Source organism: Quercus lobata, chromosome 1 (genome assembly GCF_001633185.2).
Source record: "Quercus lobata isolate SW786 chromosome 1, ValleyOak3.0 Primary Assembly, whole genome shotgun sequence".
Taxonomy (NCBI): Eukaryota; Viridiplantae; Streptophyta; class Magnoliopsida; order Fagales; family Fagaceae; genus Quercus; species Quercus lobata.
In genome coordinates this window covers 11,533,428-11,605,516 of record NC_044904.1, presented here as the reverse complement: position 1 = coordinate 11,605,516, position 72,089 = coordinate 11,533,428, and the positions used below count along the sequence as shown (strand labels likewise).

Genomic DNA, 72,089 nt, shown 5'->3' with positions numbered 1-72,089 from the left:
AACATCTTTAAGAATCCGGTTCAACATTCTTGAACTAAACACATAGAGATTCGACACCACTTCATTAGGGAGCTTGTCAAAGATGGTATTCTTACTCTTGAGTTTATTCACACTGATGATCAGAAGGCTGATTTGTTTACCAAAACTGTTGATAGTAAACGGTTTGAATTCCTTCACCAAAACATTGGTGTCATCTCCATGGATTGATCTTTTTTTCTCCTCTTTCCCCATACATTTGCATCTAGTTTTATGCATTGCTTTGTTTTGTTTAACATGTTTTTGTTTGGTTATTTTTCAGTTTTGCTTTATTTTGTTTTCATAAAAAAAAAAAAAAATATATATATATATATATATATATACATATATATTGAAAAATTAGAAAAATACAAAAACAATGTGTGTATGTGTACATTGGTACTTCTGTACCTTGGATGGCCATTGAAACAAAATTTTCTAAATTTTGTATCTTTTGTAACTTAGATGAGCATTTTTATGATCAACTAAGCAAGTGAGCTGTGGCTCGTGTTTGTGATTAGTAAGATTAAGTAATCTCTTGTACTTAACACTCGTATCACTCTTTTTGACGGAAATGACTAGAAAATCTTAAGAGAAAGGTATAAATAACCATTTTCTCACTGTTGTCCACCAATCATGAAATGACATTTGTATGTTTCAGCATCACAAAAGTGAAATGTCAAATGCTCAACATAATTAGGTATTTCTTTTCTCTCTTTTATATGCCCATGCATGATTTGCTTAAAAGAAGAAAAATATGCAAAGAAAAATAAAAGCAAAAAGATCAAAATATATGGGAGTTATAGGATGTATCTCAAAGGTGATAGTCTCCATCAAACAATTATGATTGTGTGTGAGTTAAAGTGATTTTCTCATATCTCAAATCGTCATAACATGTAGATGCTTATGCAATCTTGCGATGTTTTTCACACACAACATGCAATATTTTTTGCTACTTTTGATACATGTGCAGGTACAATGTGATTTGGCCATCACAAGGAATATATGTGTTAATGTATGCTCACTAAACTGTCTTGATTTGTTTTTGAAATATAAAATTGGTTAGACTTGTTTAGTATGTGTGTGTGTTTTGGGATCTAAATGCTTATCATTTTTATTGTTGAGAGATGATTTTGAGAGATTAAAATGTTGTTTGGATCTTTGGTTGAGTACCATGTTTGACTGCATTCATATCTATGTTTTTCTCTTCTTTGAAAAACTGTTTTTAAGCAATCTCGACAGCTTCTTGACACCTCTCAACACCTGGCTTATCTATCGAGTTCTTCAGCTTCTTTTAATCGCAATCTTAATAGCTTCTCGATAGCTCCTCGATCCATTGAGCGTTTTTTTGGCTGTGGACACCTCTGGACACCTGCTCAATAGATGCATCTATTGACCCTTGTTAAAGCTTGACACCTTTTGACACCTCTATCTGTTGAGAATTACTAAGCTTCTATATATTCATTCAGTGCGATTTTAGATCTCATTTTCCTCGGTCTCTCTTGACAGCTTCGTGTCTTTTCTCCTCCCAAACCTCTCTCTCTCTCACTCCAAACTTCATCCTTAAGGATTTTCGACCTAGATCAAGTGTTTCTTCACTTGGTAAGTGTCATAATCCTTATTTTTCATGCATTTGACCTAACTTTTTGGGATTTTTTTGAAAATTTTGGGATTTTTCAAAATTAATGAAGTTATTGTGAAATTTTTGGGATGGGTTTTGTATTTTTAATCTTAAAACATCACGCATTGCATCTCATTTGTATTATAACAATGTTTCATGCATTCTTAGATGTGTGTTTACTTTGTTGCAAACATGTGTGCTGGTAGGTTTGGATTGGGCTGAGCCCATGATGTTTAGTATTACATATCACATGCTTATGTGTTTTCATGCATACGTACGTTACATTCTCTATATTCTTATATATTGAACTGTTTTGAGACATTTCGGATTGTCTCTTTCTCCCTCTCTCTCTCTCTCCTTCTTTCGGTTAGTTGCATCATGGCACCTAAACGAAAATCTACTTTGTCCTGGAACCCTCTTTGTTCTGGGGCATCCACCTTTTCTTACCCTACTCCTTCACACATCCGATTTCATGATGAGAAGGCCAAATCAGACTTCTTTGAGAACTTTTCTTGACGAGGCGTTCATTCGAAACGCCAAGTCATTTTGTTGGACTTCTCTGACACTGACCTACCCACTGTCATCTACAGTAGGGGTTGGTAGTCACAGTGTGACGTCCCGGTCACTTTTCCATCCATGTTGATCCAGGATTTCTACTCCAACATGCATGGATTTGATTATTCAATACCTCTTTTTGTTACTCGCATACGAGGTACGCGTATTGTGGTCATACTAGATATTGTATTCGATGTGCTCCGTGACCCGAGGGTAGAGCATCCTGACTACCCCGGTTGTGATTGTCTAAGGACTGTGTCCAAAGACGAGCTCATATCTTCTTTTTGTAAGCATCCCTCTAATTGGGGTGATCGTCAGTTCACCTCTTATACGACCTTTGCTAAAGGCCCTAGGTTTCTTAACATGGCCATGACTTTTGTTTTGCATCCTCTTTCTCACTATTACTCTATTACCGAGCCCCGTGCTCGATTTTTGCTTTCTTTTTTAGAGCATCTTATTATAGATTTTCCCTCTCATTTCATTCTTTCTATCATAGATGTACATAGGCATATGACGACTCGTGATAAGCTCATCTTCCCTTCAGCTATCATGAGGATCTTATGCCATTTTTCTGTTCCTTTTCCCTTATCCAACCACTTCTATGTTATGTGTGCCATTGACACCGCTACCGTTAAATGGAGTGAAGCGCAGCTACTTTCGAGACAGTCAAGATCGGCAGCTCCTCCCATTCCTTTAGCTCCATCCACCTCCGCTCCCTCCTCTTCTGCAGGAGGTGTGACTCTTAATGCGATCATGGCGCAGCTTTAGCATATTGATGCTCGCCTTGATACACTCACTACTAAGATGTATCAAGTGAACACCCGTGTCGGTTGTATTGCCAAACAGCAAGCTCGCCTTGGTGGCTTTATGGAGTCTCCCTCTCCTCCTTCCGATGCATCCGAGGACAATGATGACTCCGACAACGATGATGATGATGCATGATGGAGATGCTAGCTCTTCCAATGCTGACGAGATGTCTACTTGATACTTTTACCCTTTGTCACTCGTGACAAAAAGGAGAAGTAGTTTTGGTTATGAGATTAGTCATACAAATAGAGGGAGGGTTAGTATAAGAGATTTTTGTTAGGGGGAGTGTGTATACTGAGGGATGTAGTGAGGATTTGATGTGTCTTTTTCTTCTCTCTATTTCAGATACATTATATCTTGTATATTGGTCTTGTCATCAATTTGACATACATTGTACTTATATTTGGTTTATATATATTAATGCATGTCTTCTTCACCTATCTCTACATGTGTTGTATCTTTTCTTTCTTTATAAACATGATTCTTATATGTTGTATGCAATCTTTTATTTATGTTTCACACTAAGATGCTGTGATAAGTTTTGTTTAAAGTGTTTCAGAAATATAGGTTGTCAAAGTCTACTTGTTATAAACTCTCTTCTTGCAAAGTTTTTCAAGAGTTTGTGTTAGGATAGATTTTATTGTATTCAATAAGTGAATATAAGTTGAGTGATTTATGACTTCTCTCATATCTTATTTGTTTGTTGTGGTTTTATCACGAATTGCCAAAGGGGAAGATTGTTAAGACATATGTGATTCAATATTTGGAACATATGTCAATATTTTATGTAATTGGCTAATCCTTTAACAAAATGCACTTTACTTGTAATAAGGTAGATCTAGGATGTGTTTAATGCTTCAAGAAACAAGGTTTCAAGTTCAAGTGTTAAAGTCGTGCAAGTCTGTCCAAGAATCAAGTCAGAAAGTGTTGTTCATTAAAGCTTGATAGCTACCATCTATCGAGATTTAAAGAGAGCTGTTTCAGTCCGAAGCTCGACAGCTACTTGACAGATAAGGTATCTGTCGAGATTTATGAAGTTTTGATTTTTAGTTCTGATTTTCATCCAATCAGTGAATGTATTTTTGGGTTTTCTTTTCTCACAACCCTAAACATATATAAGGATTATTTTAAGAACCGTAAAAGGTGACACAAGTTACACAAGAGCACAATTTAATAGTGTGAAGAAGAGTGTGACCGAAAACCTAGTTTGCCCTAGTTCTTGAAGAAACTACTGTGTTTGTACGCCATAGTGTTTTGTGACCAAGAAACTTCATGATCTTCATCGTTTGGATAAACTGAAGAACTTTGCAGCCAACATCTTTCTCTAGTTGGTGATCAAGACTCATACTAGGATCCGCGCAATTGGTTAGTCACATACTGGGAGCTGTGCATTGAAAAAGAGAGGTTATCATTGCAGAACAAGTCCAACTGGGTATTGGGGTAAGGGTTCAACTGTAGGTTGGTAGAAGTTTCTGGGATTCCTTTACTTGTAATCGCTTGTTTTGATAATAGTAGATTCTCGGGAGTGATGACCTTAAAATCACCTAGTGGGGTTTTTGCCGTGTAGGTTTTTCCCATTCGTAAACAAATCACTATGTTAATTTATTTTCCACTACATACATAGTTTAATTGGGGATTTGTTTATGCTACCACGCGCTTGCATGTTAATTAACTTAATTAATTCACTTGACTAAATTAATTGGTTAATTTATCACAAGGGGCCAATAATTTTTTGGCCTATCACTTGTGTTTCGAATAGTCATACCTACAAAATAAATGAAGAAAAAAGAAAAGCCACAGACAAAGGAAAGAAATAAAGGAAAAAGAAAACCAAGTGAGGTGGAAATGGGGTGGGACAAGCCCGAGTAAGGTGTTAACTTTATTACATCAAATCAAACTAGTTGTTATTAAGGATTGATAACATTGTCCCAAGTGTTTATCAATACGATATCACAATAAAATAAAAAGACTTAATATTCATCCATTTAAATACTTAGTGTAATATAAACTAATTCTTTAACACTGATAGAGTGGGGTGGGGTTAAAAATCCTAAACCCACACCCACCTTGCCTCAATGTATATGGGGACAATATCTTGCCCCATCCCTGCCCCACAAAGGTGGAAAACCCACATAGGGCAAAGTAAGGTGGAGCGGGTAAAGTTGTTACAGATTAAGGCGAGGTAGGGAAAAATTGTCATCCCTAAAGCCAAGTCCAATCACCCATAGAAGTGTCAGAGATGCAAATTATGATTAGCCCAAAACCGAAACCATATTTTCTCTTTTCTATTTTATTATTAGTTGTTTTCTATTCTTGCAACTAGGACTTTGAACTTTATAATTATGGTTAATTGATTTTGAGTGAACCTTAATTGAATTGATTAAAATCAGTTGCATGTCAAAGTTTTTTTTATTTTTTTTTAATTTTTTAATTTTAAGGCAAGAATGTAATTAAAAACAATGAATAAATACAAATTTTTTTTTTTTTTTTAAATTTTGATAAGTCATCTTGTAACATAGACAGTTAATTTAAAATCAAAATTTCTAAGTATGCTTTAAAAGTAGTTTAAAATTCGTAATTATGCCAACTAACACTTACTCCTAGAAACTCCTCGAATTTAATTTTGACATTGTTTTTCGGTTCTAACTTCAATTTAAACATCCCGAAAGGGTAACAAGACTTCAAAAACTCCTCGATAGAGGGATGAGAGGGAAATTTAAGATTTTTAATCTATTACCCTCTATAAATTAATAAATAAATAATAATAGAGTGGTATAAGATAAAAAGAAATTAAAAGATTTTTATTTATTTAAGAAAAAAAGAAGTTGTTATGACAACTTTAAATTGTTTAATGAATAAAGTATATTATTTATCTATGGACCGAACTTTCGTGAGATATAATTTTTCTTATTTAAATTTATAAAACCATTGTTTGCTTTGCCTTTATATGTTTTCATGATGGTCATTATCAATTTTTTTATGAAGCTCAGGCTACAATTCTTAAAAATTAAAAAAAAAAAAAAAATGTCTAAAGATCTTTCTGCAAGTTGATTAACATAATTATAGAAAAATTGGGAAAAAAAAATTCTATCTTATGTCAAGTTAAATAATTTTTTTTTTTTAATTAAAAGGTAATATGAAAACTATTGAAAATAACTCTATCTAATTTTTAAGGATGCTACCAAACATAAGAAAATGAAATAAATTTTCAAAAAATACTACTAACTATAGGAAACTAAGATAGTTTTTCAAAAAATAATATTTGGAAATATGACTAATTTGTTTAGAAAACGTTAATGACAAAACAAACAAACAGAGTGTTAGCAAATATATGACCCAAATTTTAGTTTTTGTTTAAATTATATGTTTTTCTCATATTTAATCAAATAGAAAATAAGGAAGAATGAAAGGATTATCAAATAGTCAGTACATGGCAGGATAACTCATGTACCTTAAATTTGGTTGTCTATCATCCATTTGTTTGATTTAATTGGTGTTGGTTTTAAGTTATGTAATTCTGAAATCTTGATACTAGGGTTTGTAGTAAATTTCATTTTTAAATGGAAGTTAACTCTACTCTTGATGTCAAATATGTATTATTGCACGGTCAATTTATATATATATATATATATATATATATATTCCACCTTTTGTTGTGAAATTGTTATTTGACTTTTAAGAAAAAGTTTTTAATTATATGGTTCAAGTTCAAGAATTGTGTGCCACTTCTTATTTCAGAGAGCCTCTATTGAGCAAATTATGAATAATTAAAATTTTATATCGTTTCAAAAAGTGAATGCATTACTGAAATGAATCTTATGTTCTTCTAGCAATCTTAGAGCCTTTTAAGCATGCACAGTCAGATTCTTTTCAAGCATATAGAAAATGATCCTTGGCTATAAAAATGGAAATGAAAATGACAATGGGGTTTAGGTCAAGGTCAAAACCCCAAAGAAGTACTAAGACACGACTTGCAACTTAACTGCTCTATGGGCTTTTCAATGATTTGAAGGCAAATAAGCATTGTAAAAGTAGATCTATTGAATATGAGGGAATGGGGGCTTCGATAGGTAATGGAGAATTTATGCAAACAAGTCGAGGAGCTTGCTCAAACAATTATAGAAGGTTGAGCACCAAGATGGGGGCAATGGGTTATAAGGGGGTTAATAAAGTGATTTTGGGAGAGAAGTGTAAGAATGTGCAATATCATAGCCCACAACTGTCAATAAGTAAATTGCTTATGGATAGCGTGAGATGTGGGTTTTTTTTTTTTTCTTCTTCGCTGAGAAGTGTGAGATGTGGGTTTAAATTAGCAATGCTTATCATTTAATATTTAAATTAAATTTAACATGGTATATACACAAATAAATGTATATATCATTGATTGATTAATGTATTCTATTAAATCATTCCTAGTTTTTCAAGGATTTATGTCATATTTGTATCATATCATATCTAATGTCCCTTGTTGGTATCAATGCTTCCTTGTCATAATGATATCATACTCTTAAAAAAGGAAAAAACCTAGTTAGATTTTGCAAATGTCATAATGGGGTGGAGTGGGTGATGAGTTAAAGTTCCTCCTGACCTAATATGCTGGCCTAAGATTTTGCATCAATTTAATTTGGAGGCTTGGTTATTGGGAATTTGGTGGCAGAGAAAAAATATGGCATCTTACTGGGTGTATGGTTCTATGTGGTCAATGGTCTCTATGGGATACATACCTATCAAGAAAAAAAAGGGTAAGAATGGGTTCGGACTTCAAATTATGGAAAAATATGGAGCGGTATTCGTTTATGGCATGATGTTTGCATGCTTTAAATGATGAGGTTTGGTTTCTACTATTTTTAGTTCTATGTCTTAGTTGGACATACTAAAATGTTAATTTCAGCTGGTGCAAATTATATCAATAATTTATGTTCTTTAATTTTCTCTATGAAGTTATGTATAGTAATGTATTAACTTGTCTTCCATTTTCCTTTTTTTTTTTCAATAGAATTTTATTTATAATTGTAAATTTATATGATCAAGAGCTTTCTATCTTAACTAGTTGGGGCATCTTCAACATCTAGGATTTAAATCAAATTCTACTTTCTCTGACTGTCGAATTATCTATTAAAAAAAAAAAAAACCTGTCAATTTATATGCTTTTTTCATCTCCATGTGACTATATGACCCATTATTAATTAATCACTGTATAGCTTGATTATTGCTTATTTTTTCTTGGCATGAATTTAAATATTTTAGAGCATTATTTCATTTTTTGCTTCTGTAGCTTATGCTTTACTCATATATATGAATATATTGTTTGTCAAATTCCAGCATCTTGAATTTTAGACATCAGACTATCTTTGTTATTTATTGCATATGGAGCTTATGTTTTCATACCTAGTTCAATAAATTACTAAAGTACTCTTACTAGTTACTATGTTGTATGGCAAAAGTGTCATAGGTATAGGTAAGGCAAAAGTGCTTGAAATGGGAATAACATAAGTATGACACCCGAAATAAAGTATATACACTTTCTTGATTTCAACCTTATATATATAAACACAGTTTGAAAAAATTCAGTCTAATTAAAAACTTTTAGAATTAAGAAATTTGTTTCTATCTAATTAAACCCATGCGAAAATGGATAAAGACGGAATCATAGAAACTGGGTTTTGTCTTTTGTGGAACCATTGTGTTAAAAACTCGGTATTTCTTGCACGGAATGAGTTAAAAAAAAAACAAAAAAAACGGGATTAAAAATAAATGGAAATAGGAGAGTAAAAGTAAAAGCAAAAGGAAGGAGAGAGAGAGAGAGAGAGAGAGAGGCTGTGTGTGTGCAAGAAAGCTAGAAATACGAAACCATGTGAGTCACTCTCTTTAATATATATATATATATATATATATATATATATATATAAGCAAAATCCTCATATAGGAGTACATAAGGTCCTGCTAAGTGACGCTCTAATCATGTATTTAGCCTTTCCTTTACCGCTTTTATTACGTTTTTTTTTAATTTTTAATTTTTTTTTTTACTATTACCCAAAAATTCATATTAACTTATTTTACTGTTAGCTCATTAATTTGTCATTAATTGACTAAGCTTATACCATGAATTTCTCTATTTTTCTTTCTTCATGTCTTTTAGCATACCCACCGTTTTAGTATTTTTTTAAAAAAAAGCAAAAAAAAAAAAAAAAAAAAACAATAATTAAGGACTAATAGTAATAACTAATTAGATAAGACCTTGAAGAGAGATAGAGAGACACAAAAATGTTGTGAATTGTTAAATAAAATGCACTGTTTCACTATATATTACCAAAATAAAAGACCTGAGGCTGACAAAACATTTTTTTAAAAAAAAGATAAAGGGGAATCTAAGGGGTCACCATCTCTATTATACAGGTCTCTTACTATCATCAAGATGCCAAAATCCCTATGGGTAATTTTTTTTTTCTTTTTAAATTAGAGGCTTAAATATGATTTAGGTTTGGGTAATTTGGTTAGATAGTTTTTGTTTTGGGTATATGAGTACAAAGAATATTTGGTGTGCAATATAAAATCATATTCTACCATGGATTAATTTTAATTTATCTATAAGATATATGCATATATACTTGCCCATATCTTGTTTTAATGTCACACTATCGATGAGTAAAAAATAGTGAAAGAGTTGAGCATACTTTCATTTCACGGTATGAAATATGTTAACACAACACAAATTAGTTGATCCCATTATTCTTTTGCATTTATCTTTAGTTTCATGATTTAAAAAAAAAAATTAATCTTACCTTGAGAAGACTACAAATATGCAATGAAACTGCTAAACTAATTTTTAATATCTCAAAATGTATGTTTCTTTACTCTAATTTAGTTTACTTTTTCTTATAATATATGTAAAACATTATTCAAAATTGTCTTACATAAAATATCAAAAACCTCATCTTGGAGAGTATGAGATTGTGCCATGTGGCGCATTCCTTGAACTTCTCTTTATTTAGTTTTCTACTTCAACAAAATTTGCATTTATATTAAAGTATTAGTACATTTAATTAGCCAATAGAGTAAATGCATATATTAATTATATATTGTTGTGCATTAATTATTTATATTAAATGAATTTATATGATTATTTTTATAAACTCTATATAGAAAATAATTTTTAGTTTGAATAATAATAATAAATTTAGAATATGACATTCTTACTTATGTTTAGTTGCTTCGACAACAAATGTCACAAAAGTCATAAAAAATTAAATATTTCTGAATTCACTAAAATTAAACTTAATCCTTTAAATTTCCTAACTCCTTTGTTTGTGTGTGTGCGCGCGCATGCGCGTATGTGTGTGTATGTAACTAACACTGTAATATGTATTCTATGTAGTTAGAAAGATTACTAATATAATAAATATGTTTATTTTGTTATATTAATTATTTTAAGCATAATGAAATTTTAATATCATTTTTCTAAGATTTATATGAGAAACAATTGGTTTTTTTATGTGAGAAACAATTGATTTGAAATATGACATTTTTATTCTCAAAAAAACGAAAAAGAAATATGGCATTTTTACTCAAATTTAGTTGTTTTTGCAACAATTAAAATCATGTCCAACAAAAAGAGGGAAAATTTTTTAGTAACACACAATCAAGAATGTAATATATATATATATATATATATATAATATTAAAGGATGTATGCATTTTTTATTAGGCATGAAACATGTCTATCTATATTAGCTACTATATCATGCAATTTTTAATTTGTAAACACACACATATATATATAGTATGATCAAATCACTATATTACTCTTAGTGTATTTCTATTTTGTCTATATATAAATTAACTAAAGATTACAATTTTTTACAATGAAATTTATTGAAATATCTTTTTTATACATTGATAGTTGAGAGTATGAATCTGAATCCTTTCTATTGGAAATTAAGGTGCCAATCAATTAAGTTACATGATTTTTGGTAAAACTTATCAAAATATTGGAGAAAACTAATATTAAGTTGCACCGCATATCGTGCGGGATCTCAAATAGTTTGTGTTAAAATCTCAACCTCTCTCTCTCACACTCACTCGCTATACTCTAGTCTATATTCCTAGTACTGCTACTAGTGACTAGCCCCTACTAACCCAGAGTCCCATTTCTTCACATGCTGCTACTACATCTTCATCAAGAACTTCACACATATATTCATGCATATATATATATAGAACTCTTTCTTTTCACCATCTTCGTCTCTTTTTTTTTTTTTTTTTTTTTTACTTTTTCATTTCTTGAATCCTTTTTCACATTTACGCTTCTTAAGCCCCTCCACTCTCCACCAACTTCCTTTTTAGATTGTAAAATCTCTTCTTTACAATCTTTTCATTCCATTTCTTATTGAGCCATATGTAGATCAGAAGAATAGTACCATCGATCTTACGGTAATGATTTTGAATATTTTCTTTAATGGTTTTTTCCTAATTGAAACATATTTAGTGTTGTTCATTCAGCCATGCATATAAATAAAGTGTTTCTTGTTTGTGTTGTTCATTGTTTTTCATAACTGATATGTATTGCTTGCTAAATATATATGCTTTTTTTTTTATTTTTTATTTTTTATGTATGTATTGCTTACTAAATTTCTCTTGCTCTTACTTTTCTTGCAGGCCATGGATAGGTCTATTGTCCAAATTCACCAAACCAATTTAAGCAGCCTCTACTTAGTGAGATTCGACCGATGTCGCATTTTGACCATGGTCACTCACTCGCCGGCAATGGTGACAGATTGGCTGAGGTTGTTCTACTTCATAATGATTACTACGTGCACTATGGCCGCAACCAGTGTGGAATTGTGAGCTTGCAGGCACGCATGACTGATCATATGGTGCATACTCTACATATATGCATAGGCCCCTCCTGTCTCATATTCCAGATACAAAATGCACCATCAATTCCTTGATCCCTTGTTCATTTTCTAGTTGATTGGCATTTTGCATTTATTGGAGTAAACAACATTTCTGTCATTTGATGGTTGCTATTAATTCAATATGATATGAATATATCGAATAGGGTAGCAATTTTTGAGTTGGTGGGGGAGTATTATCGAGGGTTGTAAGAGTAGATGTATGAAGAATTATATTGGGAGTTGTGCCAAGACATGGTTGATGACTATTTCGAATGGTGGAATCAAGAGATGGTCTATTATGGATGGACACAATTTGCAAGTCTCTTTGGTATTGAAATCCGTGTTCCACTGGTAGTTAGACTCAGTGATTGGAGCACCCTGCATTTACAAAATTATCAGATCCTATATGCAAGTCTTGAGGCATGGTTTTTCTTTGAACTAGCTCGATTTTTATACAACTTTACCAATAGTATCAATTAGGATTTTATGTGCTTCATTGTTTTTCTTTTTTTGTTAGCACTTAGCACCTTTAAGAAGTATACGGTTGGAAGGAAAATCCTCTTGAAATGCACCTAATGAGATAGCATCTAATGTCATTCAAATTTCAATCGTTTTAACATGGTTATCATTTGCTAGGAATATTGTGGAGGATTTATAGCTGTAGATGCTTTGCATCATGATCGTTTACATATTAATGAATGAGTGATTCATTTGTTCTCAAAAAAAAAAAAAAAATGTAACTTCTTATCACTAATAGCATCTAACCCAACTCACGTGGGTCAATTTGGGCATGGTTGTAATTAGACTTAATTTACCAATTTCATTCCAACTAATCCACAAAATACAAAAATAAATCAAACTAACAATTGTTTAAAAAAAAAAAAAAAATTTAAAATAAGTCTCAAAATCCAAAATAAATAAACCTAACAAATTTAGTTTCAATATGATACATAACCTAATATATCAAAGCTGACAATGAGAACAACCACAAGTTCCAATTAATAACCGAATAATACTTACAGCCAAATTACAGAGTGACCTTGATAACAACAAAATTGTAATTAGCGTTGGTTATTGTATGGTGACTACCTCCACCCAGTAGCGTATACAATTGCCATGAGTGGGGCATTTTCAGGTAACCTTATGGAACTAGCTAGGAACACTCCATGGTAATTGGTCAGGCATTGGTGAGAACTAGAATTGGGGTCAATGATGAGAACCATTCTGTAATGACCAAGAGTTATTGTCTGACTATGAAGTACGAGTGCGTTTCAGGACTCGGGTGCGGGTGTGGGTGCGGGACTCAGCAATTTTTGAAAAAGGTGGGTGTAGGTGTGGCGGGACTCAGCGATTAAAAAATTATTTAGAATATTTTTATTTATATTTTTAATATATTGCTAAGTATACTTTTTCACATTATATAAACATATACCAAATTTAAGAGCAATAGTAGATAATAACTAAAACATGATGTTCATAAATTAAATACAATCCACAAGATTGAAAGAGAGCTGAACTTTGGTGTTTGGAGTGACTGAGTGGCTGTTTGGTTGAGTGTCTCACAGCCACAGGGGAGACGAAGAGCAGAGACAGAGGTAGAGAGGTGAGAGCATAGAGAGAGTGAGAGACAAGTGACGGAGTAAGAGAGAGTCAGAGAGCTTGGTGTTTGGATGAAGTGAGCTGAACTGCTGAAGAATGGTATGTTATTAAGCTTAAACGATGCGTTTTGAACATTTTTTTTTTTTGAATTTCAACCTGAATCGGTCGTTTCGGAATCGGCTGGTTTTGCCCAATACGGCCTGAGTCGGCCTAATTCAACGTGAATTAGCCCGAGTCTGAGCCACATCGGCGCGAATCGGCTGAAAAAAAAAAAAAAAAAAAAAAAAAAAAAAACAGGACACGGTTGGACGTGTGGGCAACGGCGTCCCTCACGCGTTGCCGCGTCGGATGCAGGTGCGACTCCTCTGGCGTCACGTCTGTGCTTTCCAGTTGTCTGATGACAAATTGTTACCCTGCCTAATAATAGGAAGCCTAGGGTAATCAAGTTGAGGTAGAAGCCTCCAATGTGGGATCATACCATCTGAAGACAAAATGAAAGTGTTGTTACTTTCCTCCGAATTACCGGGCATGCATAAATCAACCAAGGAAGAGGTCAATGCACTATGGCCTATTGAGAAAGTGCTTTCTTCACTACTCTCTTCCCCAAGTTCTGAGAAAGTGCTGCATTCTTCGCCCTTCTCCTTTTCCAGTCTTGTCTCATATAGCTGGAAAGAGTGTTCAGACCTTGAATGCGTCCTGAGTTCTGAATAGGTCCCGATAAAATCACACACCTCAACAACTCCTTACTTTGGAATTCATGAATTTAATAGCAGGCTCTACTATAAAGTATCCATAAATCTCTCCCCAACAAAGAGGAGAGACTACCTTTGTTTGCAACGAGATTTCACAAGGGTCTAGTGCCCTTGAGGAATGTGGAATAAATGAATTACAAAACTGGCGTGCTAGTAGTTGGTGTTGCAAATGTAAGGCCGGCAGCCCTTCCCATGGGAGGTACACTTGAAGAGAATAGCATTATGAGGGTGCTCCATGCAGATTGGGCATCGAGCTTCTTCACATTCTTTCACATCATTGACTGATCCCAACTTTTCTTCTGGTATACCTTGTTCCATGCTCAGGGCACTAAAATCTGCACACAAGGAAAGCCTTCTTCTATCCCTTGGCATTTTGGAAGTCAAGCTTTTACCTCCAGAGCTAATGCATTACTGCACATCAGAACAGTGAGCATCTTAATATCAAACCAGTAGTCCATCACTACGATTCATCAATTCTTAAATGAGTTAAAATTACACTAGTTTACGCTATTTGCAAGAAATCTCCTTTAAATAAGCAATAACAGTGCATTGCAGAACAATCATCTACAACTAATTATCAACACAACACACAACAAAGCACATACAACCTGAATTTATTTATTTATTTATTTTTTTAAATGACAGGGCAAAGTCCAACAAAGCCACAGGCCATACAAATCAATAAGATAGCAAAAGTAAAGCACTAGCCACAAGACCTTTTCTTTGTAAAAAAACTCTAAATTCTAAACATTATTTGAAGTTTCTTCAGACACTCTAAAATCACAAACAATCACCAACACCGAAAATTCCATAAATTTTTTTTTTTTTTTTTTTTTGGGCGTGGGGGGAATATATATAAACTGAATTACTAAAAGTTATCATATCAACCACATATGATTGTCTCCAAAAATCATAATATGTTATGGGTTGACATGGTATTGCATGGTACAATCCAAAGTTGGCAGCAGTTGATTGAGATTAGAACTGTTACAACATGATCCATTGGGATATTAGTTTACAGGTTTTATTTTAGAATAATACAATCGAGATCCATTGACTAATCTTGCAAAACAAACAATGTAATAAAGATAATTATATCGACATCGGGGAGATTAACAGCAGTTAAAAAAAAAAGGATCTCAAATACACAAAAAATTAAAAGAAAAATACAACAAAATAAAAAGAAAAAACCACTCCATTTTGCTACACATACCTTAAATGTGAACATAAGTGATCCAACCACCTTAAGGTGGTAACTAGCAAGAGAAGGATCCCAAAGTATTCGCATGAGAGAATTGGTCGCAACCTAGAGCCACAGAAATTAATATAACAAGCAAAAATAAACAAAGTCATATGTCAGGTTGATGCACTACCGTGGGTTAATAATCTTCAGGTGTTGCAAGAGATGGCCACAGATCCATAGGCAGATCATCCAAGGACTGAACATGACCTGAATCACTGGTAGCACAGGCTACATCTCCATGCAACCCCAGCAAACTTGGCTGATTTTTTTTATGCACATGAGGATCCAGAGCACCCATAATTCCAAGGATCTAAACAAGAACAACCTTTGTACAAAAAAAATGTTGTACGGGATACAACTCAGAAGTCTAAGTCGTAAGTAGATCCCTTCAGTGCTTCCTGTCTGGTAGACCATGCTAACTCACCATTCAAGTAGCTGCGGATACTCATTTTATGGAATTATAACATACCTGACAAATTTATACGACCAAGTTATCTCAATCAAATATATAGTAGATTACAGTTTGAGCAGAAGAATCACATAGTGATAACATTAATCCAGATTAAATCATTAAAGTTACACAGATCAATTCCAGTTGCAAAAATCCAATAGTGTATGAAATTATGAATTGAAAATTTCTCCAATATTGGAGTAAATTCGAGTTGTAGCAATTGTTAAGCACAGCATGGTATGACTCTTGCACACAATGGCATAAATTTTCTCTGCTATGAACTTTGTTGCATGATCAAGGAAGCAGGTAATGATATAAGGAGAGATGAAATGGGGCGTGAATTCACCAAAGTGTCATCAAGTTCTTGAACTTGATTGTAGTTGTCAGTTTTCATTTTCGAAAGCCCCCTAAAAAGGTAAATATCAAACCCCCCCCAAAACACAAAAAAAAGGGGTCTCCCACCAGGTTATTTTAAAGAGTTTTCAGTCTACTTTTTTCCAAGCAAGTTCAGCCACTATGTAACTTAAAATAGATAGAAGGATAAAGAACAATTAGCCTTGTCCACCATGTAACCTCAGCTTAAGAAAAGGAGGAAGAAAATCTTCTGCTTTTTGGCACCTTTATCTTCTTTTTTCTTTTCCATTTCTTTTTTTTTTATTAAATCTTTTATTAAAAAAATAAGTTAAGAAAGTCTACTAAAGAGCAAAACGAGGAATTTAATTAAGTGCGAAGAATACTTAACAAGTAAACAAAATATTATCAAAAAGGAAGGAGAAAAAACACTGACGCACATATTTCTTAAGTCTTAAACTGTATTAAAAAAAATGTTTCAGAAGTTTTGGTTCAGTAGAAAGGTTTGTTTGGAAAGAAAAAAATTCAGAGACTGAAGGGTCATCCCCTTGTTTCTCCTGTTGAGCATTTGAAGAGAAAGGAATGCAAAAACCTTTGGAAGGATGCGAGCTTTTAGCAGCATAGCTGAAGTTTCTGTTTTTATGGACCTTATATGCGTGGGAATTAGCTATCAAAGTAAATAGGGATGAGAAAGACCAGATTTCAGAAGAATATTGAAATACTACCATTACCTATCAGAAATTATCAAAAAAGTATGAGAAAGACTTGCTTTGAACAGAGTAGTATTTCAATTATGGTAGATCCTAGCAGAGGTCCAACACAACTGATCTTCCTCGTCCCTATTAACTATAATGGAGTAGAGAATACCAAGAAACAAGTGCAAACTCACCACCTCCCAATCATTAACAAGTTCAGTAAACGAAATATCCCAGTTGAAAACTACATCATGCAAAAGCCTCTTTATCTATCTATACAATACATTGGAAAGGCATCCTTCAAGATTGTATCCCCACACCATAAGCCAAGCCAAAACCAAACTTATAGGCCATTAAATAACTAACTAAGCTACAAGCTACGATTACCTCCAAATTAACTTCTATTTAAAGTGAAATTAATTTTAGGAAGATATTCCCCTACATAGTTCATTATGCAAAAAATAATTTTCCTTCCACCTGCAACCTTAAGCACAAAATAGCCAATGAGCACCAACTCAAATAGCATCACCTCCCCTGAAAGTTCAGAATGAAGGGTGAGATAATGAGTACAAAGTGCAGCGCACAAAAAAAAAAAAAAAAAAAGCACTAAATGATTTTACATGGTGTGACCCATTCCCATTACACTTCCAAAGACTTGCCCATGAGAGCCCCTCACTATTTTTTTTTTTATAAGTAATGAAAAAATTTTATTGGATATAAAACAAACCTAGTACACTAGCAGTGTACTAAGAGAGAAGTACAATCAATTCAAAGTACAATGATCAAACAAATGTAAGAGAGAAAAACAAGGTGGAGATAGAAAGCAGCACTCTAATCCAACAAACTATGGAGAAAAAAGGCTAATTTCTAAGATATTCTGTTCACATCCCTTGAAAATTTTGAAATTCCGCTCTTGCTAAAGACACCACATGATGCAATGTGGGACAGCCAGCCAAAAAGAAAATTTTCTATGCTTGCCAAAAGACCCTTGCCAAGCAGCAAACATATCAATGACTTTCATTGGTACAACCCAGTGGAGGACAAATAAACAAAACACCATAGTCCACAACTCCAAAGCTATAGGACAATGAAGGAGCAGGTGATCCACAGTCTCCCCGCATTTTTTGCATATGCAGCACCAATCCAAGATCAACATACCTCTATTCCGGAGATTATCTATAGATAAGATCTTCCCTAGAGCAGAAGTCCAAGAGAAGAAAGCTACCCTAGATGGGACCTTTGAGCGCCACACCATCTTCCATGGGAACAAATTGCTATTAGTTGAGGATAGGGAATAATCAGAACTTGACAATACGAGAGGCCCTCACTATTTGAAATCAGAACCTGACTTATTTCTATATCACAAAGAAATGTCAATATCAATGAAAGCATGTCTTCAACAGATTGCATAGGATTTTGCTTCAAAGACACGTCTTAAACAGTGTCTTGCATAGGATTTCACAGTCAGACATTAATGACACCAAGGCACAAACCTGCACCCAAGTGCCCTCTGTGCTACTTAGAAACATCCGAAGCCCTCATATGCTATTTGCATGAATCTGCAATACGTAGACACACCCAAAGCCCTTGTATGTGATTTGCATAAATATTAACGATTGTAATTGAGCTGATCAATCGAAGAGAGTAACAAAAATGATAAAGAAAAGATGCCCAAATTTAACATGAATAACCAATGAATTGAAATCTAAATATCACTTTGCAATGAATTTCAACAAGATGCTTCTCATGGAACAAATCTTACATCCACAATTTCACACCATCCATATTAAACACTGCCTCACAACTAGATAAAAACTATCTTCAAATAAATTACATATCATAAGGAACCTTAAGAAAAGTGTCACATGCCCAGTGCTCTGCACAACTTGACCAAGAGTAACAACAGCCACTTCACGTTTTGTGATAGCTGCTCCATCCAATAAAGCTTCAACAATTAAAGGCATATGTTCAGGAATGTATTGTCTCGTTAAATAACCACCCTATACAAAAAGAAAAACCAACAATATATAAATTTAATAATAATAATAATGAAAGAGAGAAAAAAAAAATGCCATCAATTATAGTCAATCACATGAGGACTCGTCAACAAACATGATGAACAATAACTATCAGTATACCATAATGAAATTTTGAAAAATTTAAGATCCAGTGAACAAAAAAAATCTCAAAAAAATATAATGAGGTATACAGATGATTAGAATCAAGGCAATTTCCAGTCTGGTTGGCCCTTTAAACTGTTTTGACAGATGAAGATTCAACAAGATTGAACCAGCAATTCTTGGTTGATCTGGTAAAATGGTTACAATTCTATCAAACCAATTTAATTTTTGAAAATATTTATTAAAAAAATCACATTTTTATATTTTATTCCTCAAAAGCTCACATAATCATGTATTTTATGAATTTAAACATAAAACTTACATAGTTGATATATTTAATTTAAGAAATCAACGGCTATTTGAGGGGAAACAGATATCTATTCTGAATCTCAAGTTTCTTTTCTTGAAAACTCTCTTCAATTACTTATCAAAAAAAAGTACAAGAATAATTATCTTCTGTGTCAAGCTTGCAGGGCATGTTTTGTGATGAAACAAAGTGTAGAAAAGATGAGCCAGTAGAAATCAGATAAAATAAGGCATCCAAACTACACACGTAATCAGACAATCTAGGAAGAATAGAACATAGCTCACCACTCTAGTAAGATCCCCAACAGTTACAAGAACTCCGCGTATAATGCAATTATTCACATTGACCTCGGTGCCCTCAGACAATCTTAATATATTTCACCACATATGAACTATATTCCAGATATTTGGCAGTTGCTTCCCAAACCAATTCCTCCATGCATAAAGAGAGAAAACAGTCTTCGGCAAAATCCATTGGAACCCAAACACCTAAAAAACTTCATTCCATAAAGCATGAGAAAACTTACAATGAAGTAAAAGATGGTCTACCAATTCCCCATCACACCAACACAAGCAACACCAGTTAACTAGGGACTCACCTCTCTTAACAAGTTTTATCAGATTTCACAAGCTGCTCTACCAGTGTGTCATCAACTCAATTAATAAGATGATACTTTTGAACAATAGATCACAAACCAAAGCAAAGGTGGTAAAACACCAATGCTGAACACCTGAAGTCCCATTTCTCCTGCAGCTTTTGGATACGCAAAAACTTGCGATAGAAAGCTTCAAAATTTCCAATTTTATCAACCTTTTATGTTTTATCAGAAAAGGAATGGAAACAGTAACTGTCACCAGTAACTTTTTTTTTTTTTTTTTTGGATAGATAAGAAAGAAAATATTATTAAAAAAGGAATAGAAGGAAAGATACATAGAGTTCACAATAGTGAACAAAGAGCAAACAGAAACAAATAGGAACAAACAGTCATTAAACTATTCTAAGAGATAAAAGAAAATCCATAAGAGCAGAACTATCCAAGAAACCCCAACACTGAGACCAATCAAAGAGAGTCCATTGGCACAAATCTAACAACTGAGCTAGAGATTTCTCAATATCCTTAAAAGAATGCCAATTACATTCAGTCCAAATAGTCTACATCAAACAGCCTGGAACCAAATTCCAAATATTGGAATTATGTTTCTTAAACTAATGATACCAACAAAATAATAAGTTTGCAGTTGAATCTGGCATAACCCAATCAATCCTAAACAATTGAAGCATATACATCCACATAGAATGAGCTACTGGACAGAAAATCAGCAGGTGATCCATAGATTCTTCATTAAAAATTGATTCACCAAAGGGCAACCACAAAGCATAAGGTTATCCAAAATTAGAATCTGGCCATGAGTTGCCACCAGTACCTACATTTGCCCTAGAAGCTACAAGTTCCCCCTAATAAGCAATTATTATTACAAAACCCCATGTTATATCAAAGCAAGATCGAAAACTGAAATTTCATCAACCAAAAATAAATATATTAAAATGTGAAATAAACACAGTACTTGATTGAAATCAAAAGCAAGAACAGGCATTCTATACTAAAATCAATTGAAATTGGATTACCCAACGCAACTAACCCTACTCCCAACTAATTGGGACCAGTTAAATCAATCCATTAACACCACTACGCTCTATCTAGGGCCACATCTCTAAACACTAAGCTCAGGACAATATATTCTGTTTGTGGGAATGACTGCTCAAAGAATTCACTCTTTTTCCGATAAGTATGATCACACTCAAACAATCAACGTAAATCTGCCAAATTCCAGCTACAGGCCAAGACACAAGTGAAAGAGACAGCTGTAGGCTCAAGGGTAAGAAATAAGGAGAGCAATGACAAAAGATAGAGAACAGAGTGATAAAGGACAATGGATTTTCAAAGGGGATGTGTGTTTGGGAAACAAAAAAAGGACAAAAAGATATAAACTGAGGCTTCAACACATAGGGTTGTATGGAAATGGAATCAGCACCAAGCAATGGAAAGAAAGATAAAACCCTGGCTTCAACACCTAAGGCTTCCTGGAATCAATACCTATGGTTGCCTAGAGTTAGCACCAAGAATTGGGAAAACGACAGAAACCAAGTAGTCAGAACCAAGCATTGGAAGAAAATTCCAAAAAGACAGTTATTAATACATGGTCAAGCGTCTACAATAGTGAAGTCTAGGGCCTTTAAGAAGGTTCGCAAAATTTCACCAAGCATGGAAAAAAATTAAACAAACAATGAAATTTTATCAGATATGGAAATGTAAATCAAATAGGAATCAAATCCCTCTAATACCACAATAAATCAGGTCCAACAGATTCAATCAGAATCACTTAAGTCCAACAACTGGTATCTGCACCTGAGAGGAAAACCAAATGGAACAGTAGCAAGTTCAGGAGCCGAAAAGTGTTAAAGTTTAGAGTAGAGAGAATGGTGATAGAGTCAGATAATGGTATCAGGTTTTGTATTAAGAATTTATATTGCAACGTGCAAGGAACATACCATTGGATTGAATATCGTGCACTGAAAGTCCATGGTGAATTTAAGTTTGATGAAAGGGTGTGGAGATATCTTTTATTGAAGATGAAAGAGAATGTAGAAGAAGAAGAAGAAGAAGCGAGAGGAGGATATAGAGCCGAAACTGAATCTGTGTTTTTTTATTCCAATTTGAAGAAAGATAAGAGATGAGGGGAGGTTATTGGGTTGTAAATTGACGCAAACATGGAATTGGTGGGAGGTTTAAAATTGTGGGGCTACAGTTTACATATTTATCGCGGTTTGGATTGAACTTATTTTTGTTTAAATTGAAAATTGAAAACTGAAAACATTGTTAAAATAATTTTTAAATGTGTAAATAGTATTGTGAGATCAATTTTTAATATTTTTTAACAAAGTAGTTGTGGGTCTTGCATGAACAGTGCTGCTACTGTTCGTACTATTCATAAACATTGGATTTTGTCTCCAAAAGCAGAAACAAGAGCAGGAAAAAAAAAAAAAAAAATACAAACTTATAAATGCAAACGCCCAATCCAAACCGCACCTTAGTTAAAAATTTTAAGTGAGTAGGATTGAGAAATTTTGGGCATCCAAAGTTGAGAGACCAAACAAGAGGAGCAGCTTAAATAGTAGTATAGATATAGATTATGTAAGTACATTGAAAATAAACAAATAAATTAATTAATGTAATAAAGTCAAAGAATTTTGAATGTCAAAGAATTAGGCTTAAATTTTTATGAGTGTTGCAAGTGTCGCTTTTCAATGCTAAGATGACTTGACTCGCAAAGATTCTGAGGATTATATACTATGAGACTCAATACAATAGCATAAAACCTACAAGCATCATCATTGTTTGGAGGTGAAAGATGGGTGAAGAAAAATTATAACAAGGATAGTGGCACAGTGCATTATTTAAACATAACATCTTCACATCAATAGTCAATTATGAGTTCTTTTACCCCCGCTTTCTCTTAATTCTGTGGTTTAATAATGATGTTTTCCCCCAGCAGATAAACAATTAACATAGTTAGGGCAAGACCAAAGCAATACTAGTTGATTTAGGGTTTGTAAATGAGAACTTGTCTGCAGTGGTCTTAAAACACTCTTTAGTCATACTTTGAATGAGGAAATTTTAGGACCAAAAATAATTTGGATTGCACCAAGTGACAAATTCTAAAAATACCTAGCCAAAAAATATATATTTAAAAAAATCTGCACATACCTACAAATTAAATGATGTGCCATATAATTTAATTAGAGAGGTGGGGGGAGGCAGAGAGTTTAACAAAACACTAAACATAATTTCTTTTTTATCATGTTAAGAAGAATTATAGCTGAAGCCATCATGACTCTTTGGAAACTCACTCCATATCCATGTACCCAACAAGGGAAGTCACCAATTTACCATAATGAAATCTATATAATCTAGGTGGAAACTGTGGACAGTACTTAGGGATGGGACACTCACTATTGATAATCTAGTTAAGAGAGGTCAATCCTTGGTTAATAGGTGTTGTTTATGTTGTTGTGATGAGAAACTATGGATCATCTTCTACTCCATTGTAAGTTTTCTCATGCATTATGGAGGGCAATTCTCAAGGTATTTGGGATCCATTGGGTAATGCTGAAGAGTGTTAGCTCTCTCCCTCTTTGCTTGGAGAAACTGGTTTGGAAAGCTTCTGTCAACCATATGGAATATGGTCCTGACATGTTTAATGTGGCTGGTTTGGATGGAACGTTATACATGCATCTTTGAAGACAATGAGAGACCCTTATATCATTTAAAAGCTCTTCTCTTCAGTACTTTGTTTCAGTAGGCGAATGTTTGGGGTTTTATGAATTATATTTCCATTTCTGAATTCTTACACTCTATTATATTAAGTTTTTGAACTTGCTTTATTTTTTTCTTGATCAAAATGTTCACCGTTGTGAACATGATGCTAAGCATTTTTGAATAAAAGTTTTCTTACCTATCAAAAAAAAGGTGGAAGAAGAAAAAAATACACTTTGTTTGCTAATGGACCTCACAAGATTAATAAAACAACCACTTAGCGACTAGAATATGTATGGTACTCAAAAATTAAACATCCACAATGTATAGGAAAAAATAGTGATAGAGAGATAAAGTACTTGTTCAGGAAGATCTGGTAGAGAATCTACTTCTAAATAAACACTTAGCCTATTAAGTAATTCATCCAAATTATAGGTATGGGAACTCAATGAGATTTATCTCCAAAAGCAAGAAAATAACCTCCTTCAATAAATTTATTTTCCTCTATTATAGACACAGATCATGCTTAAAACTATACAGCTAAATAGACGTAAGCCCTTTGTAATCCTTACAAACTTGACCCATTCTTTATGTTTTTTCTCTCAATTCTTACAATCTAGCATTGGCTACAACAAAGAAAAACCCATTCAAGCAGTCAAAACAAGCTGACTACTATCAAATGTAGAGCAAGCAAGGGATTGCCACAATGTAATTGCATCCCCAACATCTTAATGCATAACTAATGCAAGGACTTACAGGATATTACATACAAAATAATTATATCATTTTAACCACCAAAAATAGTGATAAATTCAAATTCCTTACATACAACTTTACACAAATCACATAAATCCTAACACCATATAACTCCAATAAAGTAAGTTTGATTAGGACTTGATTCTCAAGAAAGAATCAATAGACTATGATCAGAATCAATGCACGAAGTTTATCAGCTATGAAACCTTGAACTTAAATATCATTTAAAATAAATATGAAATTTAAGAAAAAGATAATGTTAGAAATACTGAATGATTGTATATTGTATTTCACCATAAAAGAATGCACATGAGTGCCTTTATATAGGAGGTATATGAGTGCAGTACAAGTAAGAGTGTAGTATAAGAATGTGTACTATACAAGTAATCTAGTTGGGCATAAAGTCCATAACACTATACACATTAACAGCCACCCTCAAACTCAAGGTGGATGTGAGACCAACTTGAGGTTGTCAACCAAAGTACGAAGGCGTCTCTTTGGATGTGACTTGGTGAAGATATCTGCAAGTTGATCTTTAGAGGAGATTAAGATCAGCTTGAGAGCACCATGGATAAGATGATAACGGATAAAATGACAATCGATCTCGATGTGTTTAGTCCGTTCATGGAAGACATCATTGTGAGCAATATGAATGGCACTCTGGTTGTCACAATAAAAAGGAGTAGCAGAGAATGTAGACACACCTAAGTTTTTGAGAAGCCATCATAGCCAAAGGAGCTCAAATGTGGTATCAGCAAGGGCACAATATTCTGCTTCAGTACTAGAGCGGGCCATATGAGTTTGTTTCTTACTTCGCCAAGAAATCAGAGAAGAACCAAGAAGAAAGTAATAACTAGTGGTGGACCTGCGATAGGCTACCAACCAAGCGTCTATAAAGAGAGGGATTAGACAATGGTTTCCCCCTTAAGGGAGTCAGATGTGCATTAAGCTCAATTGGAGTGTCAAAAATCTTGCTATTAGTGAGTCCAGCTCGAGACAAGAGTTCAGAGGCATACTTGGCTTGAGTAATGTAAAGTCTATCTGTAGAATGAGTGGTTTCAAGACCCAAGAGGTAGCTAAGATGTCCAAGATCTTTTATCTCAAACTGCTAACTGAGAAAATCCTTGAGTTCTTGAATGCCACTAAGGTCATCACCAGTTATGATCATATCATCCACATACAGGAGAAGTAAAATAGTGTCTTTGTCAGTGTGACGAAGAAATAAGACAGAATTATAATGACTGGCCATGTAACCCAAGTGAGAGATGGGAGAGCTGAATTTAGCAAACCAAGCTCGTGGAGCTTGTTTAAGGCCATAAAGTGCACGTTAAATGTGACAAACCTTGCTTGATTCAACAGAGAGACCAGAAGGAGGTTGCATATAAACTTCTTCACTTAAGAAATGCATTTTTGACATCCATCTGAAAAAGGTCTCATTTACTGGCAGCAGCAACAGTTAAGAGGGCATGAACAGATGAGATACGAGCAACCGGAGCAAAGTTCTCTTCGTAATCAATCCCATACTCCTGTGTAAAACCTTTTGCAACAAGACAAACTTTGTAGCGCTCAATGGACCCATCAAAGCGAGTCTTAATCTTATAGATCCACTTACAACCAACCACAGATTTTCCAGTAGGGAGAGTCACCAAGTCCTAAGTATGGCTTTTAGATAATGCATCAAGTTCCTTTTTCATTGTAATCTGCCATAAAGGACCAGTGAAAGCCTCACGATAGGTGTGAGGCTCGTGCAGTGTAGCAAGGGCAGTGTAATAATGATAGTCAAGTAATTGTACAGGAATGGATCTTACCCGAGTTGAGTGACGAGGTGGAATGTCTTGTGCATGATGTTCAGGCGGAGCAGGAGCAGGGGACCCAAACTCAAGGTTGGATAGTTCGTCTTCGACCTGTTCATCTTCCACCTGTTCATTAAAGGGTGAACTAGGAAAGGGATCAAGGATATCTAGTGGTTGGACAGAGAAGTCTACAGGAGAATCAAGAGCAACTACAGGAGGATCAGGAGCAGATACAGAAGGAATATGAGCCTCATTTGGAAAAAGATCTAAGACAGAGAAGGAAGATAGGGAGGCACGAAAGTGAGAGAGCTCAACAAAAAAGCGATGTTCCCAAAAGACAATATTGCAGGAGATACAAAGACGATGAGAAACAGGATCATAACACTGATACTCCTTTTGAGTTTCGCCATAGCCAAGAAAACAACAAAGCCTTGACCGAGGATCAAGTTTGTTATGCTCATGTGGCTGAAGAAGAACGAAACAAGCAAAACCAAAGGAGCGAAGGTGGTGATAGTCTGGAGGTAACCCAAAAAGGCGCTCATATGGAGTTTGATTTTGGATGACAGGACTTGGAATGCGATTAATAGCATGAAGAGCAGCTTCGCCCCAAAAAGGATTAGGAACTTTGGCAAAGAGAAGGAAAGCATGAACAGTATCAAGAATATGACGAAGTTTTCGTTCGGTTCTACCATTTTGTTGAAAGGTACCTGGATAAGTTAGTTGATGAACAGTGCTATAGGAATGCAAAACAGTTTGGAAAGCATATTGAGTGTACTCAAGAGCATTATCAGATCGAAAAATTTTGATACGTTTGGAAAATTGAGTTTCAACCATTTTTGCAAAATTAAAATATACTTGCAATAATTCTGAACGATGTTTCATATTAAAAATCCAGCTATAGCAAGAGTAATCATCAACAAAGACAACAAAATATCGAGATCCACCAATACTAAAGACAGAGGAAGGCCCCCAAACATCAGAATGAATAAGGTCAAAGATATCAGTGGATATTGATTCACTAGTATTGAAAGGCAAAACTGGTTGTTTTCCTAACTGACATGAAACACAATCAAAATTTTCTGTAGACACTGAACCTAACAAACCTCTAGAAGCCAATTGTTGTACCCGAGAAGAAGATGCATGACCAAGTCGAGCATGCCAAAGTGCAAGGGAAGGAATAAAAGGAACTGCAGCAGCTGCAGCAAGAGAAACAGGAGCAACAAGTGGAAGACGAAAGTTGTCCACAGGAAACATACGCCCAACTCTAGGATCGGTCCTAAGCTCCTATCCTGTCCTTGGATCCTGCATAATACACTCAGAATAATCAAAGATAATGCGATAACCCAGCTCAGCTAATTGTCTCACAAAAAATAAATTGTAAGAAAGGTCAGGAACATTAAGGACCCTAGGAACCGAGAGGTTGGAGGTCGAAACGGAACCTATATTATGACTAGACATCGTGGAACCATTTGCTGTACGAATATTAGGAGGGTGTGGTGTAGGTTTAAGTTCAGAAAATAAGGATGAGTGAAGTGTCATATGATTGCAACAAGCAAAATACATAAGCTAAAAGGAAGGAGACATAACAGATAAAGTTGAGAGAGAAGAGGAATAAGATGCATTACCAACCATACGAATGACATTAGCGATGATGTTTTTTAGGTCATTTGTGGTCATGGTGAAAGTGCGACCTGAAGACTTAGACTGTGTAGAGACGGGAGCCATTGGTTGGACACTTTCAGTGTTAGCAACAATAGCAGCAGAAATTGAAATAGCTATTTTTTGCGATAATAGCAAGTCTTAATATTGTGGCCAATATGTTTGCTAGATTGTCGACAACGATTATTGCAACAAGAAGAAGACCTGTCCTTATTCTTCATTTAGAAGCAAAATATGCAAAAATGAACTACAAAACTGAAATCTACACAAAAAACTAGGTAAGGAGCACCTAGACTGCAAAAAGTCAACTCTGAGAAAAAAGTAAACGATCAATGGTACAGTTAACTCCAAGTGATGACATCAGCAAGATGACGTAAGCTGATGACGTCAGCTAGGGCTTACGTGGATGCTGAAGTGGTAGTAATGACGTCAGCAGGTGACCCAACAGAGCGTGGAGCGCGTGAGGCACGTGGAGAGTCTGATAAGGCCTATTCTTTTCCGACAATGTAGATCGGAGAAAGAATATTCTGATGATGGCGGTGGTGAGATGATCGGAGCAATACTGAAGGCGCGTGGAAAAATTGCCAAATCTTTGACCGGCGCATGACAGTGCATGTAGGGTCAGATGATGATGATTCCGGCGGAGTTGTGTAGATCGGTTGAAAATCTACACGGTGATATGTCTTATGTCTTAATCGGAGGTCCAATGTGGAAGATTCGATGAAGGCAATGATCTTGGTGGCAGTGTTCAAGTTTCTGGCAGTGAAGATTCAACCTTGGGCACCTCTGACGGCGGTGGAGCAGTTATGAGAGGGCACAGAAAAGCTTTACTGACTAAAGAAGTCGAGGCGGCGGAAAATACCAACAAATACAAAACTGCAAGACACAAGAAAGTTAGAGCAATGGTTCTGATACCATGTTAAAAATATTGAATGATTGTATATTGTATTTCACCGTAAAAGAATACACATGAGTGCCTTTATATAGGAGACATATGAGTGCAGTACAAGTAAGAGTATAGTATAAGAATGTGTGCTATACAAGTAATCTAGTTGGACCTAAAGCCCATAACACTATACACATTAACAGATAACAAATAATATAAAAAGGGAACACAATTATAACGTGCACAACAAGCATAGCAGCATCAAATGAAAAAAATAAAACATCGAAATTAATAAACAGATTTGCATATCCTTCAAGGTTCTAGATTTGTATTTCAGCTACAACAATTTATATCAACAATACCAATAACAGTAAGGACCCGTTTATTATAAGCCCAACCCCCCCCCCCCCCAAAAAAAAAAAAAAAAAAAAAAAAGCTACTAAACAATTAACACCCTCATTCAAATCCAATGTGAGTTCTACTGGAACCACCTTTATAGCCATCTCGCATTGAAGATCCAGCACTAGCTCTCATTGAGCCTCTAGCACCAACTTCCTCGAGAGCTTTCTTACCAGTATTGACCTCTGACGAGAACTGACCAAGTCCAAAATAATCCTCCTCAAACTCAAGTGGCCCATCTCTAGGACCAGTCATCCACAACTATTCTGCGTTTCCATATGTCTCGACATCAACACCTTTGTTTGGCCTACTGTATAGGGTTGAAAGTGTTGGCTGAGCAGTAAATAAGGCCTTGTCATACACATGGTACTGGTCATCAGTTGCGAATCCAGAGTCCATTCCTTTGTCCTGGTTGAACAGTCTTTGGTCACACATAACCTCTCCTCCTCTTCCTGCCCCTCCAACAGAAAAAGCCATGCAAAGAGCAACCTTCTCGCTAATATCACAATATATCTCTATCTCTTGTGATCTTGCTCTTCTTCGTCTTCCCCATCGCAGCATCCTTGTCCTCCAACCTTCTCTCCTTCTCCCTTTCGGCGTCGTTCCTCCATAGACTCCTTAGGCAGATGATCCTCCTTCTCATAGGCGCTTGCATGCTCATAATGAATTCTCATCATATCAGAAGTATCTAAGGCTGCAGCGGCAGAAGTAGTTCTCTCAGAACGTGCCTTTTGAGCAAGTGCCCTGAGCTCGCGTTCTTTCCTTTCCTTCTCCTTCATGAGAATCTCCTTCTGAAGCTTGGATCTGATGGCTACAGCTTCTCGGGCCTTATGCTCTGCAAGATACAGTGCTTCGAAAAGGGTTGCAAAATTATTGTTGATGTGGACATCATGAAGGGCTCTACCATCAGCTGCGAGACGCTTATCAAGAGGAATGGTATAACCTTTAGGGTTAATCCAATTAGAGATGCAAGGTGGAATTTTCCAGTCTTGTTGGTCCTTCACAGTAACAGGGCGAGGAGGAGAATGCATGATTGGCACAGGTGGGGAGGCAGAGGCGGAAGGATTTGGAAGAAGCTTATGCTTGAACTTCGGAGGATCAAGGGGATAGGCAGGCATCTCCAATATGTTGATTATCTTTAGCACCTGTGTTGAACGCAGCAGAAGCAGATTGCTGTGAAGGTTTATACTTTATTAAGGACTGATAACATTATCCCAAGTGTTTATCAATATCACAATAAAATAAAGTCTTAATATTCATACATTTAAATATTCAGTATAATACAAACTAATTCTTAAAAAAAAAAAAAAAAAAAAAAAAAAAAAAAAAAAACTAGTTCTTTAACATTGATAGAGTGGGGCAGGGTTAAATTCCTAAACTCGTCCCCGCCGTGCCCCGATGTATGGGGATAATATCTTGCCCCATCCTCACCCCCACAAAGGTGGAAAATCCACCTGGGGCAAAGCAAGTTGAAGTGAGTTAAGTTGTTGCAGATCAAGGCGGGATAGGGAAAAATTGACATCTCTAAAGCCAAGTCCAATCACCCATAGTAGTGTCAAAGATGCAAATTATGATTAGCCCAAAACTGGAACCACATTTTCTCTTTTTATATTTTATTGTCAGTTGTTTTCTATTCTTGCAACTAGGACTTTGAACTTTATAATTATGGTCAATTGATTTTGAGTGAACCTTAATTGAATTAATTAAAATCAGTTGCATGTCAAAATTTTATTTTATTTTTTTTAATTTTAAGGCAAGAATGTAATTAAAAACAATGGACAAATACTAAAGATAATTATAATCTTTTAATTTTGATAAGTCGTCTTGTAACATAGATAGTTAATTTAAAATCAGAATTTCTAAGTATGCTTTAATTTGAAAGTAGTTTAAAGTTCGTTAGTATGCCAACTAACACTTACTCCTAGAAACTCCTCGAATTTAATTTTGGCATTGTTTTTAGGTTATAACTTCAATTTAAACATCCCGGAGGGTAACAAGACTTCAAAAACTCCTAGATAGAGGGATGAGAGGGAAATTTAAGATTTCTAATCTACTATCCTCTATAAATTAATAAATAAATAATAGAGTGGTATAACATAAAAAGGAATTAAAATATTTTTATTTATTTATTTAAGAAAAAAAAAAGTTGTTAACACAAGATTATTAATGACAACTTTAAATTGTTTAATGAATAAAGTATTTTCTTTATCTATAGAACGAACTTTGGTGAGATATAATTTTTCTTATTTAAATTTATAAAACCGTTGTTTGCTTTGCCTTTATATGTTTCTATGATGGTCTTTATCAAAAATTTTATGAGGTTCGTCTACAATTTAAAAAATATATAGAGAGATGTAGGGGTTGGGATTGAGTGAGAGAAAGTGAGAAATAGAGAGTGAAAGGGGGAGAAAAGCCACTACCATAATTCTCTCTCTCTCTCTCTCTCTCTCTCTCTCTCTCTCTCTCTCTCTATTAAATGTTTATTTTGTAGATAAACCTTTTTGAGGGTTTGTCAAGGTCATATCCAAGTTGAACCCATGGTAAAATCTCAAAATGCTAGAACTTAGACTTATAGGAAATGAATTAGAGAGAAAATTGAACAGTGCATTAATTGAAATTAATTGGTACAAAATAGTAAATCTATAGGCCAAGGGAGTCAATCTCGTACCGGAGGTTGTAACGGTTTGATCAGTAGAACAATATATTTCGGTATTGGTCAATACCGGTGTATTGTTTTGGGTTTAGCATTATATATATATATATATATATATATATATGTATGTATGTATGTATGTATGCATGTATGTGCGCATGTGCGCGCGCGTATTATAATAAATATAAAAGTTTACCATAAGACGTTACCTCAATTTAGAACAAATTATTCATAATTTTAGACTTTAGCATCAATTAAAAGAAAAAAAAATACAATATAAAAAATAAAAAGCTTAATTGTTCATTGCATACTAAGAAAATAAATAATACTAATAAGTTAATACAAATAATTTACCATTTTTCCCTTACAAAAATTCAAAAATTACAAAAAAAAAAAAAAAAAAAAAAAAAAAAAAAAAAAAGAAGGTTTTTTCTTGTACCGGCCGATACGCCCGATACTGGCTAGTAATGCCCAAAATCGGCCGATATGGTCGGTACATGGCCAGTATTTAAACTGGTACAAAACATTGGCATTTCGATACCGGTATATGTACCAGTACGGTACATACTGGCCAATACCGGTACGGTATTGACCACCTTGGTATAAACTCACTCACTCTATCTAATCTCTAATTAATTTGGCAATTTTTCTAATAAAAATTAAAATAATCCTCCTCATCTGCTAATTTGCTAATTGTCTCCACCTTTAATATGAACAAAAGGTTGTTCAAAATCCTTCTCATTTAAAGCTACACTTCCAACAATATCATGCCGGTTGTATTGTTGTTGTATCATTGTATCTCTTCTCAATTGAAGTCAAGGCTTGTAGTTGCCTCCTCTACAATTCCACTTCATCTTCTAAGCCATTTTGAACCCTTCTACCCATTGGTCCATTGGCTACAATATCATCTTCCTCTATTACAAGAATAACTGACTTCTTTCCCCTGCCTTTTCTTCCCCTTTCTATCATCATGGCTTCTTGCTGCTGTAAACTATGTTAATGCAATTGAAGGGTGTGGTTAACAAAAGAAAGGTGTTAAGAATCATAATTAACAATCAAGATTGAATTTTGATGGTTCTTACTAACTGAAGATCTGTAATTGTAACTCTTACTCTCACTCTCACTCTCACTCTCGTAGGAATATATATGGCTACTTACTAACTGACTTCTTCTCTCTACTCTATAGACTATAACTATTACAACTAAGTTCGTTACCGTTGCCTATTGCCTATTAATATTAATATTAATTAATTTTATTTTAAATCATACTAATAAATATATGTGTATAGTATAGTATAATAATATTTTATGTTAATTGATAAACTAATTTTTTTTTTAAAATTTCAGAAGCTAATGTGGCATTTATAAAATGCCAAATAATTTTTAATTTTAAAAAAAAAATTATTTAGAAAACAAAACACTACCGTGTTTCTCTCCCTCATCTCGCTCTCTCTCGAACCCTAAACCATCATCATTTAAACTCTCATGATTGGAGCTAGTTACAGTCGACCAACTCCATCATAAACAACCATCAGACTAAGTTCTGATCTAGGGTGTCCAAGGTTTGGTTTGAGAGATGGAGGGGTTGAGATTGAGTGAGAAAAAAGGGGGAGAAAAGCCACTACCGCAATGGCAATCGAGAGCAGTGATGAGAAGCTTAAAGGGATGGCTATGGAGGATTGACCTATTGGTTTGTAAGAGAGATTGGAGAAGGAAAGAGAGATAAATGAGAGTTTGATCCATAATCTCATCTTTCAATCATAATTTTAAACTATAAAAGTTTGCACTTTAAATATTTGATCGATGATCTAATTATTGATCTTTGATTGTTTTGAAATTTTGCAAACAATGAGGATATACGAAGGTAATGTCTAGAGTTGCCATTAAATGTTTATCTTGTAGACAAACCTTTTTGAGGGTTTGTCAGGGTCAAATCCAAGTTGAACCCATACTAAAATCTCAAAATGCAAGAAGTTAAGATTATATAGATCTTAGATTTACAGGAAATAAATTAAAGAGAAAATTGAACACCTCATTAATTGAAATTAATTGGTACAAAATAGTTTAATTATATATTTAGCATAGACTCACTCACCCTATCTAATCTCTAATTAATTTGCTAATTTTTTCTAATAAAAATAAAAAATAAAAAACCTTAACTACTACAATTAGTGAAACAAAAATAATTCATTGATCATCTCACTAATGAACAAACTCTCTAATTACAATGTATCAACTGAATTAATGAAATCACGTAACTTGCTCATGTTTTAACTAAAATAGGCACACTTGTAATGGTTGAGTAAAAAGTTTTTTTTTTTAGTCTCTTTCAAGTATTATGGGTTCTTTATCATAAAGAAATGAGAGTTCTAAGCTATCAACCATTCTTATGAGACATACTCATATTTATGCTTTATTTGAGGTTTAAAAACCATTTAAGAGGACGAAATAGAAAATCTTTATTTATTTTCTCTCTCTCTCTCTCTCTCTCTCTCTCTCTCTCTCTCTCTCTCTCTCTCTCTCTATATATATATATAGGTGCAATAAATTAAAAGGGAAGGGAATTTGGGCAAGAAATTAAAGGGATGACATAAAAGTAAAAGGGGGAGGGGATTGCTTGACAATAAAATGGATGACATAAAAGTAAAGGTGAAGGGGATTTCTTGAAAATAAAATGGATGACAAAAAAGTAAAGGGGAAGGGGATTGCTTGAAAATAAAATAGATGAAATAAAAGTAAAGGGGAGGGGGATTGCTTGAAAATAAAATGGATGACATAAATATAAAGACCCTATATGCCTAGGTGGGATGGGATTTCTTTTAAGGGTACTTCCACAATATAAGCATAAAGATAAAGAGATATACAACAATATAGGAATTTAAAGCAAGTAAAATTAAGAGACAATGAATAAAACAAAAGAGCATTTTTATACATAATGTATGATGTTATAAGAACAAAAGCAAGGGAATGGATATAGTTATAGGAAAGCTAACCCAATCTCTTACAACTTACCCACCTACGAAAAAAAGTTTTATTTTTTATTTTTTTGAAGGAAAGAGGTGCTAGAAATTTTGAGAGTGGTTTCCTATAGAGAGAGAGAGAGAGAGAATCTTATCCTAGATAACTTTTGTAGGAATTTTTTGTCTTCTAGTTTGTATTTCCAAGAGGATGGGGAATGATATTTATAGGGATGGAGGAAAGGGCAGGTGGCACTCATTCTGCTAAGCACTAGTTGTAGCAACAGCTGTAAAACCAGTTGCGATGGCCAGCTATCCCTCTAGAAGCTTCTCCATTGTTCTTTTTCAATTTTTTGAATTTCCTCTTTTTTGACACTGTTTTCAGGTTGATGTTTGGAGGTCTTTCTGGGCTCCGATTTCTTCAAACTTTATATCCCTGGAAAGCTCTAGATGTCTAGTTTTCAATGATCTTAACTTTGCCAAATTTGGAGCTACGGTTATCAAGATATTCCATTCGGAAGGAAGGTAATGCAGTGTTGAAAATTTTGTGACATTTTTCCTTGAAAAATTCGTATCTTCCAAACTGGGACAGATATCACTGAGTCCTTTTTATGAAAGGTAGTCAAGACCTTATTCTTCGAGTTGGTTGAACCGGATCACTCCAGTTCTTACCCAATTGGTACAGTTTATTTCGCAAAGTTGGCCTAAAAATTGCCCATTTTTCTAGGAAAAAAATGGGAAATTACACTTTACTCACCTGTGGTTTTTCCGAAAAACACTTTGCCTACTTATGGTTTAAAAATTGACACTTTACTCACCTGAGGTTAGTTTCGTTTGTCTCCCATTATCCACTTTGGTTAAAAACAAGGGTTCATTTGTATTTTTGTTATCTTTTTATGTCTTTCTCCTCTTAAATTTTTTTTTTCTTTTTAAATCAAGAGAAAAGAAGATCTAAAAGCTAGGTTTTGTAAAAATTAAAACCTAACTTTTATATATATTTTTTTCATTTTCTTTTCATGTATTAGCTTTTAAATCTCTCATTTTAACACATTCCCCTCTTTCTACAGAACACACACGTAAACATAGCCATCTGTGCGTAAGAATGTTAGAATTTCATACTCCTTTGGAATCTAATCAGGTTGTTATATGGACCCTTGGTTCAAAATTGTTTGCCATGGAACTGGAGCATTCTTTAAAAAAATTAACATGACAGTGCTGGAAATTGCTCTTATCGGTAGAAGCAATTTGCCAGAGAATATGATTCGTGTCAAAGGTGGTTCAGTAATCTCTTTGAATCCCAATTGTACGAGTATGAGAATCGGAGTTATGAACCTTAAAAGGAAGTCCTTTTACCTTCTTTTATTCCAATAACTTTTTTGTTTCGTTTGGTTGCAACATAATAGCAACAATTGAAGAAACTGATGAAGAGATTGTTGGGTGCAAATCTCATTGTAACACAAGCTTGATAAACAGAGCACGCAATTTAGGCTCAAGCTCCAACCACTGCACAAGCTCAATCCCTTTTGGTCTTCAAGCATTTAATGTAGATTTTGGAAGCACGAATAACAAGGTCCTAGAGGGATGCAACTATGCTTTTTTATTAGACAATAGTCGGCCGGAGGTACTAGAGTCCATTAAAATTGTGGAAAAATTGGGTTTCAGTCTTGTGTTGTTGGATTAGTAGATACATAACTGGACCAATGGTTGGCATGAGATGCTCGATTCCTTCAACAATAGACAAGATTTCCAGTGATTTTGACACTTCAAGTTTCGGTTCTTATGGGGGTGACGCGAAATTTTTGCACAACACAATATCAAATCACTATGATGAGATTTTGTAGTGATTTTTGCACAACATAGGCTTTGTTTATGTGTATGTTCTGTAAAAAGAGGAGAATGTTAAAATAAAAGATTTAAAAGTTAATACATGAAAAGAAGATGTAAAAGTTAGGTTTTAATTTTTACAAAACTTAACTTTTATATCTTCTTTTCCCTTATTTTTTTTATTTTTTTACTTTTTTTTTTTAGAGGAGAGACATAAAAGGGTAACAAAAATACAAATTTACTCTTGTTTTTAACAGAGGTGGGTAACGAAAGACAAACGGAGCTAACTTCAGGTGGGTAAAGTGCCAATTTTTAAACCATAGGTAGGCAAAGTGTTTTTCGGGCAAACCACAGGTGGGTAAAGTGTAATTTCCCAAAAAAAAAAAAAAAATTTGAAGTTTTCTATTAGGATTTTGGTATTTTGATGATATCTCATTTGTCTTAACTCCGATTTTGGCTAGTAAACTACCATTTCAAAGGGGAAAATATGCCATATGAGACAATCCAAAATTCAACTCGATCCAACTGTTGAATAAAAAAGTCAACATTTTGACCACACCCGTTTAGGGTTTTGGCCTCAATTGTTGTAAAAAGGGTTTTTAAATGTTGTGACCCCTTTATCCACCATCCAATCATGTTGTATTTATTTATTTATTTTACCCTTGTTGGCTTTGAAACTTGTATTTTTACACCTTTTTTTCAATTTGTTTCTAAATTTTTTGTCTTTGTTTTGACACATGAATTGAGGCCAAACAAAATACGGTATTGACAAAGATAAAGGAGAGTTTGATCCATAAACTTGATCTTTCACGCATAATTTTAAACTATAAAAGTAACAACTGAACTCAATAACCAACAAACTCTCTGATTACAAAGTAACAATTGAATTAATGAAATCACATGACTTGCTCATCTTTTAACTAAAATAGGCACACCTATTTAGAACTTAAGAGTTGAGATATGGTGTCATATTCCTCTTAATGAAACAATGCGTCAAGACTCGAGCCCAAATCATTTAATAAATTGGTGTGTTTCATTCCTGTTCTTCACAATTTGCACACACAATTTGCAACCCCCCATGAAACGATGTATCGAGACCACAACTCTCTGGTTACTTTTTTTTTCCTTCATCTTATTTGTCCAAATAATTGGATTTAGAAATTTCAAATTTTAAAGGCATTTATCCCATCTATAAAATTGTTTGATTAGAGAGACTTAGCTAATTGGTTGCTACTAATTTGGTGGAGTTTGTATTATTTTGAAAATTAGATGAGGATCACCTATATGATGGTCACATTACACGAGTACAATGACACTTCAAAAAGAATTGAATCAAGGCTAGTTGGCATAATTAACAATTGAATTCAATTACCATGGTAAATGAGTGTTGATTTATCAAAGACTTGATCCTTGTGTTTCAAATAGCTATACCTACAAAATAAATAAATAAAGAGAAAAGAAAAGCCACATGCAAAAGAAAGGGCGGGCCGAGAGATAGGGTCTTCACCTTCGAAAGTCCCATATGATGAGGCAAACTGCCTTGCCCCACGGGGCTTTGTGGGGCCCTTCTCTGCAAAATTTTACTTCATGTGAATTTGTTACACCCTGCCCCACACCTATTACAATTTGTTTGCTTGTCTTTTTTTTTCTTTTTTTTTTCTTTTTTTTTTAATTAAAAAAAAACCAGCTTACATACATGAAATTACAGTTAACTTTATTACATTAAATCAAATTATTTTTTAGTAAGGATTGAAGAGTATTATCCAAAGTGTTTATCAATACAATATCACAATAAAATAAAAAGTCTTAATATTCATACATTGAATGCATTGTATAATACAAACTAATTCTCAAAAACTAGCCTCTAGCTCTTCTATTTTTTTAGTAAAGATTAATAATTTGCATCCATTATAATTTGAGATTTCTACATTTTCCAGTCATAAAATACCTAGAGGTGTGATGAAAAAATTATTTCACTCTTAAACACATAACGCTCATCATACCTCTAGATATTCTATAATTAGAAAAATAAAGTAATCTCAAATTATAATAGATGCAAATTATTAACATTTACAAAAATAAATAAATAAATAAATAAATAGAGAAGCCTCTGAGCATCACTCAGGGGCTAGTTTTAAATAGAGGGATTAGCATTTTTTACTCTAAAACCTAGAACACGTGTTATTGGAGGTAGAATCCTGGACTATTTATCAATATGTATATATTACACATAAGATAATTGAGAGGTCAAATGAAAACATAACCAAAGGAATCACGTCTACCCTCAAAGGATTTTTTCTTGAAAGATAGCTTGATAATTACTGGTGGCTTTCACTAAGTTTATGAGCAAAAGACAGTCTGATCACCAATGCCAATAATTTAGTCTCCGAAGTTGCCACTCAGGTGGCTGATATTGATGGTCAAGTCATAGGAGCTGCCAGTCTTGCATCCAAAACGACAGTTTGGTCACCTTTGGTTTCGATGATTGGAGCTGCTTGTTTTGGTGGTTTGTGCTTGAAATATTTTACATGTAAGTTATACCAAAAATCTAAAACTATTTTATTAAAAATAATTTACATAGAAAATATTTTACTTCCAAACAAATTATACATTATTTATCAATACATAGTTTTAAAAAACTGCACCTTTTTAAAGTATGACTATACTTTAACCCATTTTTAACGAATAAATCATTCAACAAATACACAGGAACAAAAGTTCTCAAAAAAAAAAAGTGGTATCAGGTGTGGTATAGCTGGAGATGCTCTTTGCATTTCCCAATATCAATTGGCTTTATATCCGGTTTCGCACATGTACAAGGGCCAAGGGTTGGACTATAAATCAGATTTATCAAGTGGATAGAATCTTACTGTAGTGGCGTGGCAAACATATTATATACACTTTGTACTCGTAGTAATTAATGCTAATTATTGTATTGGGTTCTTCTAAATTAATGCAAATAATTCAAGAAGGTTGTTGATAGCATGATAACTCTTTTTTTCTTTTTCTTTTTTGATAGAAGCATGATAACTCTTTATTTGGTCAATATCACAAACTTTTTAAATTATACTCAATGAAAAATCATAGAAACTCAAAGTATGCCAACCAAACTGTGTTGAAATTGTATTGCTGCTTCCTCAAAAGCACTTGCATATGATAATGAACACTTTCATTAATGATTTATTTTGTTCATATGTCACTAATTAAGCACCCAAGACAAGAGAGGGCTAGAAAAGATCAAAAGACCAAACAGAAACCAGTTTTGACAAGCCCCAAAATGAAATAGAGAGAAACATCTTCCTCCTCCTATATTGTACTGACTGAAGCTCCATTACAAAGATTGAATCCATACCAAACATCATTAGGAATATAAGTGTTGTAATAAAATGTAGCAGACTTGGTGTTATAACCATAGATTGTCACTTTCTCAGGCATCCAACCATCGAATCCACTCCTATAAAGGTAGACATAGCAGATTTGGTATGAGCATGGTCCATATATCTGAAATGTATCTCTAGAGCACCTCTCAAACGTTCCTGTTGATGGATCATCCAGTCTTGGTGCATACACCTGATCATCAAACAAATGGTAAGTACATCCAAGAAATGGTAATAAGTTACACAATTAATTGATTATCTATTCTGGATTCTCATGACATATATAGATGCATCTACTTAAATTAATGTACACAAAATTGTCATGTACATACATCTACACCTGTCATGACTGCTCTTTTATCATCAATCAAAACAAGAATTGATTTTTGGCATATGCGAGATTCAAATCCAAAATATTTTAGTGGACAATAAGAGACTTTGTCTGTTTACATCTACATTTATACATGAATTATTTTATGTACGGGTATATGTGCTTATATTTAGGCAAAAAAAAAAAAAAATTGAGAAGAGAAACATGAATTTTTGTTATACTAACGTATGTAATGTGTACAGTGAGTTAAGAACAACCTGATTGCCATAAGCATCACCAAATGCAAGACTGATTTGATCCCTTGTATATTTGGTTGATGAACAGCTTGTCGTTATTGATACCGTGTAAGAGCAGCTCTTTACATTCTACAAGAAAATTAGTATTATTTTAGAGGCATAACTTAAAAATTGTGACATAACCTTTTTTTGGTTTTTATACTGGAATAAAATAATTTTGTCCAAGTTACCCCCTATCTGTCTAAGTCCATTGTTTTGAACCAAAAAGAGAGAGAGAGAAGAAGAAGAAGAAGAAGAAGAAGAAGAAGAAGAAGACTCTTGCTCTAAAGGGATCTATCTTTTTAGAAAAAGATCAAAGAACCATGTGGGAATCTTCAAGGAATATTTTCATACCTGGGTATTGTTGATCTTGAAGGATCTGAACTGCTGGGGTTGAGGAATGATTGACTTGGCTTGGGAGAATGTGAAGAGGAAGGCCAAAAAGAGCAGAAAAGTCACTGCTTTCACCATTTCCTCTAAATTCCTATGAGCTATATCCCAGGAGTGACTGTGTGAGGAGAAGTATGATCTTTGGAATAATCCTAAAGGTACATATATAATATACGTAGACTAGAGTAGAGAGCTTTCTAGCAACCAAGGGTAGATCAGTCAAATTCCTGTCCCCTTTGCGCCTTGTCTAATTTATTTATATGAATTATGAGTTTTACTAGAGGAGAAACATGAGGAATTAATCATGTTTATTTTAGTAGGGCAAGTCAGTCTTTTTGGACAGGGACTTCTGGTTTTGGATGAGAACAAGTAAACCTATGTTTATCTTTATCCAAGCCATTATCAACATTAATATTTGACTATGTTTGTTTCGACTTTAATGCTTTACAAAAAAAATATAATTATAGTTTTTGAAAAACTATCTCATTTTTCTAAGTTTAATAGTGACTTTAAAATGAGATAAAATTTTTTCTTCAAAAAGAGTCATACTTTAATAGAGTTTTTCATTGACTAAAAATAGAATTTCTTTTAGATGCTTTTTTTGATTCTACCAAATACAAGAAAATATAAAAAATTATCTTATTTTTCTATATTTGATAACTACTTCAAAATGAGATAAAGTTGTTTTTAATAATAACCTCAAAATGAGTCATATTTTAACGGTCTTTTCATTGACCAAAGATTTATTTTATTTTTTTTTTTCTGGTTCTACCAAATTTAAAAAAAAAAAAAAAAAAAAAAAAAAAAAAAAAAAAATTGAAAAACTATATTCACAAAAGAGTGAAATAAACAGAGCAAGATTAAACAAGTTTGGGTCTTCCAGCAGTCTCCCTTTTAGGAAGGAATCATTTCAAGGCAAATGACAAATGTTTGGCTAGTTAGTGATCTCTCAAGTCTCAGCTTCTCCATGCCTTCTCTCTCTCTCTCTCTCTCTCTCTCTCTCTCTGAAATTTTTTTTGAATCATTACTAGAGGAGCATACACTCTTTTATGAGTCAAGGAAGCACTGTGAAAGATTTTACCGAGTCCTACTTCTAATTTAAATTCATTGCACGTTTATGGTTCCTTGAACTATATTAAATACCCATCATATAAGTTGGACAATGTTTTCCTCCACTCATTAAAAGTCATATAATTCAACCACTATGTAGTAGGTTTAAAGGAAATTCCACAGCGCCACTCTACATCTTCCATGATCTGAAGAATTTCCCAGCAGACTGAACTCCTTGGGGCTTCAAATCCCAATTTGTTAACTCCTTGAGTAAAGCCCTCTTCAATGGCTATGTCTTCAATCATCCCCAAACTTAAAGATTTTGTTGTTTGCAAGACAGTTTCAAACCCATTCCTTTTTGCACTCACCTTTATGGTATCTAACCACAACAGCTAAACAAGATTTATTATTCAACAATGCTATAGACACAAAAATTTCACAAAAAAATTTCACACGTGAGATGGTAGATTGTGATTAGTATAGCGTCACTTTTATGGGACTACCTTTGACATCATTTTTATTGAATCTACTTTAATCCTAATACTCCACGGAAATCATTAAAACTTTCGAATCTCTAATGAAAATTACACATAAGATAAAACTCAAGCTGCATTGGCAGCAGTCATAAGGATTACACATAAGTGTTTTTCTTTTAAAGAAGGAAATCCTTCGTGAAATTCTATCCCATTAGCTCAGCCAGCTGTCCAGGTAATAGCAAGTAACTTAAATTGCTGTATTTAGCATTTTGACAATGTCAAGTTGCCTCAAGAAGGATTTCCCTGATTGAAAGGGTAAACATACATTAATGATTTGGTACATTTAAGTAACTTGAATTACTGCAGTTAGCATTTTGACAATGTTGAGTTGTTTCAAGAAGGATTCACTTGCATCAATTATTTAGTTCATTTAAGTAACCTGAATTACTGCAGTTAGCATTCTGACAATGTCAAGTTCAAGTTGTTTTACGAAGGATTTCCTTCTTTGATAGGAAAAACTTACATAACTGATTTAGTTCATTTTTGAGTTTCTTTACAATCAAAATTTGCTAATTCAGCTCAGCATAACAAAAGTGGTACTTTAAATGCAATAGAAAAAGAAAATACTATCCCTTCAAATTTTCTCCCCAATATTCCTTTCACAATAAAATTACTCTTATCAATCTTTAGACTAAAGCAGGAATAACAAATCCTAAGAAGCTGTCAGGATGATCTAATTATAATTTCAAGCCATGATAAACATGTGAAAATGACAGAATTGCTGCATTGTAATTGTCACCAACAATCCAAAAAGAGATGCAAGAAGTAATAGAAAATTCAAATATAGTTTTTACCTTGAATTCATCTACAAAGTCGTGAGCACTAAAATACGCAGCCTATACCCCAAACAAAAAGGCGATAAAGGAAAGGAGAAGAACTCTATAAACCCATCTTAGATTCAGAAACGTTGCAGTGATACACAAGCAAATTAGAAATCCAACCATTTAGTGTAGTTTACACAGTTTAGTGTAGTTTACACAGGTCGTTGGGGAAATTATTCCATCCGGTGTACATAGACTTATCTGTGGACAAACTCCGCATGGAATTGAAGCCATGGCCCCAATTTTCGGTTCCGCTTTAAGGCCTGCTTTGCTTGCGCATCTATAACAAACTTTCCCAATAGGAATAGAATTAAACTCCCCCATTCCAGTACTCTTCACCTCCAATATCTCATTGTCCAAAACCAAAGCATTCACAATCTCTTCAATTTACTGAGTTGTGAACTCAACATTGAAGGCTCTACTCCTCCTTATCGTGTCCAAAATTTCCTCCAGTGTAACAATCTTTTGCTCATAAATGATCTTCACACTGTTTTTGTAAAATGTTTTACTAAGTTTTTAATGGTAAAACATTTTACAACATTTTATATATAAACAAATACCTGAAAATGATAAAATATTTACACTTAAAAATCATCCAACCCACTGCATGATTCAAAGGAAAGAGCCGATTTTACCCCTATGAACAAATCACAAACAAATTGCTTTCTTCTGCTGAAGCTCAAATTAGACCTAAACCAACAAAAGCATCAGGTAATGTTTGGCAATGTTTTTATCTTTCTATTTGCAGAAATTTGTTTTTAATAAATAAAAAAAGCACTTGGTAAATTGGGAAAAAAGTTTTTCGAAAACAAAAAATAGATTTTATTTTTGGAAATGATAATTTGTGTGTGTGTGTGTGTGTGTGAGAGAGAGAGAGAGAGAGAGAGAGAGAGAGAGAAGAAGGAACTGACAGTTAATAGTACAATAGTTTTCTGAGACTATATATATATATTCAATACCGCAACTTGAACTAAGAATGAAACCACTGCCATAAACCAAACTAATTTAGTACCCTTAGTTTTTTACTATGGATTTTGCCACTAATTCATCAATGAAAAGATTTCCATTTTGCCATTAACTTTTTATGGATCTACTGTTGTTCAGAGGTAGGATGCTCTTAGACAAATCATAAATCTTATATGAGAAGCAAAAGGTTTAATTAGAGAAGCAATTTAGACAGGTCATAAATCTTTAAAATAACAAATAAATATTTAGGGCTCATTAGTTACCGTTGTTTAAATAATAGTTTTCAGTGTTTAAACAACATTGCACATATTATGTGTTTTCTTCTAAAGGGACAATATCAAAGAGAATCTCAAGCACAAAACAGACACAGACACTCTTGCTAAACTAAACCCTGTGATAGAGGATGTAACTCAAAAAAATTGTGTCACGAGTGAGGCAGATAATCCAAAACAGTTCTCTCAGAACGTGCCTTTTGAGGCGAGGAGGAGAATGCATGATTGGCACAGGTGGGGAGGCAGAGGCAGAAGGCTTTGGAAGACGCTTATGCTTGAACTTAGGAGGATCAAGGGGATCGGCAAGCATCTCAAATATGTTGATTATCCTCTCCTTAGCACCTGAGTTGAACGCAGCAGAAGCAGATTGCTGTGAAGGTTTATACTTTATAAACTTAGAAGAGTGTCGTCTTGTAGTAGTGAACCTACGATTCAGAATCTTTTGAAGGGAAGCTTTAGTCTCTTTAGTAGTCTCTTCAATCTCCCTCAGCAACTCCTCCTCCTCCTCCTCCTCATCATCACCAACATTCTCTTTTACACTCAAAAGCACCTTGGGTATTAGATGTTTATAGTGCGAGTAAACAATCTGATTCTGTTCACAATCTTTGATCCTCCACTGAGGACGACCCTACCCATGTTAAGAGGAAACTGAGCAACGTGAATCTCAGGAAAGGCACCCCATCCCCGAAATCCTCAACTTTTTGAGGAACAAAACCCTCATTGTGCCTTTGCTTGAACCATGGAGCATTTGAAACATCCGTGAAAGACTCCGCCATGATAAGGAAAATCAAATAGAAAACCTAACTACCCAAAAAAACAATGAAAAAATCAATTAGAATTGAAACCAACCCTATATCATTCAATATACAATTGGAATTGAATCCCTAAAAGCACAAATTTCTATGACATTGACAATCAATTAAGCTAAATTACAAAATAATTTGATAAATAAACCCTAAATCTATCAAAATAATGATGCTGAATTGAAACCTAAAATTGGTGTGTACCACTGAATTAACAATAATAATATTTTATGTTAATTGATAAACTAAAATCATTTTTATTTTTATTTTTAAATTCATAAGCTGATGTAGCATTTATAAAATGCCAAATAATTTTTTTAATTTTAAAAAAAATATTATTTAGAAAACAAAACACCATCATGTTTCTCACCCTCTCTCAAATCCTAAACCATCATCATTTAAACTCTCATGATTGGAGCTAATTACAATCAACTAACTCCATCACAAACAGTCACCGAGGTAAGTTTTGATCTAGGGTTTCCAAGTTTTGGTTTGAGAGATGGAGGGGTTGAGATTGAGTGAGAGAAAGGGGGAGAAAAGCAACTACCATAATGGCGATAGGGAGTAGCGACGAGAAGCTTAAAAGGATGGCCATGGGGGATTGACTTGTTGGTTTGTAAGAGAGATCAGAGAGGGAGAGAGAGATAAAGGAGAGTTCGATTCATAAACTCATCTTTTACGAATAATTTTAAACTATAAAATTTTGCATTTTAAATATTTGATTGATGACCTAATTATTGATTTTTGATTGTTTTGAAATTTTGCAAACAATGAGGATATACAAAGGTAATGTAATCCAATAGTGGATTTGTCAAAAATCTCTCTCTCTCTCTCTAAAATCTCAAAATACAAGAAGTTAAGATTATATAGATCTTAGATTTACTAAAAATTAATTAAAGAGAAAATTGAACTCCTCATTAATTGAAATTAATTGGTTCAAAATAGTTTAATTATATATTTAGCATAGACTCACTCACTCTATTTAATCTCTAATTAATTTGCTAATTTTTTCTAATAAAAAACCTTAACCGCTACAATTAGTGAAACAAAAATAACTCATTGATCATCTCACTAACCAACAAATTCTTTGATTACAATGTATCTTTTGAACTAATGAAATCACATAACTTGCTCATGTTTTATATAAAATAGGCACACTTGTAAATGTTGAGTAAAAAGATTTTTATTTTTTTTTATTTTATATATATCTCTCTTAAATAAATTTTAATCTCTTTCAAGCATTATGGGTTCTTTATCATAAAGAAATGAGAGTTCTAAGCTATCAACCATTCTTATGAGACATACTCGTATTGTGCTTTATTTGAGGTTTAAAAACCATTTAAGAGAGTTGAAATAAAAAATCTTTATTTATTTATTTAAGTGTCTAGATATAGAGTGTGTGTGTGTGCGCGCGCGTGCAATAAAGTAAAGGGGAAGGGGATTTCTTGAAAATAAAATGGATGACATAAAAGTAATGGGGAAGGGGATTGCTTGAAAATAAAATAGATGACATAAATGTCTGTTTGGTTGGAGGGATGGAAAAGTGGGAGGATAGAAAGTAACGGAAGGATGGAAAAGTGAGAGGATAGAAAAGATTTTAATTTCTCTCATTTTTGTTTGGTTTGAGAGTGGAAAAGTAAAGGGATGAAAAAAAATGAGTTTAAATAAATTTACTCATATACCTTTGTTAAAGAATGATGCCCAATTAAAAAAAATATATATATATGACAAATAACCACACAAAAAAAAGAACAATCACCCAAATTTATTATTAAAAAAAAATCATATTCCCCAAAAAAAAAAATCACATATAGTTTTAAAAAAAACAACTATCACGCCCAGTCCTAGAAAATCAAAAGAAAAGAAGAAGAAGAAGAAGAAGAAGAAGAAAAGGCAACATTACTCCCCAATAAAGAAAAAGCAGGGAAAAAAAAAGCAATGTTATTGCCCAAAAAAATAAATAAATAAATAAAACCAACTAGACGAAGCACATGTGCACTTGCACATGGTCATTTTTGTCAATTAGGAAAAATGCATCCCCACCCAGTTTTCTCCCCATTTTAAGGAAAAAACATTTTGGTGGGTTCGGAGAGAAAACACCCGGGCCTCATCATTTATTTTTCTTCCTTTCCATCTAACCAAACATACTATAAAAAAGTTTTCCTTTCCATTTCCTCTTCAAAATTTTTCATTCACCTTATTTTACCTTCAAACAAACACAATCTAAAAGTAAAGGGGAGGGAGATTGCTTGAAAATAAAATGGATGACATAAATGTAAAGACCCTAGATGCTTAGGTGGGAGGGAAAACTTTGGCGAGAAAATGAGAGGGAAAACTTTTTTAGAGTGTGTTTGGTTGAGTAAGGAGAAGAGAAAATAAATGGTGGGACCCAGGTGTTTTCTCCCCAAACCCACCAAAATATTTTCTTCCTAACATGGAAAGAAAACTAAGCAGAGATAATTTTTTTTTCTTGATTGACAAAAATGCCTATATGCATGTGCACATGGGCTTCTTCAAGTTGCCTTTTTTATTTTCTTCTCCCCTAGGCAATAACGTTGTCTTTTTCTTTTTTATTTTAATATATATATATATATATATATATTTTTTTTTTTTTTCTTTTTCTTATGTGGCAACGTTGCCTCTTTTTTCTTTTCTTTTTATTTTATCCTTTTTTTTCTCTTTTGATTTTTAGGCCTAGGTGTGCCTTCTTCTTTCTTTTGGGCAGCAAAGTGTTTTGTTTTTGTTTTTTTTTTTTTTTTTTTCTTCCTGTGTAGCAACATTGAGTCTTCTTTCTTTCTTTCTTTCTTTTTTTTTTCTTTTTTTTTGTTTTTTTTTTTGTTCTTTTTTTTCTTTTGATTTTCTAGGGCCTGGGTGTCATAATAGTTTTTTTTTGTTTTTTAACTAGACGTGATTTTTTTTTGGGACATGATTTTTATTTTTTTAATAAATTTGGGTGATTACTCTTTTTTTTTATTTTTATTTTTATGGTTATTTGTCATTTTTTTTGTTTTAATTGGGTATTGTAAGGACACGATTTGTGACGGACCGTAACGGTGTCGGGTTCGCACGTAAAAAGGCCCAAACAATATCATTTGTAGAGCGTGGGTTTGGAAGGCTAGGCCTTGATCGACAGGCGGTGGGTTTTTCGTGGTGTTCATACAAGGTTAAGTTTTCCTTCACCCCTGGAGTCTTTCTCCTGGAGGTGGGCTGGGTGGCTCTGGTTTTTGACCATTTTTCCCAGCCCCTTCTCTAGGTTCCTTATCTTTCCTTTTATACTCGCCTGCGTCCACTATCCTTCATCCACGTATAGGGTCAATCTTTCCAAGGCTGATACTTGTCCCGTCAGTTCATACCCAAAGTCGTTGGGGATGGTTGTAAAAGCCAAAGAATGCGGCTCTGTCAGGTTCAGAGCATTAAATGGCAGTAACAGCAACTTTCCCCGGATATTTTAGATCTTTCTTTCAAGTTTCAGTCCTATACCGTTTTTACCCTTCTTTCTGGGGGTACTTTGGGTCTGCCGAGGACTGAACTGCCCTCGGCAGTATCGAAAGGCTATCTTGTCGAGTTTGGGCCATAGCCCTCCTCGGCTTGGGCCTTTGGATTCTCCCCGGGTAGATGGGCCTGGCCCATAAATCATTTGGGCCCCACAGGTATCATTCTTTAATATATGGTATATGAATAAATTTATTCAAACTCATTTTTTCCATCTCTCCACTTTTCCACTCCCAACCAATCAAAAAGGAGAGAAAATAAAATCTTTTTGGGACATAATTTTTATTTTTTTAATAAATTTGGGTGAGTACTCTTTTTTTTTTTTTTTTTATGGTTATTTGTCACTTTTTTGTTTTAATTGGACATCATTCTTTAATAAGGGTATATGCGTAAATTTATTTAAACTCATTTTTTCTATCCCCACGCTTTTCCACACCTAACCAAACAAAAAGGAGAGAAAATAAAATATTTTCTATACTCTTACTCTTCCATCCTCTCACAATTTTCTATCCTCCTACTTTTCCACTCCAACCAAACGGACCCTAAGGGTACTTCCCATACAAATCCTAAGAGATGGTCCAGTACCCATCTAGGGAAGCAAGCACAATATTACAAACAAAAAATAATAATATAAGCATAAAGATAAAGAGATATACAACAATATAGGAATTTAAAGCAAGTAAAATAAAGAGACAATGAATAAAAAGAAGATCATTTTTATATTTAATGTATGATGTTATAATAACAAAAGAAAGGGAATGGGTATAGCTATAGGGAAGCTAACCCAATCCCTTATAACTTACCCACCTACCAAAATAGGATTTTTTTGTGCTAAAAGTCTAAGAGTGGTTTCCTAGGGAAAAACGAGAGAGAGAGAGAGAGAGAGAGAGAGAGAGAGAGAGAGAGAGAGAGAGAGAGAGAGAGAGAGAGAGAGAGAGAGAGAGAGAGAGAGAGAGAGAGAGAGAGAGAGAGTCCTATCCTAGAGAATTTTTATAGGAATTTTGTGTCTCCTAGTGTGCATTTCCAAGTGGAGGGGGGATGATATTTATAGGGATGGAGGGAGGGGTAGGTGGCACCCATTCTACTAAGCACCAGCTATAGCAACGACTGTAACACTAGTTGTGATGTCCAGCTGTCCCTTTAGAAGCTTCTCCATCCTTCTTTTCCAATTTTCTGAATTTCCTCTTTTTTGACACTATATTTAGGTTGCTGTTTGGAGGTCTTTCCGGGTTCCAATTTCTTCAAACTTTATATCCCTGGAAATCTCTAAATATCTAGTTTCTAATGATCCTAACTTCGCAAGATTTGGAGCTATGGTTTTCAAGATATCACATTCGGAAGGAAGGTGATGCAGTGTTGAAAATTTTGTGACGTTTTTCCTTGAAAAATTCATATCTTCCAAACTAAGGTAGATCTCATCGAGCCCTTTTTATGAGAGGTAGTCAATACCTTATTCTTTGAGTTAGTTGAACCGGATCGCTCCAGTTCTTGCCTAATTGGTACAGTTTATTGTGCGAAGTTGGCCTAAAAACTGCCCGTTTTTCCAAAAAAAAAAGGGTGAAGTTTTCTATTAGGGTTTTGGTATTTTGATGATATCTTACCATTTTAACTCTTATTTTGGCCCATAAACTACCATTTTGAAGAGAAAAATATGTCCTATGAGACGGTCCAAAATTCAACTCAATCAAATGGTTGGATCGAAAAGTCAACCTTTTGACCACACTAGAGTAGGGTTTTGGCCTCATTTGCTATAAAAAGGGATTTTAAATGTTGTGACCCCTTTATCCACCATCCAATCATATTGTATTTATTTTTTACCCTTTTTGGCTTTGAAACTTGTATTTTTGTACCTTTTTTCAATTTCTCTAAATTTTTTGTCTTTATTTTGGCGCATGAATCAGGGCTGGACAAAATATGGTATCGACAAAGATAAAGGAGAGTTTGATTCAAAAACTCATCTTTCACGCATAATTTTAAACTATAAAAGTAACAACTGAACTCACTAACCAACAAACTCTCCAATTACAAAGTAACAATTGAATTAATGAAATCACGTGACTTGCTCATCTTTTAACTAAAACAGGCACACTTGTTTAGAACTTAAGAGTTAAGATACGTTGCCGTGTTCCTCTTAATGAAACAATGCGTCAAGACTCAAGACCAATGCATTTAATAAATTGGTGTGTTTTTCGCTCCTGTGCTTCACAGTTTGCACACACAATTTGCAACACCCTATGATATGGTGCATCAAGACCACTACTCTCTGCATACTCTCTTTTTTCCATCTTATTTGCCCAAATAATTGGATTTAGAAATTTCAAATTTTAAAGGCATTTATCCCATCTATAAAATTGTTTGATTAGAGAGACTTAGCTGATTGGTTGCTACTAATTTGGTGGAGTTTGTATTATTTTGAAAATTAGATGAGGATCACCTATATGATGGTCACTTTACATGAGTACGATTACACTTCAAAAAGAATTGAATCAATGCTAGTTGGCGTAATTAACAATTGAATTCAATTACCATGGTAAATGAGTGTTGATGTATCAAAGACTTGGTCCTTGTGTTTCAAATAGCCATAACTACAAAATAAATAAATAAATAAAGAGAAAAGAAAAGCCACACACAAAAGAAAGAAAGAAAGAAAGGAAAAAAAGAAACCCAAGTGAGGTGGAAATGGGGTCGGGTGGGCCCAAGGGATAGGGTCTTCACCTCCATCCCATATGATGGGGCAAACTGCCTTACCTCATGGGGCTTCGTGGGGCCCTACTCTGCAAAATTTTACTTCGTGTGAAATTGTCACATCCCATCCCACACCTATTACAATTTTTTTTTTTTTAAATAAAAAAACTAGCTTATATACTTGAAATTACAGTTAAATTTATTACATCAAATCAAATTAGTTTTTAGTAAGGATTGAATAATATTATCCAAAGTGTTTATCAATACAATGTCACAATAAAATAAAAAGCCTTATTATAAATAAATAATATATATATATATATATATATTAAATGCACAGTATAATAAAAACTAATTCTCAAAAAAGAGAGTCGCCACTCTTAAGCTTTGTTTGGTTTGAGAGGAAGAAGAGGGAAAGGAAGAGAAATTATATGTTTTCCGCTATTTGGATAGCATGAGAGAAAAAAAAATGTATTAAAATTGTTAACAATCTTGTTACTTTGAGCCCACATTTTTCCCTTTCCCCTTGTTCATTTTCTCTTCTCTTCCACTCCTTTCCCTCAAACCAAACATAGGGTTTAAAGTTTTAGCAAATAAATAGAGAAATCCATCCAAAACCACTTCGCATTGACCTAACTTGTTTGACCGACGTTCAAACTTAGCGGATGAATGGCAACTCGCCCAACTCTAATGAGGCAATTTTTCTCGCCAAACAATAAAAGGTCATTAATTATTTGCTATCTTGCATTCTCTCTCTCTCTCTCTCTCTCGATTGTGCTCTCTCTTCAACTTCATGCCATTTTTAGAAAGGAGTTCACCATTAATTGGGCTTGCTGGCACAAGGAAAGGAGTGTTGATCGAAATCCATTTTAGGTACTATTGATTTGTTTTGAAATTCCTCCAATTTTTCTTGATTTGTGCTTCAATTGCTTGATGATGATGGGTGTGTGTGTCTACCATGTATCGGTGGGTAGCCTGCAGTGTGTGGGATTGGTTGTGCTACAAGTGTGGGTTTGCTTGGTGATGGGTTCAATTTTTGTGGCTCTTTTTTTCACTAATCTTGAATTAGAGTATCTATTTCAGTAGTTGACGCGATTTGTTACTCAAAATCATCATTTTTCTTGACCCATTTTCACATCTGTTTAACTGTGTTTGTTCATGTTTTAGGGTTTTAAATAGAACAACTCTGTTTTTTTTGTTCAAGTTATATTGCATGATGGGTTTGTTCTAGTCAACCAATGATGGTTCTTTACAACCTATTGACTATTCCTTGTGTTGCATGTCAAGCATGTGGATCTACTACCACTCATGGAGTATCAAACTGTGAATAAATTTTGCTATTATGTGTTACAGCTCTGAATGTTACCTACAAGCACTTAGTCCTTGAGGAAAGCATGTTAGTGTGAATGCAGTCTTGGATCATGGCATGAGGAAAATGTGTTTTTGTTTTAAAAGTAAATATGTTTATGGTACTTGTTGTTGATGGATATTGTTCTTTGTGGTTGAATTTGCAAGGTGTAGCACCACCAAAAATAAGGCCCCGGGTCAAGTTATGGTCTTGGGCATTGGTAAGATGTTTTTGTTCCAAAATGTGGATGAGTTGTTGAATTTTGTAACTCAATTTAACTTATGTCAGTAGATGCATGCAAGGCAATGGTGGTTAAGATGGGTTAATTGCATGGAATTTTTTGGGTTTTTGTGGAAATGGTTGTTGGGTTTTGTGCAGTGGTGATGGTGTCGTGAATGTGGTGGTGGCTCGCTGTGGTGTGGTGGTGGTTGTATATGTTGAGAGGAGAGAGAAAAAATAAATACTTAAGTGAAGTAAGAAATAAAGTATTGAGTCTAATGTGTGCATACAAAACTTGGATATCTAAACTAGAAAAAGTAAAGTTTTTTGGGTTAGTTTCGCTAAAAATTTGAGGAGGCTGATTTTAGAACCTTGTTTTGCACTGAGACTCTCCTTTATTTCATTCTCTTCCATGACCCATTTTCCCACCTTACTTGTATTTCACCCATTTTCCCTCACCATCTCCACCCCCCTTTCTGCCACCATGCGTTAACACCACTGTCTTTTCTGGGTAACTTTATTTTTTGGTGCTTATATTGGCATATTCATTGGAATTATATGTTTATATTTTAAGCTTATTAGAGTGCACTTGTATTGTATTATAGACTTGTCATAGTTGTAAAGAGAGATTGTATATATGTAATTGTGTCAACTCTGTACTCATATTCACCAAAACTCAATTGATTTCCCCAACACCCCCCCCCCTTCACTCAAACTATGCTAAAGCCGAAAGTATTTTCTCCCACCCCACTTATCACTCATGTATTAGCTATGATGCATGGATACAAATATGGGTATCGGTACGGTAACGGTACGAGTATGAGGATACAACATTTTTAAAAAAAATCTAGGATATGATACGTCAAGGATATGACAAGTAATTAATTAATTAATATTTATTTTTAGGTATATTTAAATATTTTTGTACATATTTTATGTTTATTTTAAGTTTTAAAATTAAGTAACAATATATCACATTCTATTGTTTTTATTATCTAATGTTTGATGTTTCTAATGTTTCTTTTATATATATATATATATATATATATGATATCACAGACCCACATATAACATACCCATTATCAGCAAAAAAATAAAAATAAAATAATATATATACTCTGAGTCACAAACCCATGTGGGCCAAGACAATGGGCCACACCACAACAAAACAAACATACCCATTCTCAGCCCAAAAAAAAAAAACCATTCTCTGGTCTTTGAGTCACAGACCCACAACAAACATGAGCCGAGCCGAAGGGCCCGAGGCCCAAAACCCAAAACGAAAAAACAGAGAGAAGGGAAGGCGAAAAGGGAAAGAAAAAAAAAAAAAATCCTCTCGGCGATTCCGATTTCCGATTCAGAACAGAGGCAAGCGAGAGGCGAGGTAGAGAGAGTGACAGTTTGAGAGACTTACCGGCGGCAAGAAGAAGGAGGAGGAGCTCTTGTCGTGGGTCTGTCTGTGACGGCAAGCTCAGAGCAGAGTGGAGACTTTTGAGAGTGAGCGACTGAGAGAGTAGAAAGGAGAGAGTGATAGATCGGGTGAAGGTGAAGCAAAATTAGGGCTCCTTATATGGTCAGAAATCATCCAGGTGTCAAAATTCTTCTCTCTCTTCCTTTTTTTTTTTTTTTCTCCAGTATCCTATCGGATACTCGCCATATCTCGGACGTATCCGAGCCGTATCGGAATTAAAAAATGATTTTCTTCGACTCGATACTCTTCGGGTACGTTCGTACCGGTATGCCAACCGAATCCGTATCGGATACCGATACGATGGCATTTTTGCCGTATCGGTGCATCAGAGTATTAGATATTGATAATGACCAATATTATTGAGTGTATAATATGACCCATTTCTCTTTCCTTGTGATGCAGATTTCAACTGAATATTACATATTTCTTCTTCTATTGAATTCCTTTGTGTTCCGAACCTGTTAGAGAATTCAAAAAGCTTTTACAAAATGAGTGCAGGTACTCTCTCTCTTTCTTTTTATTGTCCTATGTTTGGCTGCTTAGAGAAAGCAGAGAATATGAAATATGCAATTCTGCACTTCTGTTTTGTAATTTTTTATGGGAAAAAAGTGTTTAGGAGCTCATTCATGTAAGATAAACAATCATAGTAAGGTTAGCTAAGTGGAAAATGCCAACATTTCAATCTTGTTTGTGCTTCTTTTGGGATTTGGAGGTCATAGGGAAAATGGGTCCTTTGAAATATTGCTATATTGGGATTTTGATGCAAAAAAGAATGAAAATTGTGGATATGAGATTTGATAACATTAATTCCAATTTGCTTAGGGATAAGATACATGCATTTGTGGTTTGCTTGAAATTTTAAGTGTTTATCTTCATTTGTATTAGAAATGTTTTGTGTTTCTTATGTAGGAAATGTTCTTATATATTTCATCATTTGTAGCTTAGAGCTTCTTTCTTATTGGATCTTTTAGATAGTGTTAGATGAGAGATTAGAAGAAAAATTATTATTGATTTCCATGAGATTCCAGGTAGGAAATAGCACTATAAAATAGTTGTGGCAGAAAAAAACATTGGTTTTCATCAAATAATCAGATATGCAGTCATGAAAAGCAATAACGATTAGACTGCAAATTGTAGATGACAATATATATATATACATATATATACATATATTGAGAATAAAGTTGCCTAGAAAGATAAATTGTAGATGACAATATATATATATATATATATATATATTTAAATTTGTAAGTTTGCTTTTCTCCTCTGTAATGGTAAAGCATACTAGAAAAAAAAGAAAAAAATGCCCCTTTTGCCCTTAAGCCATCCCACCCCCCCCCCCCCCCTTCCCCCAAAAAAAAAAAATCAATGGAGTTTTCTTTTTGTTTGCATGCTAAGAATTCTGAGGAAAAGAAGAGTTAATATATATTTGACTTCTTTGTGTTTTGGCTTCCAATATACTGGGAAGTTTTGGCTTAAGGAAGAAGAGAAGTTTTATCAGTGTGCTTGTGGGCTTAGATCTTTTGTTGATTAAGTAAAAATTAATAAAAGCATATTTGTTTCTAGGAAGTTGTATGTCCATGGCAACCTCCCCAATGAGAGTATTTGTGTATGATTATTTCTAGTGATCTTGCTTGGTTCTTATGGAAATTCTGACTTATGAGGATGAACTACATCTTCTTATGAGAATTTTGGCTTGAGAAATAATTTTAATTCTTTAACTCTTTTAATAGTTGTACTTGTACCTGTATACCTAGAGAAACCAACACAATATAGAAATATTTTGCTAGCCTTTGTAGTGATACTGATATAGGCTGAACTATTGTTCTGTTGTGAAGTGGATGGAAAGGTGATTCCCGTGGTGGATTCATTTGGGTTTTTTGAATAAAATTCTAAATTTTTGAGAAATTTTTTTTTCCTTTTTTTTAAGAATAGCTGACAGATGGAAGTAATTAAGTTTACAAATTTTACTTTCTTCTTTCCTTTTCCTACTGTTATTATGCAACATCGAATAAAGGCTATAAGTTTTTATTATTCTGGTTATTTTAAAATATGAATGTTAATGCCCACCATGCTAGAAAACAAGGTTCAGTACTCCTATGTAAGTGAATGACGTCTTCTCCTTCTTTTTCTTTTCTTTTTTTTTTCCCCTGCAATTGTCTTTTGATAGGAATGAACCGATCACAAGGGCTCTCATCTCTGAAGCGTAAACAGCCTGACTCAAAATCACCTATTGAGTCTTTGACAGAACATGAGCGTATCCTTTATAATCTGATCCGAAGCAAGCAAGACATGGCTATTTGGACAAGAGACATGAAACGAGAAACAAACATCCCCGACAATGTGCTCAACAAATCCCTCAAATCACTTCAAGCTAAGAAACTGATAAAAGAGGTTGTAACCATCCAAAATAAAGGCAGAAAACACTATATTGCGACAGAGTTTGAACCATCAAAGGAAATCACTGGTGGAGCTTGGTATGTTGAGGGGAGCCTCGATACAGAGTTTATAAACTTCTTGAAAAAGCACTGTGTGAAGATCATTTATGAGCAAAAGATTGTTACACTGGAGGAAATTCTGGACACAATAAGGAGGAGTAGAGCCTTCAATGTTGAGTTCACAACTCAGCAAATTGAAGAGATTGTGAATGCTTTGGTTTTGGACAATGAGATATTGGAGGTGAAGAGTACTGGAATGGGGGAGTTTAATTCTATTCCTATTGGGAAAGTTTGTTATAGATGCGCAAGCAAAGCAGGCCTTAAAGCGGAACCGAAAATTGGGGCCATGGCTTCAATTCCATGCGGAGTTTGTCCACAGATAAGTCTATGTACACCGGATGGAATAATTTCCCCAGCGACCTGTGTATACTACACTAAATGGTTGGATTTCTAACTTGCTTGTGTATCACTGCAACGTTTCTGAATCTAAGATGAGTTTATAAAGTTCTTCTCTTTTCCTTTATCACCTTTTTGTTTGGGGTATAGGCTGCATAATTTAGTGCCTCACGGTTTTGTCTATGAATTCAAGGTAAAAACTCTATTTGAATTTTCTATTACTTCTTGTATCTCTTTTTGGATTGTTGGTGACAATTACAATGCAGCAATTCTGTCATTTTCACATGTTTATGATGGCTTGAAATTATAATTAAATCATCCTGACAGCTTCTTAGGATTTGTTATTTCTGCTTTAGTCTAAAGATTGATAAGAGTAATTTTATTGTGAAAGGAATATTGGGGAGAAAATTTGAAGGGATAGGATTTTCTTTTTCTTTTTCTATTGCATTTAAAGTACCCTTTTGATATGCTGAGCTGAATTAGCGAATTTTGGTTGTAAAGAAACTCAAAAATGAACTAAATCAGTTAAGTTTTTCCTTTTAAAGAAGGAAATCCTTCATAAAACAACTTGAACTTGACATTGTCAGAATGCTAACTGCAGTAATTCAGGTTACTTATATGAACTAAATAATCAATGCAAGGAAATCCTTCATAAAACAACTCAACATTGTCAAAATGCTAACTGCAGTAATTCAAGTTACTTAAATGTACCAAATCATTGATGTATGTTTACCCTTTCAATCAGGGAAATCCTTCTTGAGGCAACTTGACATTGTCAAAATGCTAAATACAGCAATTTAAGTTACTTGCTATTACCTGGACAGCTGGCTGAGCTAATGGGAGAGAATTTCACGAAGGATTTCCTTCTTTAAAAGAAAAAAATTTATGTGTAATCCTTATGACTGCTGCCAATGCAGCTTGAGTTTTATCTTATGTGTAATTTTCATTAGAGATTTGAAAGTTTTAATGATTTCTGCAGAGGATTAGGATTAAAGTAGATTCAATAAAAATGATGTCAAAGGTAGTCCCATAAAAGTGATGCTATACTAATCATAATCTACCATCTCACGTGTGAAATTTTTGTGTCTATAGCATTGTTGAATAATAAATCTTGTTTAGCTGTTGTGGTTAGATACCATAAAGGTGAGTGCAAAAAGGAATGAGGTTGAAAGTGTCTTGCAAACAAGAAAATCTTTAAGTTTGGGGATGATTGAAGACATAGCCATTGAAGAGGGCTTTACTCGAGTTGCCAAAGTGGGATTTGAAGACCCAAGGAGCTCAGTCTGCTGGGAAATTCTGCAAATCATGGAAGATGTAGAGGGGCGCTGTGGAATTTCCTTTAAACCTTTAAACCTACTACGTAGCGGTTGAATTATATGACTTTTAATGAGTGGAGGAAAATATTGTCCAACTTATATGATGGGTATTTAATATAGTTCAAGGAACCATAAACGTGCAATGAATTTGAATTAGAAGTAGGGCTTGGTAAAACCTTTCACAGTGCTTCCTTGACTCATAAAAGAGTGTATGCTCCTCTAGTAATGATTCAAAAAAATTTCGGAGAGAGACAGAGAGGGCATGGAGAAGCTGAGACTTGAGAGATCACTAACTAGCCAAACATTTGTCATTTGCCTTGAAATGATTCCTTCCTAAAAGGGAGAGCTGGAAGACCCAAACTTGTTTAATCTTGCTCTGTTTATTTCAATCTTTTGTGAATATAGGTTTTCACTTTTTAAAAAAAAAAAATTGGTAGTATGAAAAAAAAAAAAAAAAAGGTCGACCAAAAAACCTGTTAAGATATAACTCATTTTAAAGTTACTATTAAAAACAACTTTATCTCATTTTGGAGCAACTACCAAATATAGAAAAATAAAATAAATTTTCACATTTTCTTGTATTTGGTGGTATCAAAAAAGATATCTAAAAAAGATTTTATTTTTGGTCAATGAAAAACCCTATTAAAGTATGACTCATTTTGAAGAAAAAATTCTATCTCATTTTAAAGTCACTAATAAATTTAGAAAAATGACATAGTTTTTCAAAAAATATAATTATGTTTTTTTTGTTGGAAAGCATTAAAGTCGACACAAACATAGTAAAATATTACTGTAAGAATCTAAGACATAAACTCTAGTTTGTTATTCTTCGTTTCCCAGCTGACTTGGATAAAGATAAACATAGGTTTACTTGTGTCCATCCAAAACCAAAAGTCCCTGTCGAAAAAGACTGACTTGCCCTACTAAAAAAGAAATATGGTTATTTATTGTACCTCTAGTAAAACTCATAATTCATATAAATAAATTAGACAAGACGCAAAGGGGACAAGAATTTGACTGATCTACCCTTGGTTGCTGGAAAGCTCTCTACACTAGTCTACGTATATTATGTACCTTTAGGATTATTCCAAAGATCATACTTCTCTTCACACAATCACTCTTGGGATATAGCTCATAGGAATTTGGAGGAAATGGTGAAAGCAGTGACTTTTTTGCTCTTTTTGGCCTTCCTCTTCACATTCTCACAAGCCAAGTCAATCATTCCTCAACCCCAATAGTTTAGATCCTTCAAGATCAACAATACCCAGGTATGAAAATACTCCTCAAAGATTCCCACATGGTGCTTTGATCTTTTTCTAAAAAGATAGATCCCTTTAGAGCAAGAGTCTTTTTTTTCTTTTTCTTTTTCTTTTTTGGTTCAAAACAATGGACTTAGACAGACAGAGGTTAACTTGAACAAAATTATTTTATTCCAGTAAAAAAACCAAAAAAAAAAAAAAAAGGTTATGTCACAATTTTTAATTTATGTCTCTAAAATAAATACTAATTTTCTTGTAGAATGTAAAGAGCTGCTCTTACACAGTATCAATAACGACAAGCTGTTCATCAACCAAATATACAAGGGATCAAATCAGTCTTGCATTTGGTGATGCTTATGGCAATCAGGTTCTTCTTAACTCTTTTTTTTTTTTTTTTGAGAAACAGGTTTTTCTTAACTCACTGTACACATTACACACCCGCACATAAAATAATTAATGTATAAATGTAGATGCGAGTTAGTTCAACAGACCAAGTCTCTTATCGTCCAATAAAATATTTTGATTTTGAATATCGCATGTACCAAAAATTGTTTTGATTGATGATAAAAGAGCAGTCATGACAGGTATAAATGTATGTAAATGACAATTTTGTGCACATTAATTTAAGTAGATGCATGCATATATGTCATGAGAATCCAGAATGGATAATTAATTAATTGTGTAACTTATTACTGTTTCTTGGATGTAATTACCATTTGTTTGATGATCGGGTGTATGCACCAAGACTGGATGATCCATCAACATGAACGTTTGGGAGGTGCTCTAGAGATACATTTCAGATATTAGGACCATGCTCATACCAAATCTGCTTTGTCTACCTCTACAGGAGTGGATTCGATGGTTGGATGCCTGAGAAAGTGACAATCAATGGTTATAACACCAAGTCTGCTACATTTTATTACAACACTTACATTCCTAATGATGTTTGGTATGGATTCAATCTTTGTAATGGAGCTTCAGTCAGTACAATATAGGAGGAGAAAGATGTTTCTCTCTATTTCATTTTGGGGCTTGTCAAAACTGGTTTCTGTTTGGTCTTTTGATCTTTACTAACCCTCACTTGTCTTGGGTGCTTAATTAGTGACATATGAACAAAATAAATCATTAATAAAAGTGTTCATTATCATATGCAAGTGCTTTTGAGGAAGCAACAATACAATTTCAACACAGTTTGGTTGTCATACTGAATTTCTGTAATTTTTCATTAAGTATAATTTAAAAAGTTTGTGATATTGACCAAATAAGAGTTATCATGCTTCTATCAAAAAAAAAAAAAAGTTATCATGCTATCAACAACCTCGTTGAATTATTTGCATTAATTTAGAAGGATCCAATACAATTATTAGCATTAATTACTACAAGTACAAAGTGCATATAATATGTTTGCCACGCCACTACAGTAAGATTCTTCTGTCCACTTGATAAATCTGATTTATAGTCCACCCCTTTTCTTTTTTTTGACATATATAGTCCACCCCTTGGCCCTTGTACATCTGCGAAACCAGATATAAAGCCAACTGATATTGGGAAATGCAAAAAGAGCATCTCCCAGTGGTTTTTTTTTTTTTTTTTTTAACAAGCGCTTATTGCATTGTGCATGAAATATGAACAGTGCAAATAGGCAAATGAACAATGTATTTGGTGTGAATAGTAATTTGGAAATTATTTTTTTTATTATTTTCAGTTTTTAGTTTTAGTTTCAGTTTTCAGCAAAATAAGCAGTATAATTTGTTTGGAAGTAAAATATTTTCTATGTAAATCATTTTTAATAAAATATTTTTAGATGTTTGGTATAAGTTACATATAAAATATTTAAAGCACAAACCACCAAAATTAGCAGCTCCAACTATCGAAACCATCGGTGACCAGATTATCGTTTTGGATGCAAAACTGGCAGCTCTTGTGACTTGACCCTTAGTATCGACCATCTGAGTGGCAACTCCAACAATCAAATTGGCGACTTGGACGACTGAATTATTGGCATTGGTTGCCTAGCCCATCGAATTGGTGACTTAGCCACCAAATGAGGAGAGGACTACTAAGTGTTTAAAGGTAAAACATTTTACAGTTTTTTACAAATGATTTTAGGCTTAACTAAAAATATTTTTTACAAGTTTAACCACATTTTACATATAAAAAAATACTTAAAAATAAGAAAATATTTACTTTTAAAAATCATCCAACCCACTGCATGATTCAAAGGAAAGAGCTGATTTTACCCCTAAGAACCAATCACAAACAAATTGCTCTCTTATGCTGAAGCTCAAATTAGACCTAAACCAACAAAAGTATCAGGTAATGTTTGGTAATGGTTTTAGCTTTCTATTTGCAGAAATTTGTTTTTAATAAATAAAAAAAGCACTTGGTAAGTTGGGAAAAAAGTTTTTCAAAAATAAAAAACAGATTTTATTTTTGGAGCTGATATATATATTTATATATATTTTCGTGTGTGTGTGAATATTTTTTTTCAGAAAAGGAACTGATAGTACAATAGTTTTCTGAGACTATATATATATATTATTATATTTTTTTTTTTTTTTTTTTGGTAAACGACGCTCGGAATTAACTAACAAACAAAAAGTCTATTACAACAAACAAGGCCAGCTTTATCTCTAGCCAGCATTTCAGCCACCACATCCAGTGGGTCAAACAAAAAAAGAAAATTAGTTACATCAAGTTCAACTCCCATCCTTGCAAGTCGGTCAGCGCAGCCATTTGCTTCCCTGAACACGTGCGCCACTGAATAGTTAAGGAATGTCTGAATCAGGTCCCTACATTCAGAAAGGAGAGGTTCAAGCATTAGATTGACCATAGAAGGCGTTGAAACAAACTGAACAATAAACTCAGCATCCATTTCAATACAAATGTTCTCAATCCCCATTTGCTTTGCCACGATGAGCCCATCCTTCAAAGCCCAAAGTTCTGCCACTGTGCTTGAAGTGCTGCCGACTATATATATATTCAAAACTGCAACTTGAACTAAGAATGAAACCATTGCCACAAACCCAACTAATTTAGTACCCTTAGTTTTTTACTATGGACATTTTGCAACTAATTCATCAATGGAAAGATTTCCATTTCGCCATTAAAGGCATGTTTGGTATGCGAGTTTAAACATATGTTTTCAGTTTTTAAACAACATCACACGTATTTTCACACACTTTTCACCCACACGTATTTCAAAAAAAAAACTGAAAACTGTTGTTTAAACATACATATCCAATAGGCCTTAACTTTTTACGAATCTATTGTTGTTCAGAGGCAGGATGCTCTTAGACAGGTCATAAATCTTATATGAGAAGCAATAGGTTTAATTAGAGAAACAATTTAGACAGATCGTAAGTCTTTAAAATAACAAATAAATATTTAATTGCAAGCATGACCATATTTAAATTAAAAGCATACACATATGGCTATATGGATAGAAATTTATGTTGCATCGTTTAATTGCTTCTTTTGAATATGGTTTGCACTTTATGACATAGACTTTAAACCAACAAATAATAACTCACAATAAAATTTGACATCTCTATCCATTAAAAGAAATTAATTTCATCTTTAAATAAAAATTACATGTATGACCTAATAAAAATAAAGGATCAAATATGTCAAAGTAAATAAACCCAAATAAAAAAACAAAACACGTGATTTATGAAAATCAGTTAAAATTTTTAATTAATTTGATGCTCAAAACTTTAATGGCATGCTTAATAAATGAGACCCAAATGGTATATTTAGTACGGATTTTCTAAGGAAATACACTAAACTTTTAGCATGGGTTCCATAGAAATTTAAATACTTTTTCCACAATTAAAATGCAAAATTGGTAATTTCATTAGTTAAGTGCTACCTCATTTGATTCAAGTTCAATTTTTGCCCATGACGAGTTAAATTAAAGGGAATTTCATGATCTTAAACATAATTCCAAAATTAATCCAATCACATTGTCAAATTTCAATTAAAGCTCAATTAAATTTAGCCAACCGCATTAAAATTGATAAAAAAATTAACAAAAAAGAAAAAGAAAAAGAGGTTTAACTATTAAAACCATGAAATCCTTTAATTTACAACTAAAACTTCTAGCAAAATTTATAGCCGGAAAAAAATACAATATCACCAACTAGTACTGCCAATTGCATTCGTGCTAAGAAATTTGTAAAGATACCACTCACCAAACTGCTAACACTATACTTAAAATTTGTCAATATTATGTTTACACTGATATGATTGTCACGTTGTTCTACTTCTATTGGGTGTAGACACCCCATTTTGTACCACTTACAACTCGGGCCCCCATTCCCTAATGACAACATTACTCTGAGGTCCAAGGTTGATTTAGGGCCCAATCTTGTGAAAATTGATTTGAAGAATTATTTATGGAGAAAACAAAATTATTTTTGGAAGAATAAACCTATTTTTGGAAAAGAAAGACTGCTGGAAACCTTAAGTGTATGTACGCATACACGCGTATGCTCACACACACTTGAAGCATGCATACGCATACTTAGGGTATGCACACACATACCTCGAGTATGCGCACGCAGCTAGGGTTCCAAAATTATATGAAAGGAAAGTGCCTGGGAGCTACCCCACACCCTTATTTTACCACTATATAAAGCCATAAAAGGCACTTTTTCAATGGGGAGGCGAATATACGCAAGATTCACTAGAAAATAGTGAATCAAAGAGGGAGTTTTTCATAAAACATCCTCAAGTCAAGTTTTATTTGGTTATGACCTATTTTGGTCTTGACTTTTGAGTTCTAAAGCTTACTAACTGGCTGGTTTTGTTGTTGATTAGATTGACTGAAGGGAATGGTCAAATCAAGCTCTAGGGATTTCTTGTGTTGAGGTATAGGTTCCAACTTTGGTTCTCCACTTTTTCTTTGTTTTGTTGTTTTTTTATATGTTTTATATGCTTTAATATGTTTTAATATGTTCATGTTAGTTTAGGTTTACTTTGTGTTCGTATTAGAAGCATGATAGGTTGTTAGTTTTCTTATTTTCTTCTATTTTCTTTGTTGAGTTGCTGGGTTTAGGGTTCTAGGCGTGTATTTGTACGCATGCTTTATGCATTCATACGCATACAATTGGGATGCATAGCATACTCATGTCTAGAAACCCTAAATCACTTTTTTCTTCGTTTTCTTTTGCTTTCCTTCACATGTTTGGCCTTTGTTTTAGTATACCTTTCTTATTTTAAGCCTCTATTTATCTACTTTAACATGTTTTGTTCTTTTTAGTGATCAGATCTTAATTAGGTTTTTTTGTTTTGTTGGTTGGATACCATGAACATACATATGAATATGAACATGCATTGATTTATAAGTGCTGTGATGTAGTAAGGCAAGTGAGGTAATTCATGCATTTGGATGTTTGAGTTTTGAGTTGCTTAATATGCTTGGTTGAATATCATGAGTTTAATGCTTAGATATTTAGATGTGTTTACTCTGATCTACCTTTTAATGCCGTTGTTTTGTTGGTTTGTGTTGAATACCATGATAGATGAATGCTAAGCTTAGGGATGATATGCCATATTTTCTTGCTTTAGATGCATGTCAGAATGTGTGTGAGTTAGAAGACCCTTTAATGAGATTAAGATTTGGACCATAATGAGTGGAGGCTAACCCACGGGTCGAGTGGGGTTGGGTTTCTATCACCTTCCCATCCCCATACCTAAACTCTGGACACGTGCTCTGGTAAATACTAGTCCTTCCACAAGGGAGCTATATTTATGGTTCCTAGACCTAATTTAGGTGGCAACTCCATTTACACCCTCCACCATGGTCCACCCTAAGCCAAGGCGTACTTCCCATGAGAAGCCCAAAAGCTCGTTGCGGGCGTTTGCGCCCACATTGGGCCATGATAGACTATTGCCTTAAGAGTAAGGAAGCTCTGCCCATATAAGCAGGTACACTATCCAAATTCCACCTCACTATGACATGAACATGCATACATACATATATTAAAATATTTTCATATTGTTGTGTGTAGGGGCCTTTTGTATTTTTGGGCTAAGGCCCATTCTACTATGGGCCGAAGAGTTAGGCCTAGCCCACTATTTTCGTAGGACCTTGTTAAGGGGCCAGTCTTTGCATAAGACAAACATCCCAAAAGAAAGACAACAAGTAATATATGTATATATGTGTGAGCACATGAATATATATATATATATATATATATATATGTATGTTATGGTAGAAAGATTAGTCAAAAGAACCGTTAGTAATTAAACGTAGTTAAAGCAGCAGAACATAAATAATAAGTCTCCCATAGGAAGTGAACTAAAGAGAGCCCAAATCCCAACCTGGACAACCTTAATGCTAAATTAAACAATAAAGTTGTTCATTTTGGAGAATAGGTCTAGATAGCTACTTCTTGTCTTGCTGGGAGTACAAATAGTGGGTTTGTTACATAAAGAAGGGAAAAGATTTTCTATTGATGCATGCTATTTCTTTTGTATGCACTCTTCTACCTTTCTAAGTCTTACTTCACTCTCTCTTTTTTTCTTTCTTATTTCCTTTTCAATTCTCTGTGTTTCTTGCCTCAGTCGCTGTCCATCTTCCTCTTATGGTTATTGTTCCTATTTATACTGAATCAAGCCTACATGATTTCTCCCTATTACCCTTATTACTCACTAACCATTTTTGTCTACTGCGAACACCCATTAGAAGTGCCCACTACCCTTCTGGCTGTTCGGCCTCCACTACATATGGGCATGCTTAGTGTTTTCTCTCTCTTCCACTACCCATCCCACAAAAAAATCTTATCCATTCCCTTCTACCGCATATCTTTCTCTATCCTTTGATGGGTAAAACCTTAGGTCTCTCTACCTATCTCTCTAGCATGCATCAAGTGGCCCCAGCCAGTTTACTACCTATTTTGGGCCAAGATGCCTTCCCAGCAGAGCAATTCCCAAAAGAGGTCCTGGCTAGATACCGAAAATAGACCCTTTCCCCCCTCCACCAAACCACACCCTCTGTAATTCCCTTGACCATGGGTCCACCCCCCTTGCATTAGCTGGGTACAAATTGGTGGTGCTCCGGCCATAGCATTGTTGTCTTATTGCTTCATGTTTTGTCTTCTTCCTTTCCCACGCAATTTCTGCCACTGCCATTGGATGTTGTCTCGTTTTAGTCTTTTTTGAAATTAATTCCCTTCACTTATGTTTGCCCCTCACGATAACAATGTGGGCTTGTCTCATCTTCCCCTTTTGGGCTCGTGGACCCCTGAAGGTATTTCCTTTATTATTTTCTTCTAACTCCTACTGGGCCAACCCATTGGGCCTTTTTTTTTCCTCTCCCTTTCCTCTTGGAGCCAGTCAAGGCCTATTTTCTTCTCTCTTGGAGAGGGCCATCTCACTGTGGCTGGCCCTTCCCTACTGCTCAAGGGCCATTGTATTCTATTCCTTGCTTTTTTATGGGTACTCCTTTTCTCTGGGCCTTAGGTACATGGTCCTATTGTTCCTGCCATTATTCCTTAGTCTTTTCTTTCTTTCTCTTGGCTTAATTTGGGCTTTTCTGCCATTGGGCCCTTGTTATCAAAAATGGGTATTAACATTGTGTATACCCCTCTATAACATTATAGTCTTGCATACATGCATGCTCCCCTTTCTCATGATCTCTTTAGCCAATGGTGAAATTCTACAGCTATGCTACCAAAATTATTTCTTAACCCTAGTTTCATGATTTTCCATTAAAAATCAAGCTTTCAAAATTTTTTTTTTTTTCTAAGCAATTATGCTTCCAAAATCCTATCTCAAAATTGATTTCCTAATCTCCATTAAAAAAAAATTCTAATCTTTCGAAACTTTCTTTTTAAAGCAATTATGTTGCCAAAATTCTATCTCATTAAAAAATTTTGATCTTCCAAAACTCTCTTTTCGAAGCACGATTTTTTTTTTCAAAAATTCTATTTTAATTCCGGTTTAAGGGTTTCCCCTTTTTGAATAAGCCATCGACTAATGAAATTGTGAAGGAGGTTCTCCTCTATGTAATCACTTGGTTCAAACCTCATCAATCAAATAATCACATTATTCACAACAGAATGATGGGAACTTAAGGATGGCTAGGACTTCCCATCATAACATGGGAAACATTGAGATTTTCAGTTTATCTCAACATTAATTCTTGTAAGTCACTGGTTTCTCAAAAAGGTTTTTTAACCTAAAACCATTTTTTCCCCTTTAAAATCAAGATCCATCAGTTTTCTACTTCATCTCCATATTGTGCATCTATTGCTTTATGATATGGTGCAGATTGGTATACAATTAATTAATCTGCTGCTTAATACACAACTAGGGTCTAAACTACATGTTCTATTTCTTCTTATAATTGAACCTAATTCCCCAAATATGGCTCATAAACATAATTTATTACACAATATTTTAAAATGAACGTATGCATTGACTAGTATATTGTGCATATGCCTAAAAGAAGTTATAATAGTTTACAACAAGGAAGAAAAAGTACCAAAATAGATAATTTATTAATCAAAGTGAGATAAAAATGGAAGGACAAATTGTGATGAAGGTTCACCTATTTCTAAACTTGATCTTGATAAAATAGAAATGTCATTCCAAGGCCTCATTTCTTCATTTCTAACATAATCAAATTCTTCAAAATTTGGTTGATCATGATAAACTTTTTGAACTCCCTCCAACTCCTTCACAATCTCTGTCATCGTAGGTCGTTTCTTTCCATACAAGTGCAAACATCTTTGTGCAAGGTTAGCAATTGCCATGACTTCATGTTTATTACCATCCTTCCTTACTTGAGTATCAAGTATATCAAAGAGATGGTTCTCTTTTACTGAATGAATGAAGTATGTAGATAAATTTCGATCTTCTTGTGATCTTGTTAAAAAAACTGGCTTTTTTCCAGTTAAAAGCTCAATAAGGACTACTCCAAAACTATAAACATCACTTTTTTCTGTAAATTGGCTTGTTTGAAAGTATTCCGGATCCAAGTACCCAAAAGTACCATATACCAGTGTAGTTACATGAGTTTGGCCAATGGCCACTGTTCTTGAAGTTCCAAAGTCTGCTACTTTTGCTCTATATTTTTCATCAAGGAGTATGTTTGAAGATTTTATATCTTGATGGTAAATGGGTAGTGAAGCTGCTGAGTGTAAGTAAGAAAGAGCTCTTGCAACTTCTATGGCAATCCTTAAGCGCATATCCCATGTTAGTAATGGAAACTCTTCATTCTCTTCATGAATGTACTGAGAAAGTGTCCCATTAGGAATGAATTCATAAACTAACAAAGGAACTTCTGTCTCTAAACACCACCCAAGTAGTTTGACCACATTTCTATGGTTGATTTGGGAAAGAATGATAATCTCACTAATAAATTTTTCAATATTTTCCTTATCCACTGTGTTGCACTTTTTAATTGCCACAATTCTTCCATCAACTAACATTCCTTCAGAAACTGTACCTTGCCCACCTTTACCAAGTATTCTGTTTTTGTTAAAATGATCGGTCGCATTTTTCAACTCCTTTGAATTGAATAATTTTATCCTTTGAACATTGTTGTCATTTGAAGATAATTGTTGTTGTAATAATAAACCACCATTCTCTTTGAAGAATTTTTTCTTGAGCTTGATTTTGTTTCTTTTCTTTATCATTCTGTACAAGCACCATATAATAGCGAATAGAAACAATGCCCCAAGGCTTGAACAACTAACTGCACAGGTCAAGAAAATTAAATAGAAATATCACATCAACCTAAATTCGGATTATATAAAATTATGAATAAGTGTGAAATAGATTTGAACAGAAGTACAATGAATTGTAAATATCTTTCTCATGGTTTAAAAGAAGTTACTATTTTTTTTTCTTTTTTTACATTAATATTTCTCATAATATCCTAGAATATAAAATGGTGTTAACTTTTTTTTTTTTTTTTTATACAAGATAGGATTTCTACTCTAGCCTAATCTAAGTGTATATGTGTGAAGCTCCCTCCTGGAGACTTGAACCCCGGCCCTTGCCCCCCACACCCTACAAGCATTTATACTTGTGGAGTAACCACCGCACCAACCTAAATTCAGATTATATAAAATTATGAATAAGTGTGAAATAGATTTGAACAAAAGTACAATGAATTGTAAATATCTTTCTCATGTTTTAAAAGAAGTTACTAATTTTTTTTTCTTTTTTTTACATTAATATTTCTCATAATATCCTAGAATATAAAATGGTGTTAACTTTTTTTTTTTGATACAAGATAGAATTTCCACTCTAGCCTAATCTAAGTGTATATGTGTGTGAAACTCCCTCCTGGAGACTTGAATCCCGACCTTACCCCCTACACTCCACAAGCATTTATACTCGTGGAGTGACCACCGCACCAAGGGTGCACGGTGGTTAAAATGGTGTTCTTGGTGCGGTGGTTAAAATGGTGTTAACTACTAATTAATTTCTTAGGAAGAATTAAATTTATTATTTTGCTTCATGGAAACATTTTTTATACATGAAATTTATTGTTAGGTATTTGATTTTTCATGCAAGTCTATTGTGTTTTAAGGGGCTTATGAGCCCAACAAAAATTTCCCCGTTGCATGGCTCCAGCTAACTTTGCAACATGTACCTGGCAGTCCTACCTTACATGAGTTTAAACACCTAATTGGCGAATTCTTATTATAGATTATAAAATTTACTACCAAAAGAAATTGTATAGTGGTGCTCATCAGTAAAATCAGCCTTCACTATTTTCTAGGACTAACCAAAATACTTCACTCATTTCTCCTTTATTTTCTTCCATTATTCAAATACCTCACATCTCCTGTTATATGTTGAATTTGATCAAAGTATGATGTCAAATTTTTTATCCCTTTTTAGTGAAAAATGACTGAAAAAGATGAGCTAGCTTGTCCTCTCTTCTCACACCAGATTCAAGCTTACTGTAAAAATCTATATCATAATAGATTAAAAAATCTAAATTGAAATGAAGAATTAGGCAAGTTTATAGAGAGAAATTGACTTCTCAAGATAGATTTGTAATATTAGATAATAGACAATCATATTATGATTTAGAACATTTTTAAGGTAAAAAAAAAAAGCATGTAAGAGAGATGAGTAATGCAATTCAGCTAAAAGTCTGAAACTATCAAATTATAAAATGCATGATTTATCTTTTAGTGATAGATTATCAAAAGAACAAAACTTAAAAGCTAATGTACTTCTTCATCTTCTAAGCATACATAAATTTAGTAAACTAAAAGTGCATGAAATATAGTTGTTTTATCCGTTCTAGCTCAAAGAAAGGTAGGATACCCAAGTGGCTTAGTCATTCCCTTCCATGATCCATTGAACTGAGTAAAACCAATAAACTAAAAGTACAATTCTATTTTCCAAGTAAAATAAAAATTAATCCATACAAAAATTTAACTAAAAAAAAAATATGCGAATGAATGGATGTTAGAATTGTATATCACCATAGAATTACAATAATGGATGAGAATTTGTGTATAGTCCCTCTTGTCAAGGACTTATGGTATAGCACCTCTCTATCACATAACTATGATCTTGTTTTTATTTTTACTTTTTCATTTTCTAAATTTATAGTCTATAATCTATGCCAAGTGCCTTCTGACTCAATTGTTTGGCATTGTTTTATGTTTTTAAGATATCCAAAGTTCAAATTCTCTTTCTCCTGTTGTAACTATCGAATTATCAAAAACAGTAAAGACATTTAACTTTTGATAAACCTCATAATATTGTGCCATATAGACTTTTGAGACCTCACAATTTTACACATAATTATTTTAATATATACTTTTTAATTGATTTTGAATCTTATTCTATATTTAAACCATCCATTAGAATTTCCGCACATCATATCTTCTATAAATGCTAGAATATATAATTTTATAAATAAATAAATTTACAATAAATTCTGATTCCTAGAATATATAGTTCACAAACACAATCATAAAATAAAAGAAAAAAAAATGTTTCTTATTTAATC

At 33.9% G+C, this 72,089-nt stretch overlaps 4 protein-coding genes, 1 long non-coding RNA gene and 1 pseudogene across 10 annotated transcripts; 1 reads left to right on the top strand and 5 right to left on the bottom strand.

The window, feature by feature from the left end:
- Positions 1 to 15,420: 15,420 nt before the first annotated feature.
- LOC115978784 lies at positions 15,421 to 20,156 on the bottom strand. Of its 4 annotated transcripts, none has more exons than XR_004088870.1 (4): positions 19,695 to 20,156; positions 18,832 to 18,983; positions 15,617 to 15,955; positions 15,421 to 15,549 (listed from the first exon to the last, which is right to left on the bottom strand). It is a non-coding gene; the product is annotated as an uncharacterized LOC115978784 (long non-coding RNA). The 4 variants fall into 4 exon arrangements; XR_004088867.1 differs by having other exon boundaries at positions 15,421 to 15,955; positions 19,695 to 19,906; positions 20,009 to 20,156; XR_004088868.1 differs by having other exon boundaries at positions 15,421 to 15,955; positions 19,695 to 19,898; positions 20,009 to 20,156.
- A 9,119-nt stretch (positions 20,157 to 29,275) lies between these two features.
- On the bottom strand, positions 29,276 to 45,446 carry LOC115995088 (annotated as a pseudogene).
- LOC115978149 (embryo-specific protein ATS3B-like) lies at positions 39,693 to 41,180 on the bottom strand. The gene is made up of 3 exons (XM_031100203.1): positions 40,990 to 41,180; positions 40,618 to 40,725; positions 39,693 to 40,222 (listed from the first exon to the last, which is right to left on the bottom strand). Exons 1-3 carry the CDS (start codon positions 41,104 to 41,106, stop codon positions 39,959 to 39,961), a joined length of 489 nt encoding a protein of 162 aa, XP_030956063.1. The 5' UTR covers positions 41,107 to 41,180; the 3' UTR covers positions 39,693 to 39,958.
- A 9,018-nt stretch (positions 45,447 to 54,464) lies between the features above and the next one.
- LOC115978768 (DNA-directed RNA polymerase III subunit rpc6-like) lies at positions 54,465 to 57,757 on the top strand. Of its 3 annotated transcripts, none has more exons than XM_031100631.1 (3): positions 54,465 to 54,790; positions 55,091 to 55,186; positions 56,859 to 57,757. In XM_031100631.1, exons 2-3 carry the CDS (start codon positions 55,177 to 55,179, stop codon positions 57,578 to 57,580), a joined length of 732 nt encoding a protein of 243 aa, XP_030956491.1. In that variant the 5' UTR covers positions 54,465 to 54,790; positions 55,091 to 55,176; the 3' UTR covers positions 57,581 to 57,757. The 3 variants fall into 3 exon arrangements, with proteins under 3 accessions (XP_030956491.1, XP_030956481.1, XP_030956500.1); XM_031100621.1 differs by having other exon boundaries at positions 54,465 to 54,806; XM_031100640.1 differs by lacking the exon at positions 54,465 to 54,790 and adding an exon at positions 54,864 to 54,953.
- Positions 57,758 to 62,684: 4,927 nt separating this feature from the next.
- On the bottom strand, positions 62,685 to 63,113 carry LOC115995079. Its single transcript, XM_031119506.1, has one exon. The coding sequence runs from the start codon at positions 63,111 to 63,113 to the stop codon at positions 62,685 to 62,687; it is 429 nt and encodes a 142-aa protein (XP_030975366.1).
- Positions 63,114 to 68,521: 5,408 nt separating this feature from the next.
- LOC115978047 (wall-associated receptor kinase-like 10) lies at positions 68,522 to 69,775 on the bottom strand. The gene has a single exon (XM_031100107.1). It carries the CDS (start codon positions 69,742 to 69,744, stop codon positions 68,605 to 68,607), a length of 1,140 nt encoding a protein of 379 aa, XP_030955967.1. The 5' UTR covers positions 69,745 to 69,775; the 3' UTR covers positions 68,522 to 68,604.
- Between the last annotated feature and the right edge of the window lie 2,314 nt (positions 69,776 to 72,089).

What these genes read in the sequence shown, in the direction of transcription:
- LOC115995079 (XM_031119506.1), bottom strand. Translation starts at nt 63,113, where the DNA reads ATGGTTTCATTCTTAGTTCAAGTTGCAGTTTTGAATATATATATAGTC.
- LOC115978149 (XM_031100203.1), bottom strand. Translation starts at nt 41,106, where the DNA reads ATGGTGAAAGCAGTGACTTTTCTGCTCTTTTTGGCCTTCCTCTTCACA. An exon ending in TCAAGATCAACAATACCCAG is followed by an intron (nt 40,726 to 40,989) that starts GTATGAAAATAT and finishes ATTTTCTTGTAG; the next exon opens with AATGTAAAGAGCTGCTCTTA. An exon ending in GTGATGCTTATGGCAATCAG is followed by an intron (nt 40,223 to 40,617) that starts GTTGTTCTTAAC and finishes TTTGATGATCAG; the next exon opens with GTGTATGCACCAAGACTGGA.
- LOC115978047 (XM_031100107.1), bottom strand. Translation starts at nt 69,744, where the DNA reads ATGATAAAGAAAAGAAACAAAATCAAGCTCAAGAAAAAATTCTTCAAA.